The 60,948-nt window shown below is 38.9% G+C and overlaps 2 protein-coding genes and 1 long non-coding RNA gene across 6 annotated transcripts; 1 reads left to right on the top strand and 2 right to left on the bottom strand.

Annotated features, from left to right (window-relative positions):
- Window positions 1–924: 924 nt before the first annotated feature.
- LOC115765300 lies at window positions 925–2,568 on the top strand. Of its 3 annotated transcripts, none has more exons than XM_030708794.1 (3): window positions 925–1,027; window positions 1,160–1,498; window positions 2,126–2,568. In XM_030708794.1, the coding sequence occupies exons 1-3, from the start codon at window positions 1,007–1,009 to the stop codon at window positions 2,381–2,383; spliced, it is 618 nt and encodes a 205-aa protein (XP_030564654.1). In that variant the 5' UTR covers window positions 925–1,006; the 3' UTR covers window positions 2,384–2,568. The 3 variants fall into 3 exon arrangements, with proteins under 3 accessions (XP_030564654.1, XP_030564652.1, XP_030564655.1); XM_030708795.1 differs by having other exon boundaries at window positions 938–1,027; window positions 1,146–1,498; XM_030708792.1 differs by having other exon boundaries at window positions 930–1,498.
- Window positions 2,569–12,908: 10,340 nt separating this feature from the next.
- Window positions 12,909–27,165, bottom strand: LOC115765429 (myc protein). The gene is made up of 4 exons (XM_030708974.1): window positions 26,465–27,165; window positions 24,290–24,882; window positions 23,470–24,196; window positions 12,909–13,867 (listed from the first exon to the last, which is right to left on the bottom strand). Exons 2-4 carry the CDS (start codon window positions 24,797–24,799, stop codon window positions 12,918–12,920), a joined length of 2,187 nt encoding a protein of 728 aa, XP_030564834.1. The 5' UTR covers window positions 24,800–24,882; window positions 26,465–27,165; the 3' UTR covers window positions 12,909–12,917.
- A 1,955-nt stretch (window positions 27,166–29,120) lies between these two features.
- On the bottom strand, window positions 29,121–37,187 carry LOC115765348. 2 transcript variants are annotated; one of them, XR_004018107.1, is made up of 4 exons: window positions 37,118–37,187; window positions 36,907–37,045; window positions 36,681–36,780; window positions 29,121–29,402 (listed from the first exon to the last, which is right to left on the bottom strand). It is a non-coding gene; the product is annotated as an uncharacterized LOC115765348 (long non-coding RNA). The 2 variants fall into 2 exon arrangements; XR_004018106.1 differs by lacking the exon at window positions 29,121–29,402 and having other exon boundaries at window positions 36,411–36,780.
- Window positions 37,188–60,948: the final 23,761 nt, after the last annotated feature.

Genomic DNA, 60,948 nt, shown 5'->3' with positions numbered 1-60,948 from the left:
TTTGTTTAATAAATTGTCCCATTTGTTTGGTTTTAAGTTTTCGCTTCCTCCCAATTTAAAGGCGACTCCTCCCCTTGCGTATTATTATTATTCATTTTTGTATTTTTTTCTGCCTATTAATATTGTTTGTAAACGATTTGATGTTTATACGATTCCAGTTACTATAGAAATGCGGGCTTGCTCAATTTTAATTGAGTCCAACCACATTAATTGGAAAATAATCAATGGACACGTATATACACATAGAATCAATAGCAAAAGTAGCTTAGCTCGGAACCCCATCAGACCCTATTTGATAACCCTGCGTTAATTAAAGGTTAGTCGCGTATCTAAGAAGTTGATGCTCTGTCCTTAGTGCATGCACCAATCGTATTGAACGTCTGGGAGATATCATTTCGCTAGACTCCAAAAAAGATCTCCCCAAAAATGATAGAAACTCTTGATCAGTATCAATCAGAATCGCAATCGCTTTACAATATATGGCTGCCAAATAAAACTGTAGTACAAGAATGTCTTTGATTTTTCAAGCCAATTGCCTGAAACGTGAGACCAAATCTACTATACATATCGGCCTACTATATCAGAAGAAGAATTGATCGAAAAATTAGTTTTTGTATGAAAAATGTTTCTGTTTCTCAAGATATTTTTAGCTAACTTATGTGCTTTACGTTTCTGCCAACATATCTCGCAAGCCATGTCAAATCGGTCGACAATACTATATAGTATCTATGGGAACAATCGCTTGGAAATAGTGCATAAAGAGCATGTAGGGGGCATGCTAATAGATGGACAGTAAGATTATTATTTCATCTCGTTGGAACGCTCAGTAGATACCCAGTAGATACTCAGTTGCTCAGCGAACAAACCGAAAAACAAAGCAACTCTTTAGATTTAGATTACTAACATTGTATAAGTTTGAGCCTTTGATTAAATCCGTAGTCAGTATTATTTTTTAAAAGCGTCTAACATTCTTACTTTTGTATATGTTTATTTAATTTGTAACTGCATGGTTCGCTTCAAATTGAAAGTACGTGGAAAATTGCATTTCAACTAATAGTTTCGACATCGAGTTGACGATTTGTATACACCATATTAAAAAAATAATATATATAATATATATATATATATGTTAAAAATGTTCAAAGTGCGCAAATTCCAGTTTCGCGTGACCGAGAGCAAGTGCCGCTCCTTCTCCATATGGAACTTTTGCCCGGTCACCCGTTGGCATCAGCTCTGGCAGTTTATTGGCGGATGCACCCCATGCCGGTACGAGTTCTTCCCATACATCTTCTGGCTGGTGCTAGGCCTCAGCCTGACTGGCGCCTACCGCAGCGTGGGCGAATGTGTCCACATCTATTGCGTATCCAGCCACCCGCTCGAGATGTGGCGACCCCGTAAATTCTTTGTATTCGACGTTGAGGTGCTCCGCAGGGGTCGCTTGGTGGGCGCACTCATCATGAGCTACGCCTGGATGTTGATGATCTATGCGTTGATCAATGTGAGTGCAAATATATTCAAATACCCTTGCAGAGAGATTTCTTATCTGAGCCGTAGTTTGCTGGGATAATGTTCATAAAGTTGATTACCTGTCTGCTTATCATTTCTTTCGATAACTGCCTCCATTTGTTGAAGTATCGATAAATATCGATTTCCAGATGTATAACTCGAGAATTATAAAGGCTAGAAACACCAAACTTGATATGTAGGCTCTTCTAGGGCATATGCAAATTTAGAATATTTCACTTTTGAGATACATTCCCATTCCTCCAAAAGAGGAATCTTAGAACCTTGCGCTTTGGTATGTACATACTTTTGAATGTTACATGTTAGGCCCTGAATATTTCATTAGGATCGGACTTTAAACACCGAAGTTAGTTAAATATGCAATTGCATTTTGGCAGAACGAGTTCCGGCTCAGATACTTTCTTTATTGCCTACTTGGTGCACAGTTAATCTTAACTATGGGAATTTTGGGTTTGAACCGGCTCAACTCTAACACGATTTGCAGTCCTGAGCACATATGCGCATAGAGTGGAAACTTTCAGCTGCTTAGATCAGAGCTCTTATCTGGATGGGTATTTATTACTGCTATTTCTTGTTTCCACTTTATACTGTTATTATTCAGACTAAGCCAAATTATATTACACCATGGTTAATACTTAATACCTTGATGCTGGCTCTGGATTTCTTCGTTTGGCTGGTCGAGGTGCTTACCGGTCGGCTGACACTCCACTTGAGTGCGGTTTATCCAATGATCCGGCTCTTCTGCACCCTGGCCCTGGTCAACTGCATCAAGACGGTCTTTGAGAACGCCATCAAACATAACATGGTGGACACCCTAAGTGTGTTTGGCAAGGATTCGATATTTCGCATTACGGACTAAGACCACAGCTCAAGCATGTCGACTTTGGCTCAACTCGTGTTTAACTCATTTCCACACAAATCAACTCAATTCACGGCTCAAGTCAAGCAAACTCAATTCAAGCTGTGGCACCCCTTGGGTCTCATTAAATTGAATGGTTATCATTAAAAAGGTGGAGCAGTGCCTAATTGTATCAAACTGAGTTTTCTACCCTCCACACCCCGCTCCGCCGCGCCCTTCAGTCGGCCAGTTGCCTCCTGCATTAAGCTCAATTAAGCGGCACGCACATTGACTGACTGGCCTCCTCGTGCGGACCTTAATCAGTACCCATGTGGCAGGTACAGCTTCAGGTTCGACTACAGCTGGGCCCGTGCCTAGCAAACACCTTGCGCTAACCGATCCTCAAGACTGCCCTGGCTTATAAGCACACTCGTCTGTGTGTCGGTCTGTCAGTAGTTCCTCGCTGAGGACCTTCAGCTTTAGCGTGCAACTTGCGACAGCGCATAGCTTTTGTTTTCCCACATTCCAGGAAGTTAAGTTAAGAGTGGTGCTGCTTTTGCTTACAATTCTCAACAAGTTAAGGAAAAGTTCTGATAATTATCAGCAACCGAACAGTTGTTCAGTTCTCAAAGAATAATAGTAAAACTGTGTATTTGCCAAAAAAAAAAAAGAGTATTAGAAGCACGAGCAGTTAGAAAACCGAACACATCATATCACAGGAGATTCCATATCAGAAGGTGTGCAACAAATATAAACAAATATCTGAAAAGTATAATCATTGATAAGTAAGGGCATTAAATATTCGTTGTCGGCCTCACTCGCAGCTTGCCCCTGCCCTTTGCAGGCGATTTGGCAACTCATATTGAGGAATTACACCTGTCCCGCTTGCAAGCTGCAGGCATCGAAATCTATACGCAATTAAAAGTAAAAAGAAAATAAGAAACGAATACAAACAAAAAAAACAGCAACAACAACATTGAAACACAGCCTGAATGTTTTTAACAAGAGGGCTAAAAAGCCGCTGGGCCAGTTATGTGACATACAGGACGAGGATGTGGCAGCTATAGCTTACAGCTGGCGGCTGCCACACTCACCTTGCCACGCCCATCGCGAAGCATGCCATCTCTGCAGTATATCCTGGCTAAATAAAGGATACGTTTTACAATGATATTGAACTATACAAATGTCTAGCTTACGTTAATATATTGATTTATAGCATGAAGGTAACATCTCCGATCTCATTCTTGATCCAGAAGACAAGGTAGATCGATCTAGCCTTATCTGTCTACGTGAACACATTGTTTCGGAAACTAAGAGCTAGGCAAATCTTTTCATATATATCGATATCTTTCCATAATATCGATAAATATCGAATTTGAGCTAGATAAACCTGTTGAGTGTCCCCTCCGCCATTTTCTCAAATGTTTGGATCGATTCTTCCCATTAAGGCTATATGGTATAGTAGTGTTAAGGTGACTAAAGGTGCATGTTTGAACTATATTCCAGGTTCAGTTAGGATTAATATCTTGCACATAAATCCTTACAACAACTCAATTTTGGACCGATCGTTCAGATGGTTTTCTATATAGTTCAAGTTACGATTCGGCCAACTGGAAGTTTAGATTTAAAAAGAGTCTAGTTTGACTATGAGGGGTGTCTTCTTCTACTAAAATTTGTGGCACATCTGAAAATAAAAGGATTTCCCCCGAAAAAAAGAAAAGTGTACACAGACTTGTTTTCTGGTTGGCTTTTGGCCTTTAATTTTATTAAATCTTCTCTATCGTGCTTTCGGGCATTTTACACAACTTTTAAGCTCTCCGTAGACAACATTGCCAACCTGGCAACAGTTCCAACACATATGTATTTATACTCTATAAACACATATATATGCTATACATACTATATGCATATATATATGTATGTATACTCCATAAACATAATATGTATGTAGATAACTGGCAGAAAAGACTGCCTACAATTTGTTAGATGCTATATATATATATGAATATAACGATTAATTTCCTGACTCTGTTTATATTGGTTGTATTATATGTCCTATATCGTATATACATAATATTTGTTTATGTGTTAGCTATAGTTTATGGATTGGTAAAGCATGGCTATATAATTTTATATACATACATCAATCAATCGTAAATATTGTAATAGTTATTTACATAAAACTCTGCATATAGTGAAAATTGTTAATAGTATATACTAATTGGTATTTTTGTATTTTGCGTATTTAAATTCCTGCGTAACGTACCTACTTATATAGATACAATTATATATATTTATATACATATATATATGTATAGCATTATGTGATTTTTTCTGGCTCTTGTTGTTGGCATACAATATTTTAACATTTAAACAAAACTCCATGGAATACAAAAATGGAAAAAGCAATTTGAAATAAGGCTATTTCAACATTTCTATACATATTTTGTACTTTTCTTTTGCGTTGCTTTCAGTACTATTCTGTGTGTGTGTGTGTGTGTGTGTGTGTGTGTGTGTGTGTTCACTTTAATGGTCAAGGTCGGAAGCTAGAAAAATGTCCAGAACAGGCGACCACTTAGCCAATTCAAATAAATTTAAGCAATAAATTAACAAAAAATGTACGCTAAACAGTGACAGCCATAAGTATCTGCACATGCGCGCAGAGGCGTTAAAATTTATGAATTTCAAAATACCCACAAAACCAGACGACAATGCCGCTATAGAATCCAAAACGAAACAAAATGAATACAAGTCAAATCACGAATGAAACAAAGTAAAGCTAATTTAAATAAATGACCGCAACGTTCCAGTGCTGAGCCAGTCACAGTGACATTTGGCGTAGCTGTCACTGTTACCGCTCAAGATGGTGCCGTTATGGTCATGAATTGCCGTTATTTTCGCTTGCAGCTATCTTCGATTCTTCTTTGAACTATTTGCAAAACTTGGACAAATAGTACAAAGAACATAAAAAGAGAACTGTGAACATCTTAAACTGAAATATTTTCAAACCTAATTTAAGATATGAACAACAAAATAAAACAAATACATTTTGGCATAAAAAAAGCTTTGGATTTCAATAATATTAGTTTACTTTTGTTAATCTCGGGAATAGGGTATCTTACGTGTATCATCATATGCATTGCACCCATATCTCAATCTATATCCGTTCTAAGCTCGTGCGGCATCCCGACGTGATGTCAAAGCGATCAGCACAGAAAGCAGTTGAGAATAACAGCAGCAGCGGCAGCAGCGGCGGCGGCAGCGGCGGCGGCAGCGGCGGCGGCAGCGACAACAGACCAGCAAATGAACAGAACAAAAAGAGAAAAAAAAAATACAAAAGCAAAGATAAACAAAATACAAAAACGCAGCAGAGCAGCACAGCCCGGTGTGACCTTCACCCAATAAAGCGACCGATCGCGGTCAGAGTGTACAAATTTTGCACAATTTTTGTCTCGGTCTCTCTGTCTCTCTCTCTCTCTCTCTCTCTCTCTCTCTCTCGCTCTCTCTGGCAGCCAGGGTGTGCACGCGAATGTGCTTTTTGTTTTTGCTACGAGCTTGCCGGCAACTGTTAAGTGTGTGCGTTTGTGCGCGTCGCGTGTGTGTGTGTGTGTGTGTGTGTGTGTGTGTGTGTGCATACACTATGCAGAAAGGTTGCCATTGGAGTTGTGTGAAAGCTTTTGCCACGCAGCAAACAGAATGCAACGAATAGCTGTACTTCTATCAGTCTAGTGTTCCGTTATCTGAAAGCTCTTTTCCAATACACTTTTAATTGTCATACTATGAATGTATGTATGTGCATGTACATTTGTCCAGGCAAATGGAAAGGTCAACGCGGACCAAAGATACGACAAATATTTGTATACCCTGAACCCATTGAAAATGGGGTAGAATGCTTTTGTGCATAGGTATGTAACAGGCAGAAGGAGCATTTCTTCTTGATCAAGTCAACATTAAATAGTAAAGAGATGCTGCATTATGATGAAGTTTACAATATCAATCGAACTCAACTTTGCTGATAGATATTTGTCGAAACTGTAGGGTACATGAAGTGCGCTTGGCGCGAAATTAAAATGGAGTTAAATAAATAACAAATCTAAAAACGTGCCACAAAATTATCACTAAAGAAACGTAATGATTGACGTAAAGCACTAAAGAAAACCCGCATGATTAAAGTAAATAAATAAAAACTAGAAATCATTCAAAGAGCGTCTATTTATTCATAGTCTCCTATACGCCCAGCTGTTTGCGTGAAAGGGTATTATGGAGTGCAACTAACTATTTTGTAAATATATCTATCTATATGTGCATATGACCTTTAAATGAGGTATTCAAGACGATTTACTCGCCATAAGAACGACGTGCTTGTTACAGGGTATCTGCTGGTCGGACACTCTCCACTGAAGCGCTCTTTGTTTATTATGTTTTGCTGCTTGTTTCTCATGCAATTCATTCAGCGGCCGGCGCTTTTGTTGTTGTTGTTGTTGTCGCTTTGTTATTATTTATTAAGTTTGCCGGCAAAACAAATTTGCCCTCGTTGTTGTTGTTGTTGTTGTTGTTAAAATTGTTGCTGTTTTTGTTGCCGGCGAGCGACACATTAAAAGTGAAAACAACAACAACAACAGCATTGATTGAATTAAATAAACTTTTCGTGTCGCCCGCCTAGGTGTGCCTGTCCAAGGGCGGCCGGCTGCGTGGGCGTGGTTAGCGCTCTATACACACACACATACATGTACATACATATGTTAACCGGGGTCGTGCACGGCAGCACTTACTGCAGTTGATTAGAAACGGCGACAGATCCAATTGGATTCACGCTGCGGTGAGACCATTGTGAGAGAGAGGGTAAGAGAGCGGGGTTACCCCCGCGTGTAATCTCTTCTCTGCTGCGTGTGTGAATCATGCTCTGGATTGACGGGCCCAAAGCAGCAAAAGCTCAAAATCTATTTGATAAGCAACAACTTTCAAAGTATCTGACAAATTGTTTGAACACATTCAAGAAAAATCTGAAAGATTTAACTTTTTCCAGATGCTCGAATTTGTCCAAGTCCCAATCTTAGGGTTTCCTTGCGACCAAACATAACCTATAACAAATGGAGATTTCTCTAGCTCTAACGGTTTGGGCTCTGCATTGATTCCCAGTATGCAGCTTCCCTGGAAAATGGGGAAATGTGCCTAAGATTCTAGCCTGCTCGAAAAGTATGCAAAAAAAAGAAAACTTGTGGAAACGAAATAAAAATCAATTGGCAAAGAATTCAATATTTCTTGGTATGTTCAAATATTTATTGTATAATTTGATAAGCATCAATTTTGAAAGAGAAAAAAATAATAATAATAATAATAATAAAAATTAAACATTTTTTGTGTTGTTTTTATTTACGGGTATATCAATATACACACATAAGCATATATAATTACGGATACATATATATATACATATATATATATATATATGCATTTATTATATATACATTTATTAGGGCGAAAATCGTGTTTCAATTAATATAAGTAACTAAATAACGAGTTAAAATTATTAGATATAGGTATATAAGATAGCGTATATATATATATATATATATATATATAGATGAATTATGATTTAAAAATTGTATTCAAATTTATTTAAATTTATATTTATCAAAGAAGGCCAAATAAAAAATAACTAGTTTCAAAAAAAAACACATTGAACAATATCCAAAAAAAAAAAAAAAATATTGTTTTCCTAAGCATTTTTTAGTGATTTTTTCTTCTTCTCGTTTTATTCCTTTTTTTGGGATTTCATTGGTTTTTTTTTAGTGTTTTTTTGTTTTGTTTTGTTTTGTTTTGTTTTGTTTTGTTTTGTTTTGTTTTGTTTTGTTTTGTTTTAGTTTTAGTTTTAGTTTTAGTTTTATCAATTATTTCAACAACTATGCATACATACGTTAAATATATATATATAGATATATGTGTGTGTGTGTATATATATAATAAATGTGTATAAAAATTGTAAAATAAAAAACCTATATAAACGTAAAAGTGTTTATGCAACAGTGCAACAGACGCGTGTTGCAAGTTTGTTTTTCTTTCTTTTATATGCGAGGATTTAGAGGTTTTGGTTGCAGTTGTTGTTGTTGTTGTTGTTGTTTTTATTTGTTGTTATTTTGTGTTTTCACTTGGATTCAAAAAAATATATATATATTTGATTAATTTAAATTGAATTATTGTATAAAATGCAGTTGACATTATTTTAATTTTCTTTCTTTGTTTTAAGTTTAACAAATTAACGAAATTGCTTTTTGTAACTGTTTTTGTTTTTTGTTTTACTTTTTTGTTGCTGTTTTTTTTTGTGTTTTTTTTTATTTTTTAATAACATTTTTCCATTTTTTTTTTTTTTGTTTTAGTTTTGTTTTGTTTGTCTGTTTCGTTTTATTGTTGCAGATAAATTTGTACGGTTTTCAAATTGTATTTAAACTCTGTTTTGTTTTTTCTTTTTCTTTTTGTATATGTATATGCTATAGGAAACTAAGTGTGTGTGTGTGTGTATGTGTGTTGTGTGTGTGTGTTGTTGTTGTTGTACAATATTCTGTTGCTTAAGCCTATTGCTCTTTGCGGCGCTTTCGTCCCGAATTTATTACTGGTATTTTTTCTTCGTCTATTGTATTTTATTTTCCTTTTTTTTCTTTCTGTTTTTCTGTATCTGAGGCTAGTGTAAATGTATGAAAATATTGGGTATCGTTTTCTTTTTGATTTTGGTTTTTTCTTCTTTTTTTTTTTTTTGTTTTTGTTTTTTTTTTTTTTTTTGTCACTAGTGTTTAACGAGATTTCTATTTACAGTGGGTTTTAACAACAACAAAAAAATATGTGTTTTTTTTTTTTAAATATAGATTTACAATTTTTTTTTTTTGCTTTTTTTTTTTTTTTTTTTTATATAAAAATTGAATTTGTTTTCCATAAGTTGCTTAAACACCTGAATAGCATTTAACATATAACAATTTTTTTGTTTTTTGTTTAATATTTTTTAATATCGAGTTAAATAAAGTGTATAAGTATATAGCATATATATATCTGTGTGTGTGTGTATATATATATATATATGTAAAAAATATTAAAAAAAAAAGAATATATGTGCATACAATATAGCATTGTATAATATATATATATATATATATGTGTGTCGGGGAGCGGAAGCGGGAGCGGTAGGGGGAGGGCTGCGACAGGTGCGCAGCTGCTTAAGTATATAGTTTCTTATAATAGTATTTGTTTGCCGTGTATTCAATAATATGCTTGTCCCTATATATATATATATATACAACGCGTTTGCAAGCCCTGTTAGAAAAATAGAAAAATTGTCCCAGCAATTCTTGTATGTTTGAATTAAGCCTAGGTTAGTTAGGAACCCAGATGTACCAGGTAAAACATCAAGTAGCAAAAAATGCAATACATATACAAATGTCGTGTATGCATCCTAATCAATTATATATACATATATCTAGATATATATTCATATATATTTATATATATATATATATATGTTGAACAATTTGTTGAATATTCCATGAGCGCTATTTGCCAAAAAAAAAAAAAAAAAAAAGAACAAGTGCCCATAAAAAAAGCTACTTACGCACTAACTTCGTTGAAACGTATCGATCAGATATATATATCATGTCATATATATATACATATATATATATATGTAAGTGTGTGTGTGTGTGTGTAACTCTAGTTAGTTGTACTAGCTTCCTATTAGTTTCTAGTTAGTGTGTGTTTCTTATGCTGTTCTTGTTGTTGTCGTCGTTTTTTTTTTATCAAAAACAAAGCAAATTAAACCTAAATAACAGTTTTCGCATCAAGCTGTGTTTTTCCTACTTTCTTTTTTTAAGTTTTTGACTTCATTTTTTGTTGTTGTTTTTTGTTTGTATTGTGTTTCGATACCAACACAAAGTATTTGAATAGTATTTATTGTAAGTATTCTATTGAATTGTATCCCGCATATATATACATATATATATAACAGTAACTCCTCTGCATGCATACATATACGGATATATATATATATATATATATGTATATATATAGCTCCTCTTATTAGCAAAAAAAATCGACAGTTGAACAGCTGACAAAGTTTGCTTCGGCTCAAAAAACATTTGCAAACTAAGCAGCCAAAAATTTTACATTTTCTTGTTATTCCTCTCTCTCCCTCTCTCTCTTTCCTCCTTTCTTTCTATTTCTTTAGTAGTATATCTAACAATATGTTCCTATTGCTCCTATTATCCTTGTGCTTCTATTTTTCTTTTTAATGGTTTCTCGTTCATTCTCGTCTTACTCCTTCTCTTCCTCTTCGTCTTCCTCTTCATCTTGTTTTCGTTCTCGACTTCGCGTTTCGCATTTCATATGCATAGTTAGAAATTTGTTAAAGATATATCCTAAGCATATATATATATATATATAGCATATATCAAGTATGTGTTTGGGGGCAAAAAAAATACGTTTTAATAATTTCTAAGTTTGTATAAAGATGTTTACATGTTCATTATGTAAAATTGAAAAGGGTTTCTATATATCTATGTATATATAATTCTTTATATCCAAAATATTTATGGAGTAAAAAATAAAAAGCAAAATAAAAAAAAAAAACTCGCATAAACCGCGCATCGTGTTTCTATATAGGCAGTAAAAATTGTTTAAGCGCATCTTGCGTATGTCTAGGAAAGCTATTGCACCGATATTGCGGCCGATAACAGTTATACAGATATATACCCGTTATAGATCTATCAATGATCGGTGAATTTGTAACGTTTTTGAGACGTTCTCGTCGTCGTTCTGCTAGCTAAGGATATATACTCATACATATATATATATGTATTCTTGTCGTTGATCGTGAAAAAAAAACTATACAGCTAATTGTATAAAAAGATATAAGTGTATGTATATATATATATATATATATTTAGATCTATATATATATATATATATATATATATATATATGCCTAAAGTAACTCTATATTACCTTAATATGTAAAAAATTGTATTTCTTTTTTTTTATAGAGTTTGCATTTCATTTGCCCTCATTTTGGCGCTGCTTCAAAAATCGCGCTCAATTCTACTGCTTCTCTTTCTTCACTTCCTGCTCTTCCTGCTCTTCCTGCTCTTCCTCTCCTCTTCCTACTCTTCTTCTTTCTCTTGCTCTTCTAATAACTGCGATTGCAAGTTATCTTTTCAAGCAATCGCTGCGTGTTTTGACTCTTATATTCGCTCTGCTTTCCTTCTCTCTCTCTCTCGCTCTCTCTTGCTCTCTCTGACATTCGCACAAAATGGCGACCATGCTGCCAGCTCTCTCCCTCTCTCTTTCTTTCCCGCTAACTGCCTGCACTCCCATTTCGCGCATATCCTTCTCTTTTGTATAACATGTTCGTGTTGTTTGGTTTCCTTTTTAGTGGCTCGTTCGTTGCAACTTTGTCTGTTTACCGTTTCCGTTTCCGTTTTTTTGTTTTTTTTTTTTTGTGTTTTTTTGTTTTTGTCTTGTCCTTGTTGTTCTCTTTTTTGTTTTTGTTGTTATTCATTTCATGGTTAAGTAAATAGAAACTTAGATCCTAAGCATATGTACAAAATAGGATAAGGATAAAAGAGGATTCGCTTGGGGCAAAAGGGATTGAACAAAACCATTTGCGTTTCCGCGTTTCCCTTCTAATTCTACTTAATTATCAACATATCGTTTATAGTTTTTGCTTCCAACTTGCATTTTGCTTGCTTCAAAATCAAATCAAAAAATATCACATTAAAGAAATCCAATTTAAATCACTATCTTACAGATACACCTAAGCATATATCCATATATATACATACATACATATATATATATATGAACTATATAGAGCAGTATATAAAGCCAAAGCTGAAAGCTTTCAGAAAAGCATGTCTATGCGTAGGTTATATATATATATATATGTATATGGTATTATCTTGTTTTTTTTCTTTTATATTCTTTTTTGTTGTTTAACTATTCTATTCGACGATCGTTTGTTTATAGCATCCGATGTGTTTTTAAGCAGCATATTTGAGAAAAAAAAAAAAACAAAAAAAAAATGTTACATCTAACAGCATCGTCAACTTTATCATTATCATTGTTGTTGTTATCAGTGTTATCATTATTTGTATTATCATTATCATTATTGTTATTGTTATTGTTATTATCAACATCGAGACTTGGTTCGATCGATCGTTCGTACGCTCTACTGGCTAATACTAAAAACTGATATTGAAGTTCAAAAATGCTTCTGTGAGCCTACGTCAAAATACACTAAAAAGAATTATCGTGTAACTTTTGTGTGTAACACTTTTTCATATGGTCATCATCATTTCGGTTATTTTGCTTTTCCTTATTTCCCTTTCCTTTTCCTTTTCTTTTTCAATGTATATTCATCTTGGCCGGGATCGCTTGCAAACGCGTTGTAACCTTATGTCCTCCTCCTCCTCCTTATTACCCCCCTGCCCCCTCCCCGGCATATCCACAATGATGATCCCTACCCCCCCTCCCTCCCCGTTTACCCTTTACCCACCACTTACGGCTACCGCTATCATCATTCAGCTGCATTCTTGCTCAGACGCAGGCGGGCGAGGAGCTCCTGCTGCTGCTTGAGCTTCGCCTTCAGGAGCTGCCGCTTGAGACTGAGGTCGCGCTCCTCGCTGGTGAGATGCTCGCAGAGCTTGGCCGCCTCGCGCAGTATGTTGACCTTGGGCGCACGCTCCTTGTCCCGTATGTTGGGTATCTGCGTCTTCAGCGCCTCGAACAGATTCTTGAGCCCGATGCGCCGCTGACGCTCCATATCGTTGTGCAGATTGCGCTTCTCAATCGTGTCCGCCTCGTCTATGCTGAGCTGGCGCTTCAGCATGTTGCTGCTGTTGTTGCTATTGTTGCCGTATCTGTTGCTGATGGCGTTCACACTGGGACTCGTATTCGCGATGCCAGCGCCAGAGCCGGAGCCGCCTGTGACAATGGAGTCGAGCGGGCTCTTGTCATCCAAATCATGGAACTTGGACGGCCGCTGGGCGTAGCCGGCGTTCACCTTCTTCACGCGACTCTTCTTCGCCGCGACCAGGCTGATCATATTGCTGCGCTTGTTCGAATACATCCTCGACGTGCAGTCGGACATGTAGTAGGGCTTGCGGCCCTTGCCATCCAACATCGTTGCGGGCGGCGTTGTGCAGTCGCTGATGATGCTACTGCTGCTGCTACTGCTGCTGCTGCTGCTGCTGCTCTGGGAGAGGCTTTCGGGCGAGTAGCTGGCCGGCACAGCGCCGGCGCCCTGATAGGGCGTGCTCGATGGCGAGGCGTAGCGCGAATTGACTACGGACTTGACCGGACTGCTGCTGGCCGGCGTATAGGGTAGATCGAATCGTTTGGATTGTAGGATTCGGGCATCACTCGAGATTTTGTAGGCGATATTCGTTTGCAGAGCGCGTCGATCACGATCCGATGGATTTGTGGGCAATTTCTTGTCATTGAGCGAGACAACGTCGATTTCCTCATCTGTAGCGAGAGAACGAGAGTCAGACAAAACGAGCTCTAATTAGTAACGAGTAGCGAGTGACGAGTAAGTTTAATTTGAATGCAAAAGAGAATCCTTAAATATGAACATATCGAGAAAAATATAGCAACGAGTGAAATTGAAAAAGTAGTAAGCAGCTGGACGAGTGCCTTGCCTTGCAACGAATGAACAGTAACGAGCAACGAGTGACGAGCAATTTCAATTTGAATGCAAGAGCATCCCTTAAATATCACATAGCTAAAGAGAATCCTTAAATATGAACATATCGAGAAAAATATAGCAACGAGTGAAATTGAAAAAGTAGTAAGCAGCTGGACGAGTGCCTTGCCTTGCAACGAATGAACAGTAACGAGCAACGAGTGACGAGCAATTTCAATTTGAATGCAAGAGCATCCCTTAAATATCACATAGCGAAATCAAAATAGTAACGAGTGGAATTGAAAAAGAACGAATAACTGGACGAGTGAGTGTCTTGCAGCGAATGTACAGTAACGAGTTGCCAATAACTAGCTCATATCAAATATAATATAATAATATTATATACTAGTACACAAGCCTCGCAAATGTCTAGCGAATGTCAACGACAGTTCAATGACTACCCAAAGCATAGCAACACGATGATGTCATTGTGTGTGTGTGTGTGTGTGCGTGCGTGTATGGGTGCGTATGTGTATTGCGTGGGTGGGCGGATATGAACGGTGGAGGGGGGCAGGAGACGGGCGTTATGGCCCACGCAAAGCGGATTACTGTGTCAACGTTGCGAGGCAAGTGGCCCGACGACACTTGCAACAGTATCAGAATTCAGGAAGCAATAGATTTGCGCACAGACAATGAAAAGCGAGAAAACGCAACCCCCCTCACCCCCTCCCCCCCACACTCGCCCTAAATTGACTTTTGACGTCAGAAAACTTAAGATGGAGGTGGTTGGTAGAGGTGGTTGGCGGGCGGGGCAGGGGCGCCTTTTGCGTGGGTTGCGCAACGCACTTTGCAAAAGCAAGAACTACAATTATCACAACTAAGGCGTGAAGGCAAGGCCGCCGATAACGGCTTAACGCAAATTTGCTGTTTTGCATACAGAAAGAGAGAGCGAAAGAGAGCCAGAGAGAGAGAGATAGAGAGAGAGCGCAGTCTACACTTCCTCTGTTGCGATCTCTAGCCACCCGCGACCACCGCGGGGGGTTTCAGCTTCCGTTGCTAATTTGGCTCTTCCGTTGGCGCGCGCGTCCATTGAACCAAGTGGCGTCGACGTCGACGCAGACGCCGCCGTTGTTGCAATCAAATGTAGGGCCAGCCCCATTTTGAATGCGTTTAATCAAATTACAAAAACTGCCGAAAAAATATATAAGCGAATGAAAAGAAAATGCGAAATTAAGAAACTTTTGCTACAGCTTATCAAGCTGCTACTAATCCTTCCCCCCTCCCCCTCCCCCCTCCACCTCTCGTCACACCCACAATCTGTCCCTAACGAATATTTGCACAAATGCTGATAACACATGTATGCATGTATGCATGTATGCATGTATGTGTACATGTGTCTATGCGTGTTTGTGTGTGTTTGCCGTTAGCCTCGGCAACTGTGCAAGCGAGCATAGGACAAAGATCAAAGGAGAGGAAGAGCGGAGAGGCGGATTGTCCAAATAATAAAATAAAACCTAATGGAAGAGAGAGCTTCAAAGTTCAAGCTGCAAAGCTTCAAGTTCCGCGCTCGATATTTCAAGTCCAAGTCCAAGTCCAAGTGCAGTGCAGCAGAGCGAGCGACCGCAACCGCGACCGCGACCGCAGTGAACGAAATCGAAATCGAAACCGGGTGAAAGAGAGGGGGCAAGAGCGAGAGGGAACTGAAGAGAGGCAGCGGCAGCCAAGCGTTGCCCCAGTGGGCAACCACCTTTGGCAACATGTTGCATGAGTCAATTGCGGCAAAACGTTGCATTATCATCAATACACGTTTAACAACAACAACAAAAAAGTCACCCAACCACCACCGAACGCGATGATGAACATCATCATGCTGTTGGCTAGACAAGCAGCAGACCTTACCCGAGACCCCAGCAAGAATGTTGCCCAACGGCCATTTTTTTTTTTTTCTGCTTTGCTTTGCTTGCAGCCGCAGCAACATCAATTGGAATGTGGCCGCAGCAGCAACAATGTTCCTCTGCATGTTGCTGACACAGCACAAAATGTTGCTGTGCACTTTTGGCATTTTTTCCATTTTCTCTTTTGTTTTTTAAAGACCACCACAAAAGCTCAAAGCGGAGATGAGCAAGAGAACGAAAGACCGCACACAAGCGTCGACATTGCATGATTTGCATTTTTACGAGGAGGCGGCCGACAAGTAAAAATTGTTGTCAACAACAACAACAACAACAACAACAACAACAACGACGACAACAAGAACAACAATCACCACAAATGGCACCTCATAAAAACATTCCAAACGTTGCACAAATCGATCAACTGAGAATGCGACTATTTTACCACTGTCAAAGTGCAAAAAAAAAAAAACAATTATAATGAACAGCAGATAAAGGGGAATGCATACAGCGGGAGGGGCTGGAAGTGGTGCAGAGTTAGGTAGCAGGCAAAGCTTACAGACGTAAAACAAATGCATAAGCTAACAGTCGCAGCTTTAGAGCTGCTGCTGCTGCCGCTGCTGCTGCTGCTGCCGGCGTCGCAGCTGCTAACGAAAACCAGACAAACTCGTTTACAGCGCTGACCGACAACTTGGCAACTTTTGTTGCTAAGCGCGCCAAGATCAAATCAAGACAACAGCTAGCTAAAATAGTAATAATAATAATAATAATAATAATAATAGTAACAATAAAGCACAATTGCCAGCCAAAGCACAGAGGAAACAGCTTGTTGCTGTTGCTGGCGTAGTTAATTACAATTGCAAATAAAATGCACACACACACATACACATGCACACACACACGAGCACGGCACTTAATAAGTTGCGCAACTTTTATGCAGCTGCCGGTTGCCTGTGGGCGGCAAGCGAAGAGCAACAAAAGAGCAACAATAAACACAAACACAAACACACGCACACATTTGCCCTATAAAATTTGCATACGGAGTTTAATTGAAAAACGAAAGATGCACTGCGCCAGAGGACAGCACAAAAGGGACAGCAAATGACAAGTGCATTGTATAATTTACGGCAATTCGATATGAAAGAGCGTGGGCACACATAGAGCGAGAGAGCGAAAGAGCGAGAGAGCGGGGATCAAAATGCAGCACAGCGTATGTACATATGTATGTATGCATGTAATTTCTACAAGCGGCCAGCCAGTCAGCCAGACGCAAATGTTAATTTCGGCGCAGCAGGCGGGCAGCGACGTCGGCGTCGGCATCGACGTCATTGCTGCCCTCGGCTACAACTACCGCTGCTTTTGATAATACCCGAGATAAAGAGCAGATAGAAAGAATGAAGACGAAAAAGCTGTCGCTGCTGCTGCTGCTTCTGCTGACGCTCTGCTCTCTCCCTCGTTTGCACACCACTTAAGCACACAAACACAGGCGAAAAAGCTTTAAAATTGAGCAATGTAAACACAACTGTATACGAAGCGCGCAAATGAAATTGAAATCGAAATAAAAGTAAAAATGGCATATGATGTAATTCTCACATGAGGAATTTCAAGCCTATAAAAGACGAGACGCAGAAAATTATGAAGATACAGTGGTACACAGGCGGCAAACTTTGTTGCCCACTGTGCAGCGAAAATTCACAAAATACTTATAAGAACAAAACTATTATACAAATCTCTAGCAACAACACAAAGCTGGCGACAATATGGCAACGCCCTCGCATCGGGCAGCGGGCAGCGGCAAGTAGGGGTGCTGGGTGTGGTCGTTCAGGTTGTTGTTGTACGCTTGTTAAATTGTTTAATAACATTTCTTATGTTCAATTGTTATTTTTGTCGTCTTTCTCTCTCTCTACCTCTCTCTCTACAACTTGTTCTCTCGCTTTACGCGGTTTCTGTGTTCTGTTTACGTTTTCTTGTTCTTACGCTCTTTGGACACACAGAAAATATAATCAAAAAGCCAACACCAAAACAGGAAGAACTAGAAGAAGCACGAATTTCAAAAAACTCGTTTCTTTTTTTTTTTATTGTGGTTTATTCATATTCCTGCATTGCAATCAACTGGAATTTCACGACACTTTTGACAATGATTTCATTGTGAATTCGAATAATTCACAATTTACATGTGCGCATTTACGTACATATTATCAGTTTATTGGTTTATTATTCATGTTCCGTAGAAATCTAGCTGATTCTTAGAAATCTCCCATGACGACAGCATTTGCAATTTCATTGGACGTCGTACAGTGCCCGCAAAACTGTGTTCCCACGCTCGCGTAGTGCCTGTCAAAGTGCAGGATGAGGCGTAGCCAAAGCCAATTGCAACAGCAGGGGCGGGGGCGGGGGCGGGGGGTGCGTGTCTATGCTGTCAGCATGTGTTAGCAACATGTCGCTGGCAGCAACAACAGAAGAAAAAGCGCGCGTTTTGCGGTTTTCTTTGCAATAAACAGAAAGAAAATAATATCGAAAAAAAAAAAAATTGCAATTGCACATCAGCAAAACACAAACGCGCAGTCGCTGCGCAGTCGCGGCTGCCTGCTGCCTGCTGCTTCCCACGAGAAGGCAATTTGTTTTTGTTGCTGTGCGCTTTGCCCGGCAGCTACAAGAGTGCATCTCAAGCTGCAACATCTGCAACATCTGCAACTTGTTGCCGCAACCAACAATTGCGATTTAATGCTCCGCCTGGCCCACACACACCGTTATGAGTCATCCTGGAGCCTCACCCTGTTTCAAATGACAAATGTCACCAGATCTAAAAGCAGCAAAAAAGCCAAAAAACTATAAACATAAAAAGTCGTTAAGAGAGGGGAGGGGCGGCGTCGGCGTGCACCGCCCACTGGCAGTGCCGCAGTGCGCCAGCGTCTAACACACACACACATATAGAGAGAGACACACACCCATACGGTATAAATTATTAAAATGACAACAATGAACTGCGTCTGGCAACATTTTGGGCAGCGCTAGCAACATTTTATATTTTTGCCGTGCCAGGCTAAAGTTTGGCAACATTCTGTTATATGTACATATATGTATGTATATGTATATCTGTACATTTGTACATATGTATGTATGTATGTACATGCACGACGCAACGTCTCCAGTTAAGGCAACAACAACTTCCAACCAAAAAGGGAGGCTCGTTGGCGTCGGCATCGTCGTCATTGCCAAAAAAAAAAAAACAGTAAAATAAAATGAAAAAATGAATAAAAGCAGCAGCGCATGGGGAGTGCGTGTGTAAAGAGCAGCACAATACGCCGTCGCCGTCGACGTCGACGTCGACCTTGAGCATAACAATTTATTGCTAAACGTGTGCGAATAAGCAGCATAATGAACGCTTGCGAGCGAGCGAGACACACAAACTAAGAGAGTGAGTGACAGAACGAGACGCACACGAAGAGAGACAACAGACAGTGGCGGCAGCGGAGGCAGCGGCGTGCGCGTTTGTGGAAGCAAAAGACGCGCCTAGCAACAGCGCGCCACGTAGCAAGAAGCAGCACAAGCATAGCAGAAGTACGAAAGAAAAAAAATGTTAGCCGTCGTCGTCACAGCCTTTGGACCATTGTTAAAGCTTTTTGTGTTGTCGTTGTCGTTGCCCTTCTTCTTGTTGTTGTTCTTGTTACTGGGTGGTATTTTTTTTTTTGGGGTTGGGCGAATGTTGTAACTTGGCGCTAAAAGTTGCCACAGCCAGACGCATAAATTTGTGCCCCCAGCGAAAGTAAAATAAAATAAAACAGCTAAATATGGTAAAAGGAATGTTGAACAGCATTTTCCCACATACACACACACACACAGACACACACGCATATATATACACATATACATTCAGACTCTTTGCCCACGTGCGCCGCCCCCCCCCCCCCCCCTTACTCGATGTCTGCACACAGCACGCATCGTCGCACTATTTCTGGTTAGTTTTATTTAATTGGTAATACACACAACAAAAACAACAACAACAAAAACAAAAACAACAACACTCAAGCTTTTTCTCATAAACTTTTGCGTTCCTGTTTCGTTTTGGTTTCTACGCACTATTTTATGATTATTCGACCTTCGTTCAGTTCATTAGCATTCTTTTTTATTTCGAATTGGATTCGGTACTCGAAATAACACACGCATAGCAGCAACAACAACAACAACAACGACAACAATAGCAGTTCGTTTAGTTCTGTTTCTCTTTTTTTCGTACGCATAGCAAAAGGTGCGAAAATGCCAATAAAACAACAATTACAACAACAACAACAGCTGCTGCCAGCATATAAGCATATACATAAGTAAATAATATGTATGTATGTATGTATATGTATCACATGTATATGCATGTATGCATGTATTGCATGTATTGCATGTATTGCATGCACACATGATCATCTATTAGCAAGCTAGCGACACCTAGCGGCAACTGAGGATCAATAAACACTCGAAAAGCTCAAAGTTAACTGTTACACATAACTCTTTGCTCTTCGCTCTCTTTTCAGCGCAGTCCCGTTAACATTACAATCTCGTCTTCCCGAATTGCTAATGAAGCGTCACGCGCACACTTGCGCATAGCGACAAGCACAAGCTTTTAATCTGCAGCACGCACCTGTTGTAGTTATTGTTATTGTTGCTGCCGCTGTTGCTGTGCGTACAAATTGAAATACGCAAAAGTTTGTTCAAATTGAGTTTGATTTTGCCTTTTTGTTGCCAAGTGTCGTGCGAAACACTGCGTGTGTGTGTGCGTGTATCAAGTCGACTCGACGCTTTTCTTTCGACAAATTATTCATTCACATACATACATACATACATACATGCATACATATTTATGTTACGTTTTCAATTATCAACGCTGCCCAACGGCTGCTATCAGCAAAAGGCGGCAACAACAATTCGTAGCGACTTTCGCACGTTGCGCGTTTTTTTTTATCGTCTCACGCGCGCGACTTTTTGGCAATCGCATTCACCAAAGCACACACACATACACATAACGAATACAAATTCATGTATGTGCGTGTGCGTGTAAGTGTATAGAGAATTCGAGCAGCATCAGAGCCAAAAAAATGTTTATTGTGTGGGCGTTTTTCGCTAATAGTTGAACACACACACACACACACACACACACACAGGCACACAAAACTATTTACACACATGAAATTGGGCAGAGGCAGCGAAATATATCTGCGCCTAGTAACAGGCACACACGTAAGTATTATAAACTGTTAAACTACATAACAGTATTTATTAATAATGAAGCATTTGAGCATATTTTTAACAGTTTAATGCAAGCTATCGAATAGAGTATTGCAAATCCGAGTCATTTGCGCATCTCTATCTAATAACGGTAATCGTGTACCGTTATCGAAGGCGGCTTTTGCTTGCTTTCATTCAATTATTAACGGCAATGAAATCCTCGTTAAAAACACTCAAGCCTTGGCCTGTTCGTTCTCTCTCTCTCTCTCTCTCTCTCTGCCTACGGTAACTAAAGCGAAGAATATCCCATAGAGAACATGTCGCACCCTGAATACTCTTGAAGACTAGTAATAATACTAGCACATTAATACTGAGCCCATTTGCACGCACTTCAACGATTCGTAATTTACATGTTACCGATATCTTCCTTATCATTCCTTATTATATAACAATTGGTAGATATCTTATTTCGCACGGCACACAACATCACTAATGTACATACATTCTGCAAGAGTATTTCATATAAACTGACCAAATTCGCTAAACGCGACGTCGACGTCGGCGTCGCTGCCGCTGCCGTCTGCAATTGTGAATCTGTCGCTGAGGCAGTGCGTCGCGTCATGGTAAACACAAGAATGAGCGTGCGAGCGAGAGAGAGCGAGAGCGAAAGACATACCTGTGCAATTTTGCCGGCGTAGACGCCGAAGCCGACGCGTCGGTTGCTGCTTGACGGCAATCTGAGTGCGCTTGTATGCATGTTTTGTTTTGCTTTTGTTTTCGCGTTTTATTTTATTATTATGACAGATATCACGAAAAAGGTAACAATAATAATAATAAGTGCGATGGGGGGGTGCACAGGGGAAGCAATAAGAATTAAGGAACCAGATTGCCGCCCATGCATGCATGCTTGCATGTCTGCGGCTGTATGTGTGTGTGTGTGTGTGTGTGTGTGAGTATGTGTGCATTGGACTGCAGTTTGTGAATGAAAAAGCTTTACGCGCCAAATTGTTGTTGTATTTGTGTGCGAGTAAAAGGTAGTAGTAGTAGTAGCAGTAGTAGTAGTAGTAAAAATGTAGATTTCTTACTGCGAGGGTAGCTCAGTATGTTTTAGACTGTTATAATTTGATTCTAACAAGCAAAGGAAGGGGCAGCAGGAGCAAGGACTTTGCAAAAAGACATTGAACCCATAAACTAAAACCAAATCAGCCTGGGTGAGCGGGCGCAGGGTGTGGCGGCGATGACGCCACGTGGCATGAGCGCAGACATCCTTGAAACATGGGTTGTTGGCCACAAACAGAAAAGAGAGAGAGGAGAGAGAGAGAGAGGGAGAGAGAGCGAGCGCGTGTTTAAGAGAAATGGCTTTTTGGGCGTAGCACAAACTGCGCAAGACGTCGCTTGGGGATGCTTTCCTACAATGTGCGAGAGGATGACGCCATGGGCCCGCGGGCCGAACAGCTCATCAACACACACATACATACACGCACACACACACATAGAGAAAGCACATAATGAGCCATGAAAGCCACGCGCCATCACTAGCTGTAGGAAAAAAAAAGGGGGGGGGGGGGGAATATGTGGCGTTGTGTAATGCGTAGGCTAGAAGGCGCCAACGAAATATACAAATAATGCCTGGCGAGGGGGGGGGGGGGTTGAATTTGGTGCTGGAAAAGGAAAATCAATGAAAGCTTTTTGCCAGCCCGAAAAGACAAAAAACAAACATCACAACGACAACCGGCAAAAGTGCGCTGCCGCTGCTCTCAGCGTGTGGGCGTGTGTAATGCGTGCAACAAAAGTTTACTACGTTTGCTGTTGACGTAGGCGATCGATTTTTAGGCGCGTCATCGTTTGCCCACACTTCAGCAGCAGCGCAGCAGCAGCAGCGCAGACCAACACTAGTTGAATGTCTGGGCGAGGCAAAGGATGATGAGATTATGAAGTGTGAGCAAGGGAGGAGGATGGAGGGTGGAGGTGAGTTCGCATTACTTAATGCCGTTCGATCGACAGACTGACAGACAAGAGAGCGCAAGAGAGTGCGAGAGCGCGAGAGAGCGGAGCGCAAGCAATGCAATTGTGAATGCATTGGACGAGTGCCGTTGTAACGATGGCTCGCGTAGACTAAAAATAGTAAAAGCCAATAATAGCTGTTGTCTGTGCTTTGGGTACAAACTACAGTAATATACACATACACATACATATATACAGTAAATAACTGTGCAAGGGCAGCAGCATAATTGAAAGTAGATACAGAGTATAACAGTGCTCTTGTATACCAGTAGAACGCATATGTAATTGTATAAAGTGTTATATTGGGAGATAGCTTTAAGGGATTAACTCACCAGAATCGGAGGGCGTGTCCAGATTAGTCTCCACCTCGTTGGAGCGCGTATAACTGTGATCGCTTATGTGCCGCATGTAGTTGCAATCGATCGAGGCAGCCGAGCCGCAGCTGGAGTTGCCCATGGAGCAATCGCCATCATCTGAATCACAATCGGAACTGGTCGCGTTCGTTGCCGGCGGCGACAGTGTGACAACTGTTGCAGCCGCTGACGCTGCCGCTGCCGCCGCCTTTGCTGCGGCCTTTGCTGCGGCCTTTGCTGCCGCCGTTTGCTCCGACTGCTGATTGAGCACCTCAAGCACATCGCTGAACTGCGGCGCAGTCGTGAGCCGATACGGCAGATCGATGCGCTCCTTGCTCGTATTCTGCAGCTCCCGGCTGAGATGATCGATGGCAGCGGCGCTGCTCGTCAGCGCAATATTGTTGCTGCCCATGACGCAGGCGTGCAGATCCACATTGTGACGGAATTCCGGCAATATCTCATCATCGGGCAGCACAAGGCAGTTGTTGCTGCTGCTGTTGTTGTTGCTGGCTGTGGCCAAGTCGATAAGACGTTGCTGCTGCTGTTGTTGCAACAGTTGCTGCTGCTTGTGCTGCGTGTTGCTCTTGCGCAGCAGCGAAGTGCCTGGCGGTATATACGGTTCAATGTGAAGCACTCGACTTGGTATCGCAATTGTTGCTGTTGCTGCAGCTGCAGCTGCTGCTGCTGTCGCTTTGCCAGTTGACCTGCAACTGTTGCTGTTGATTTTTCTACTGCTGCTGCTGCTGCTGCTGTAGTTGTTGTTGTTGTTGTTGTCGCTGTTCCGCTGGTTCGCTTGTTGCTCCTCCTCCTCCTCCTCCTCCTGCTCATCCTCCTCTTCCTCCGGTTCGCGTTTGATTAGCAACGTGTTGCCCGTGACAAAGGCTGGCGGCACAGCGCTGCTCTCGCTATAACTGGACGCAGCCGAATTGCTGTTGTTGTTGCTGTTGTTGTTGCTGCTGCTGCTGATGTGTTTGTTGCTGAGTATGCTGCTGCTGCTGCCGCCGCCGTTGCCAATGCAATTGGCCATGTTGCTGGCGAACACGGACCACATGCAGTCCATATTGCGTATCTCGGGCTTTATGTCCAGATCGCCGAAATCGTCATGGTGCGAGATGCTCAGCGAGTGCGTCCGATTGGCCGCGATCCGTTCCACATCGTTCTGTATGCTGGGCAGCCTGTCAGCCAGATCGTTCAGGTTGGGCATGCCGCAGTCAAGTAGATCATTCAATTCGATGTCGTCAAGGGTGGGGCAATCGTCATAGTCGTAGTCGCAGCCCGTCATAATGCCCCCGTTGCAAACGGTCGTCATCTTTCGGCTGGTTTATTTGTTAATCTTGTCCTGGTTGGCAAGTGGGCTGGGTGTCCTGATATAGCACAGTTTCTAGCTGCAAGCTGGTTAAGCGAAGAGAAACAACGTAAATATTGAAAATAAGTGTTGGCAAATGTTCTACATAAGACTAGTGTTAGACATGCTCGTTCCGATCTTTGACATTGACTAGACTAGCGGATACCCTGTACCCAAACGGCCGTCAGCTATCAATCTATCCCAATCTCCATCTACAGTCTAGAGTGTGGAAATATTTTGATATTGACTAGACTAGCGGATACCCTGTACCAACTCAATCTACTTTCTAAAGTGTGGAAATATTTTAACTTGTCCATAAACTAGAATCCCTTAGAGACGCCTCGATTTGAAGACACGAATTGCGTGACAGCTCGTCTAAATATTTTGCATTATATTGACATTTTATAGTATTTTTCATTTATTTAATTTTCTAATCCATACGAAAGCTTTTTTTTTATATTGAAATTAAAATTCTAGTACTTTCTTATTGAACACACACACGCAACATTTTCGATTTGCTTTCTTCTTTGCCCAATTCTTCATTTCATTTTCTTCGATTATTCGTTGTTCTGCAGCCTCATCCTTGCGAAATAGATACACACACACATACATACATACATAGGCGCTGCAAGTGCGTATAACACGATTTACAATTTACGAAGTCGCCATCTTGAAAGCACGAAGAAAAGAAACAGGACACACGACATAGAGAGAACATTGTCAAAATTGCTGTCAGTCTTGTCTTGAATTTGATTTTCATTTTCATTTTCAGTTTCACTGCGCTAACACAGTCGCTGCTCCCTTTGCCGCTGGCGCAGCTGCTGACGTCGACAGCAGTTCAGAGAAGTTATCAGAGCAATGCGAATGCGAGAGCCGCTTTTAATTATAAATAAATTGTTTGATTTTATTTGATTTCCGATCCAAATGACTTGGCAACACGCGGGCATTTTGTCGTTTTGTCTCAAATATTTTACTCGCACACACACACACACACACACACACGCGCGCGCGCGCGCACAAGCGCCACTCGCAATAACAGTTAACTGATAAAAGCTGATCTCTTCGTCGCATCGCATCCATCTCTGTCCCCCTCTTTCGCGTGCTTGCTCTTTTATTTGCACGAGCAAAAAACGTTACACGATTATCGCTTGCGCTCTTTCCTCTTTGCGCTCTTCCCTCTTGCCTCTTCCCACTGCAGCACTTGGCACTTGCACACAACTGACCAAAACGGTAAACTGCAAAATATTGACGCGTCGCCCCGACGTCTGTGTCTCTGTGCCTCTTGCCCCTTCCTTAGACGCACGCAAGAGAAAGCGAAAACGAAGGATACTGCAAACTTCAAGAAATGCCGGCATAGTTGTCGCCTGTGTGCGTGTGTGCGCGTGTGTGTGTGTGTACACAACACGAAAAGGGCTTTAAGTATGCGTCAGTGTGTGTCTGTCTGTGCGTCTGTATGTGTTTCTCTCAGTCGTGCTCTCGACTTGCTTCTTACTATTTTTCTTCTACTGCTTCTAATTGCAATATGCATGCACATACATACATACCTACATACCTACATACATACATACATCACTTGAATTCAATTTTAGTGATTTCGCTTTTCTAGTTTCATTCTTACACGGAACTTACCTTAACTGCGTATATGTCCCGGTAGAGGAAATTAAATATTTAATCCAGATTTGTAACTGTTGTTATTAAATGCTGCTTCCGCTTTTCCTTTTCTTTTCTTTTTTTTTTTTTGTTGCACACTTGAAATTGTCGTAACAGAACAGCAAAAAAAAATATAGACACCCGAAAAAAAATAATAGCAGTGTAAGCGAAGCTGACTGCTAGCAAGACAAAAAAAAAATAATAGTAATATTCACACTAAAACTTTTACGTTGAGCCGCCGCGTAGAGTAATTCTTGCTTCTCCTTTTGAAGCTTCTTCTGTGATGCTCGCAGCAGCGAATCGTAAGCGAAGGTGAAGAAGCTGCATCTATTGCTCTCCTCCGTCTATTCTTTTGACACACGCACACAAACGCACGACGAAGCCACTCGCAATTGGAGCTAACAATTGTCTCAACTTGTAGCGGTATTTATTTATCTTTTTTCTTTTTTTTCTTTTCGTAACTTCACATTCACTTTTGCTGAGCAGAGAAGCTTTGCTCGCAGACTTTCGGCTGATGTTGCCGAATCAGTCGAGTTAGTAGTCGTAGGAATTGAAAGAATTTTGAGAAATGTCTAGAATTTTGTATTTCTGCTTATTTTTAGTGGCGTGTCCGATTTAAAGAAATATTTTATTTTTCTTTTCGCACTTGTAATTGATTTTTGGTACTCTCTATTTAATTTTTGTTTTTTTGTTTTTTTTTAAATTAGTCCGACCGGAATTTTGTGGTTTCTGCTTATTTATTTATTTTTAATTTTTTTGGTAACTATAATTGTATTGTTGTCGTCTTTGCCTAGTTATGAAATTTCAGATTATTTCATATGAATTTGATTTGATTTGTTTTTTATTTTTTTGTTGGGCGGGAAACAGCCAAAACCTACAAAGACGAAGAGCCAACTACGCGCCGCACGTTCATCCGTGCCGGAGTCACAAATAAGAGTGTTCAGAATTTAAAGCAGATAACTCAAACTTACAGAAATCGGCGTGCCCGCACTATCAGCTGCTGTATTTCTCTCCGAGCGTGGTGAGATGGTGAGCTTAGCGACGAGCGCTAGACATTGAGTAGAAATCGTTTGGTGTGAGTTGTGGTGTGTATTATTGTGTTTGCCTGCTTGTTACACACATGCACACATACATGCATATACGAATTGTGACTTGGCTGACTCAATGTAGATTTCATGAAACAGCGCAGCGAAAAAGCTTCTAAATAGCTCACGTGTTTCGCTCTCAGTTAAACTGGGACTCTCTGTTTATTTACCTTTGTTTTTGGGCCCGGCCGGCCGGCCGGTCGGCCTGGCCAGGTTTTGAGTACAATTTTTATGGAGAGTAAGCGTGAGCGTGTGCCGGACCGTGAGCGTGAGCGTGAGCGTGAGCATGTGTGCGCGTTTATATGCGGCCATGTATTGGGCCTCTTGTTTGTTTTGAGTGAAATCGACGATATCTGAGTTTTGTTTACAAAACAAAATGCGTTTTCTTGTTGTGATTGTAACGAAAATAAACAATAACAATTAGGTGAAATGTGCGTATGCAAATGCATGTGCGGGCGAATTTCTGCTATAATTAAATATGCACATATATGCATGTATGTACATATGCTTGCGCGTGTGTCTGCCCACTTGTATGCATGTGTCTTAAATCCACACACATGCACACATCTATGATGCATGTAGGTGCTTGCGGCGCATTAACGCTGCATGCGTGCGTGCGTGCGTGCGTGCGTGCGTGCGTGCGTACATATGCACACACACACACACGTGTAATTTAAGCTGCTTAAGCTCCCCCCGCCCACATTCTAGTCAACAGTTGACAACTCCAATTTCAGTTTTAGTTTGTCAAGTTGATTGAACCCATGAACTTTGTGCGGCAGCTGAAAGCAAAACCGAAACTAAAACACAACAAAAGCAAACAGAAACAGAAGTAGAAGCAGAAGCACAAGCAGAAGCAGACGCAGCGCAAAGTGAATAACAAAATAAAAAAGAAGAAACAGCAACTTTATACGATGCCTTGAGGTAGGTTTCATATCTAATTAAATTATGGGCACCAAATGTGCAAGAAGAAGAAGAAGTTCTGCTCGGACAGGCTCGACTAGGAGATATCTTATATACATATTCACCTAATGCAATAGGCAACACACACACACACACACACACACACACACACACATACATACATATTACATATATGCATTGGAAAAGGACAATTCTTTTTTTGCATAATTTTTGTGTGGGAGAAGCATCGATAATTATCGATTTGTAGGCAACGGCATGAACGATATGTTGATCTTGTTTTTCGAGAATTTAATATTTAGTATGCTCGGGCAGATACTTTTGATTATAAAATAAATTAAAAATTAAATTCATATACATATGTAGTTTATAATTATAATTATATAGGTCAATCATAGTTTGATCAGTTCCAGATTCAACGACGGGTAATTTTTGTCGCAACATATTTCGAAAGAAGTTAAAAATACCATCTGCAAAAGTGTTTAATCCTAGAACGTATTTTCTTGAAATTTTTTTTTTGTTGATTTTTTTAAATTTTTTACATTGTGAAATTTATTGCAGCTGCTCTAAAAATATTTCAATAAATTAACTAATTATTTTTATTATTTAAAAATGATTATTTAACTTAATATTTTAGCTAGTTTCCTAGTTTCGCTTCCAAACCATGTTGCCAAGTTTATGTAACTCTGGTGAGGGTATCACAGCCAATTGCGTCCCCACAAGAAAGTTTTCCGAAGTTTTCCATACATACACTTGCACACACACACACAGATATCACAGCGGACCAGTTTGGAACCTTCAACAAAGTGAACCCCTCTAGACATAGAGGGGCTTTCCTCGAAGGGTTAAGCTGGGAAATGGGCTCCCAAATTGCCGAACATCATTTGTATTTGCTATAGAACATTTAGCCAGGCCTATAAGCAATGACAATACGTTATCAAATTGTTAAAATTGAAATTGGATTATATTTGCATCAGATTATATAGAGATCGGCAGAGAATGGCGAGGATATAAATTATGAGCTTAAGAATGCCACATTTGAGTATTGAAAAGTTCATATGGTTGGTTAGTGCAGAGTATCTCGTAGTCGACTAGAGCCCCAAAACATGTTATGATTTAAGTTTCTAAAAAGAACAAAAACAAACGTTGCTTTTTGCCTGCGTGAGAGAGTACGCACATGCACACATAGATTTCAATACAATTACATGCATACAGTTACATACACATACATATGCATGCACGAATGTGTGTGCGTGTGCTTTGCATCGATTTGCCCGTTATTTTGGTCAAAATTCGTTTTTGCAGTCGATTTATTTCGTATTCGTTTTCGTTGATTTTGCATTTTGCACTTTCGGCGCGTGCATTTTGTTATTGTTGCTTTTGCTGTCGTTGTTGTTGTTGTTGTTGTTGTTGGCCCTTGGCTCTTTTCTATGGCAATTCCTGCTTCGCGTACGTTACGTACACACATATTTATATGTACATATTTTGTTTTGTTTTTCAATTCGCAACGAATGCGCGACGCCGACGCCGACGTCGACGCCGACGCCGACGCAAACAGAATTGTAGAAGAAGCTTTCGTTGCCGCGCATTTTGCCTATGCCAATTTTTTTTGTTATTTTCCCTTTGTACACTTTCATTTAGTTTTAGTTGTACTGCGCTGCACTATAATATTTCCAATGTTGTTCTTGCTTTTGTTGGTATTTTCCACAATTATTTGCGCGTGTGTAAAATTTTTTGCTCGTTCTGCTTGCTGTTGTTGTTGTTGTTGTTGTTGTTGTTGCGTCTTTGCCATTTGCCATAGTACAAAATGCTACGCCATTGCGGCGAAAGCCAACTGCGTAAATAAAGGCAACAAGTGTGGCCCTCAGTCGGCGTCAGGCAGCGTGCGGCAGCGCAGTCGGCGTTACAGTTGTTAATTGTTGTTGTGCTTATGTTAGTAATGCTTCAATGCAAAATTATCTAATTTTAATGCTAATTCTAAAAAGTCATTAATATCGCAATATTAATTGGTTTTCATCTTTCATATGATTGCGCAATTCGTAACGGCGCATCAATAAACATTCTCTCACAACAAGTGTGCATTATCCAAGAGTCGCGCAAGCTTTTACCGCAAAGGCGCCAGCCCGACCTCTCTCTCTCTCTCTCTCTCTCTCTCTCGCTAACTGTGTCCGTCCCGCCGCCCCCTTCCGCCATGTTTCTTAAGCTTGCTGCATATTTAACGGCTAACACGTGTAGCTACATTGTAATCGGACATGCAGGGCGGGCGTCTACCATGACAGGGAGGTTGGGCGGCAAACGACATGCCGTTACAGTTTACAGTTGATAAGAAGGCGTCGCCATTGTTGTTGTTGTAACTGTTTCTATTTTGTTTGGCAGGTGTTGCTGTAATTGCAATTTTAATGCGTCGCAGCAACAATTGTAATGGAACCGACAGAGTTGCCAATACATTCAAATATTTACATATGTCAATCAACATATTATGTGCATGCATGACATACATATACATATATGTATCCGATTGTCAGTGAATTTTAAAGCTCACTATGGAATTCGTTTCACACTTTTCGGGAATTTTACCTTCCTCAGGTGACAACGTTTACCACTATGATTGGCCTCGAACTCACTTTAAGAAATTGCGAATGAATGATTAAGAGAGGCAACTGGGCTCGGGCAACGCCGGGTAATACAGAGAATATAGAAGCATGTAACACATACATATGCATGTATGTACATGCGCATATGTACATATATGTAATACATGCTACTATTTCCAATTGTCCAATTGCCGATAATCAAAGCTACACGCAAAAAGTCTTATGACACAAACTTTGGCAACTTTGTTGCAAATTGCGTCGTTCTCCCAAAGGCCCTTTTAAGTTAAAGAGAGAAGCAAGTTTACATCGACCTTGAATACCGTTAAAAAGTTCGAGTTGGGCTTTCGGGCGCATACGTAATGCAATCCCTTTGCAGCCTCAAATCAGGTTAATATATATATATATATATATATATATATATGTATATGAATACAAAAATGTAGAAATGTTAAAGTCAGGACAGTTTCCAAGGACGTTGACAACCCACACACGATAAACAACGGGATTACATCTGTTTACATTATGTGCTTGGTCCAAAATAGACTCTGTAGAGGAAATTTTGTTTTGAATTATCCTTCGTGGAGTTCTTATAATTAATTTTCGTAGAATTATGCTTCGTGTTAAATTTATTTAACTTGTATTAATAAATATCGACCCCTAAATTCAGATTTTTGTTGTATTAAATATTCCTTTTTTATCCAAATATATAAATATTTACCTATTTCAATGTGAACTACGTTTTTGTAGCTATTCCTTAAAGGGCAAACATACATACATATATGTATGTATGCATGTACATATGTATGTATGCACATGTATTTGCTTGCAATATTCATGAACTTTTCATTCTTAATTATAAGTTTCTAGTCCCAATTGAAGGGTGTGCGCTGTTTGGTGTGATCTTTTTTTTTTTTTGGTTGTTTTTCCAGGCAACACCCACTGTGGACGTTGCGCCAAAAAATGCAATAATAAATTACATATATGTATGTACGATGAGAGCTTTTACGGTTAAATTCTTGGCGTGATTCATAACAGTAAGCGTGGACAAGAAGAGGGCAGGCAAAAGCTTTGGGAATTTCATCATTTTGCGCTCAAGCCCAAATGAGTGCAAACGAATTGCAATAATCCAAATGGTTTTGTTTGCAGTGACAGTATGTATGCATGTACATATGTATGTATGTGCATGTATGATGTATGCGTTATTGCTTTTATCTATGCATGTATTTGTACATATTTGAGTACACTTGAGTGTGGCATTTGAAGTGCATTTGTTTATCAATTGAAAAGGTTTGCTCAGAGGTCAGGTCAGGGCAGGGGACGATGACAATCGAAATGCAGATGTGCAGCAATTGGTGAATTTCGCAAGGATTACGCACAAGTGCAAAAAAAAATCAAACTCAACGCAAAGAAGACAAGACAACAGAAGCAGCAACAACAAGAACTACAAGAACAACGATAATATGCCTAACACGAGTAAACAGGCAGAAACAGCAGCAGCTGCAAAAATAACAATACGCAAAGAAGACAGCGACAAAGACAATGCCAAAGACGCTGCTCGCAGTGGTACGCCGCGACTGTACTCTATACACACACATACAGGCATACAGGCCGAGAGACATTTAGCAAAAAGGAGACAACAAATGCAGCGTTGAGCTTTATAACGGAATGAACCTGCGCTCGCACAGAAACACTCAAACACACGCACACAGAGAGGGCACTATTTGTTGTTGTTGTTGTTGTTTGGTTTCGTTGTATGAGCGCGCGTCAGCGCCGGCCAAGAAAGTGCACTCAAAACAAAACCAAGAAAGAAAATACATGCTTGACAAATTGCTCTCAAGCTTTGCGGCGAGTGCGGCGAGTAAAAACTGCTCAGTTGGCACTGGTCGGCACACACTCTTCAAGCAGCGTTGTGGAAGTCGTTGCCGGTTCTTGATTGTTCCTTGCCGGTATTTCACAATGTGTTTATATTTTGCATGGTACATACAGATGTGTGTATATTAAAATGTATATATATCTAGATGCATTTACATACATACACATCACGTATGTATTGAATTTCACAAACAATTGAAACAGAAACAATTAACTAATTATAGAACTCATAGGCCAGTCTGTAGTATTGCAAAAAATTGTGATGCATGTATGTATGTAAATGTGCGATACCGTTGAAAGGCGCTCATGAGTGGAACTGTGACGGCGCAAGAGAGCAAAACAATACACCACACTGTGGTGAGCACTGGACTGAGCAATTGAGCGCGATTAGCGTGAGAGCGAGCGGCGTTTGAGTGAAAATCTCAATTGCCTGGCAGCATGTTGCGGCAGCATGTTGAAAAGAATATGCAGCTAAACACAAACAGATACATTTTACAGTTAAGTAGAAAAGGTTCTTCAAAAGCCTTCGATGGGCAGTCGTGTGGGAAGTAAAGTGGAAAGGGTGGGTGAGGGGGGCTGCTGCTGAATATTTGCGAGATTTCTTTTTCTGCCAATCAAGGACATTTGCCATTTTTTCGATGGCCTTTTACGCAACCAGAGTCTGCCCCGAAATTACATTAAACATTTAAAGGTGTCTGAAGGGAGTTACAGGTTGTGGGGCAGGGAGGGACGGTGGGCCTGGAGCCGCTCCTTTTTTTACACACACACACAGACACACGTGCAGGAAAATGTCTGCTTATCCTTTTCATTTTGTTTGTCTTGCGGCCTGTCTGCAAATTTGGCACAAATACTCAACTGGACGGGCAAAGCCTCGAGGCAGAGGCAGCTTAGCAGAGGGGGAGGGGGTAGGTGTAGGTGGGCATGGCGAAAAGCGGCGACGTGTGTCTCTCGCACTGCGTGCTGTCTGCGACCTTCAAAACCCCATAATGGAATCCGAGCAACAGCAACAACAACATGGCCAAAACAAACTTGCCAGACAACAAAAAGGAGCAGGACATTCAACTTGCCGAGCCGCACCAGAATGCGTGCGAGGGGTTGGGGGAGGCGGAGCAGAGACACAGACAGCCAAAGACTGGCGGGGAGAGGGCAAAAGAGAGCGAGACAGAGAGAGAGAGCGCGACTGGGAGGGGGAGCTAGGGACGGGTACTTGCGTACTGCGCAATCAAGAAAATCTACAAGGACTTCGTCCTTCACCATCCGATTGTCGTCCTTGTCGGCGTCGCCTACGCTTTCCATGAAGGTCACACAGCAACAGCAACATAACATCCCGACGCCGTCTTTGCATCCTTGCTTTCGGCTGCTTTTCCTGTGGCTGTGGCTCCGCATCCTGATTGGGGCCATAACAAAGTCTGGGCTACCGCCATCAGCATCAATTCAGCTGGGAAACTGGGCTTGGCATTGGGACTTGGGCTGCAACTGGGGACTGGGAAATGGCATCCAGACAGCTCCATCTCCGACCTCGACTCCGACTCCGACTCCAGGCTACCAGGCTCAAGGACACGACTGCGGGCTAATGCCTAAGTATCATTACAGAAGGCGAACTTAAGGCGAACGACTTCAATATTGACTTCTGCTTCGGAATTCTGTGATTGATTTGTCTACATGTTTTCTCTGATTGACGAAGTGCCTGGCTAGCTGACTGATTGGCTTATTGATTGACCGGCTACTGACAGATTTATTGATTGACTGTCCGAACGATTGAAGGACTGATTGATTAACTGACTGATTGACCGGCTAACTGACTGATTTGCCAACAGATTGATTGACTAACTGGCTGACTGAAGACTGCCTGATTGATTGATTAAAGACAGATTAATTGACTGACTAAATGATTGACTAAATGATTGATTGAATGACTAAGTATCATTACAGCAGCGAACTTAAGGCGAACGACTTCAATATTGACTTCTGCTTCGGAATTCTGTGATTGATTTGTCTATATGTTTTCTCTGATTGACGAAGTGCCTGGCTAGCTGACTGATTGGCTTATTGATTGGCCGGTTACTGACAGATTTATTGATTGACTGTCCGAACGATTGAAGGACTGATTGATTAACTGAGTGATTGACTAACTGGCTGACTGAAGACTGCCTGATTGATTGATTAAAGACAGATTAATTGACTGACTAAATGATTGAATGATTTGCACGCAGATTCGTTGATTGAATGATGAATTCTTATTTCTGATCAATCCGCAGAAATTTGAAATTTTCGCTGTAGTTCGACAAATGTAATCGTGGAGGCTTAAGGCTATAGGGTCCAAATTTGTACTCTTAAGCTTTTAGTCAAGCTTAATAGGAAAACTAAATATAAAAATTAATTAACCATTTCAGATGATCTACAAAGGATGGAAGTTTTTTTCATCTTTATTTTGATTTCTATAAGAATAGTATTGTAAACTTCAAACTAACTAGATAGGGTTTGTACGGAAATACAAGAAGAATTAAAATGTCGTCCAACAAATGTTTTGAAGTAGTCAAAATGTTAATCCCTTTTGATAACACTGGCCTTTAACATACGCAGGACATAATCCGGATTGCAAGCCAAGGAAATGGCGGAATGTTTCATCAGTTATCACAAGACTGAGAGAGAGACTTTGCCAGCAACCAGGGAGTTCAGAGAATCAATCGCACTTAGGAAGCTGAACATAAAACAATAACAAGAAATAAGAGCCAACTCTTTAGTGTCGAGATGGGATAGAAATGTATTTCATAAACAGAACTTCGCCAAGCTCATATGTTATACATAGTCAAGGCAATCGCAACGAGGAAACAGATATACAATATAATACACTCGGACAGATGGACAGTCCGACATTTGTTGAGACTCAAGGTATTTACTATTGGGCGTCACATAGTTCGTATCGAGTCTGTTGCATCCTCTGCAAAAGGGCATCAAAGTGCCCGAAAAGTGGCGCACAAGTGGCCCGACAAAGGACCCACTCGAAACGCTAAGAGGGCAGCATCAGCAACAATAATATGCGCATTAGAATGCTGCTGGCCGGCGTATTCGAACTGCAAATACCCTGTAACGAGGCTGAAATAGTAAAAATGCATTTTGGAATGCCTCCTTTGACATCCATTGGCAATTGGACTTCAACTCTACCATCATATCTCAAGCATTCATCATATTTATAAGATTTGCAAGATATATCCATATCATGGCTTTATCATTTTCCAATAGCTTCTCCCATTTTTAGGCATAGCTGAAAGATTATATAAGCTTACTTTTTGTGAAAGTTCTCATATGATATATACACATGGAGAGTATTTCATTTTTTTGATACTCTTCCTATTCCCAGTTTATTGGGGCTTACATTTCGGATCGGACTACCGCAGCTATTTCCAGCAGGGCAAGAAGTATTTGTAGCTCGGATCTGAACTCAGATTATCTAATAGTTTTATTTAAATTGTTTTCCATTTTCATAATTAATAATAAACTCGAGTAAGTTAGTAAATAATGTAAAGAAAGTTAGTTAAATCAAATGTGATCGTTATAAGAACTGTACGTGTGTGTCGCCCGTTCCACGCATGGCTACAGGGTATACAGAGCGGAGTAATTGACGACAGCCGACAAAACAAAACAAAACAAAACAAAAAAGAAAAAACGACCCCACGCCCCGCCACAGCCAAGGTTCCGTGTGCTACGTCGGATTTGTTGGCCTACCTTGGATTCTGGTACGGGCTCTGAATGAGAATCTGACTCTGGGCACCGGGGCCCGGCACTTGGTTGCGCGTCTTCGTCAAAATGTTGCACTTGAGGTTATCTGAGGAAAATCATTAAACACACACACACACACACATGCAGACACACTCACAGAGAGACAGACAGCGCGCCGATAAGCATGAAAATCTAGCCTGCTGTCACGTCTCACTCTCGCTTTTCCACTCACTTTTACTTTCCTTTGCCCTAATGCTCTTTGCAAGTTTCCTGCGCTCCATTTCCACAAATGCCCTTTAATAATTTCCGATTTGTTTTAGACCAAGCCATCGAGAACCAAGTCGAGGCACTTGGGAAAATCGATCAACGTGCTGGAAAGAGAGATCTTTCAGTTTGCCGAATACCAAATACCTGCTTCTAGTCGCAATTCAATGTTATATTACCTTAAATTATCTAAATTACAAATTTTGATATGAAAGTTATTTGACTACTGAACTATTTGATTGAAAAACTACAACAAATATCACAAACGCTTTTCACGCATTTCCCACAGTTGCGAATGGAATTGCCTAATAATAAAATAATATTTCAGCTGGCTTGTTGCCTCAAAATTCTGACTGAAAGTGAAGAATAAAATAGAAATAAAATATATATGCACAGCACTAGGTATAAATAGATTAATCAGTTCATTTGAATTGAAGGTAATAAAAGTAGGATTTCCTAACGGGTTTCCACCCATTTTCCGCCTAGTTATGGCGACTCCAGTTTCCAGTATATGCATACGATTAGAAAGGGTACCGCAAATTACTGGGTATTTGAGTAGCGGGCACACCCGACTCGCACTAGTTATCAGCTGAAAATCCCTTTTCCCTTTCTTGGCCCACAGGCAAAAAGTCGCATCGGTCATACTATTTCCACCGTGAGCCGTGACCTTTTCTGCGCCATCTCCGACCGTATCGAGCACCCTATCGCATATATATATATATATATCTATATATGTATATATGTGCATACTCCCGATATTTTTGGCCACCCTTAGAAGATTTTTACAACAAATTTAGAATGCAGTTTGTTGGCACGACGACATCTCGATGGTTTTAAATTTAGCCCACCTGGGGATTGCCGTCATGTTGTTTGGCTATTTGGAGCGAGAGAAAGCGAGAGAGAGCGAGAGAGAGAGCGAGAGAGACATTTGTAGGAAAAGAGGAAAGAAAAAGAGAGGGGGAACCGCTATAAAGATATTTCGTACGCCTTTCAAATGCTTGCGACAGCTTCTATTAATCTGACTAACAGAGTATTTATCACAATACCGAAATCAATTAACAGGAGACAAAAGCTAAATGCGGATATCCGCAGCTTAAATACCCTTACAGACATATTAAGCATCGACAGTTTCCAATAGAGAAAATCCTGTCTCCATTGTCAAAAGGTGTCATAATAAGACGGTTCGTTTCCTTCTCGACCAGATGATACATCCATCCAGATGAACACTTAAATGGGATTATCCAAAAAAGAGAAAAACCTGCCTCCATAAGATGGGTTAGTAGGTCGGTTTGTTTCCTACCCTTCAGACGGTTAGCATCCAGATGAGCGTCGACATCCGCTTTAATCAAATTCACCCGTTTCAGCATTTTACTCACGGAATCTATTTACGCCTAATGTGGGTTCTTGTTGGGGATTCTGCGATTATTTATATCCATCTATTATTTTCTTTCTGAAAGTCTGCCTGAAAGTCAAGCAGTCTTAAATGTTGCCCTTGTTTAGGAATGACATTTATTTCTCTTTTCATAACTCTTACATTTTCATTATAAACTTATATATATACCATATGTTATACGAATCGCATTCAACGGCAGATAATTGGGTTTTTTGCTGTTGCTGTTGTTGTTCCTCTTGCCAAAATTTAGTGAAGAATTTGTTAAATAATAGTTTTATTGTGCCCAGTATTTATGGCTGTGACTGAAACAGTTGATTAGCCGAAATGGCATTTATGATATCATAACAATATCAACATTATAAATTAATTGTCGAGGGCCACACATGCGCCTGATATCAACCGGTGAAAGTAACTCTAATAATAAAACCAGCAATATAAATATCCGGACTCTAGTTTCCGGCCCGAGCACTCTCTGTGCGCTGTACTCATTCTACAATTGAATGGAGAAAGTCCATAATCAATGCCCATATCATATGCTAATACTATAATCCTTGTCAGATCAAGGTCCTCTACAGGTGGGTAGCACCCAGCACCTAGAAATACCTCTTGAGTCAGGTGCGTGTGCGAATGCGTATATCTCTCTCGGCTAGTTGGTTATATCTGGTGCAAAATCTTATCAAATGTCACGGACTTAAGTGGCATAGTATAATTCATTTTAAATACTCAACTAATTTGCTATCACTTTTTTTTTTTGTTAGTTGAGCTGACTATTCGAAGGTCGCTATTTTTCGTATCGCCCGAAAGTCGGATCTATATATATGTGTATGTAGCTGCCATATGAGCATATATGTACATATGTAGTCATACTTGTGCGTACATATATTTAATTTAATATATATGTATATATATATATACATATACACTCGGACGTATAGTTCTCAGCTATATATGTAAATACTTATCAATCAAGGTCTGCATCGCGCGATTCTGCAAATATGCTTTGTTAATCTCATACTATAACTCACGCACACACGCACACGCACACACATAGTATGTATGGTTGTTTTATTTAAAACTGCCCAACAAAAGCAACACATCGCCAGAACTATTAGGATTTTTTTATTTGATTTAACTTTGTACGTTTTTTCTTTCTTTCTTTTCTTTTTTTGTGAAATTTTTTATACGCATTTCGCACTATTCGTACGGCGGCGTTTAATTATATTATGATAATAAAAACAACAATAAATTGCTGGCCACAACGAAGGCCATGTCTAGTATTTGGTATATGGTTCTGGCCTGGCATATTTCTTCAATCTTTCCTCAAATTTCGCTTGAAATTCGTTTTCTGGCGTCACCATGGGAAATGGGAATTTGCGCCCAGACATAGGGTATTTCGTAGTTGTGCATTAAGTGTTAGTTAACTCGTCAGTTATCTAAAGTAACAGAGTTGCCAACAACCAGGGCTGCAGGCCCTTTCTCGGTTAGTGAAGTTGAATTTCTTACTATCTATAATAGAATTATTCAATTGTTAGTTCATTTTGTGATTTTTGTGAGTTCCTTATCCAAATGATCCAGTTCAAGGTTTGCTTCCTGCTAAACAAGGACAATTGTTCTTGCAGGCTTAAACTGATTCGGCTCACAAGCATGCTATAAACTAATAATATGTCGAATATATAAAGCGAAGGGTCTATAGACTTTTGGCTATGGACTTTGCTTGATATGACAGAATGTTAGTTAGTTCAGTGAGAGAAGAGACAAGGCAGAACCGCTAATTAATAAGCAGAGGCAAGGGCAAGAGATTTCGCATTAAGACTTTGAGGAAAGAGAAAAACGCGAAGCCGAATAATAAATCAGTAATAGGCGAGTATAGAAAAATATGGCAATATGCTAAAGGCGACGTTTAGAAGTTAATTAAGCAAATTGGAAGAACAAAAGCCGCCAAATGGTGGCCGGCCGAAAGGCGAGTTGTTTGGGGGGCTGGTGGGCAGTAGGTGCGGCACGCCCAATGGGGGGTGTCTGCGGTCTGATGGGCCAATATCTATTTTCATACATTTCCAATCACCGTTTGCCAATTGCCAATGGAGGCGAAAGATTAATGAACGCGCCGAGCCTGGGACCCAAGTTGATTCGCAAGCAAAGAATCTCGCCATGAGAAATGGAACTTCGACTCGAAGATACAGAGCCAAAAAGATACGTATAGTCCAATGGGACATGGCATGATGAGGCTATGCATAATTGAGCCGCATGCTGGGAGAGAGAGAGAGAGAGAGAGATGAAAAGCACGAAAGATCGAGATCGTCTTCTAGCTGGAAGACACTCTAGCTGACAATAAACTGGGTCGCATTTTCTGGACAAAAGGAAGCTTGCGAAGCATAGAGCAAAACACAAAGCGCAAGAAATCAAACAATAAAGCGGAGCTTGCTTAGAAAGGTTGAAATAGAAGCAACAAAAAAAAACTATGATAATCAAGTTTCTACAAATTCACATGCATACACACACACGCGCATACACATGTACATATATGTATGCATGCATACGTATCGGTGTGTGTCTTCTTTATGGGCTGGCGAAATAAAGAACGCCATACAAATTAAAATATTACATGGTTGACCCTGAAACTTGGATAACGCCGCGAATACATTAAGCGCGCCGGCACAGTGGGGCAAACACCATTTCGAGAGAGAAACAAAATTATATGAATGTAGAATGGATTATCCCGAACGGATTTTCTTTTTGTGAATGCCGTAAAACAATTATGTAAATATTAAATTATATGTAGTATAATTATACAGATATCTTGAAATTGCATTAATAGAAAACTTTTGAATCTGTTTCGATGAACTTATTTTTGCTTGCATTCTGGGACTTATTTAAAATTATAATATTTTTAAGAACAAATTTATAATTTTTGGTTTTTATAATAAATAGTTATGCTTTAAAGTTCCTTATCTCACTTGTGCTGAAAATTAAAATAAAATAAAACAGGTATATTTCTAGATCTACCAATAAAAACTCATTTCTATTAGGCTTCCCATTCCAGTATATTACCGATTTTCGATCTGAACTTAGATCGAAATTATTTTTGTTATATTTGCCAGGTTTTGCCTTGTCTTTACATCAGTTGAATTGTTCTAAATGGTCGCTGTCAGAATGGAAAGTGACTCTCACTTTTTAATCATTTTGTAAGCATGCGGCCCACTGTGCGGCCAATTCACACGTTTCACGCAATGTTCGTCGGTCGCGCCGATCTATTGCCGCCGACCACTGTGCCTGCTGCTCTTGTTGCCGTGCTGGATGGGCAGTGATACCTCCCGGTTGCAGCCCTTCAAAGGCCGTGCCAAAACCAAAAATAAACACTATTGATGATGTTTTTGTTGCTGGCCGTTTGTCCGAGACAAGTGTATAGAAATAGCCAGAATCGGAGCCAGGTCCAATGTGGCCAAAGGTGATCGGGTTTGTCGCGTGTGCCAATGGCGCGTTAAATATTGGTAGATCGCTCGATTGGCGATCGCGGCGCATGCGCGGCTTAGAGGCTGCTGAGGCTGTTAATTTTTTGTTAATTCACTAAAAGGGAGAGGCAGAGCTGGAACGGGCGGACAATAACCTGAAGCTGTTGGCTGAACTTGATGATCCCACAACTAAGCATGTGGTCTGGCACATTCCAAAGATTTGACAAATTCGCAGCTCGCTGCTGGCTAATTCATTAGATTCGTCATGCGTTTAGTTTCGGGGCTAATGCGTGCAAATTCTTTTTAATTAAAATCTCAAATACATATATACAGTGCTAAACATATGTACAAACACTTAACTATTTATATAAAACTGAGAGCTTTGCCCTTTGTTATATAAATTCCACCCGCAACTGTGGAAAATTTGTGAAAATATGTCACACTTTTCGCTAATTTCACCTGCTTTGGTGGAAATGGGAGTAAAAGGTTGTATGGGCAAAGTTTCATATACATATATGGTAAGCTAATCGGGAGATCTTACATTTACATACGTTCAACATATATTTAAATATATCTGTATAATAAATGTTATTTGCAACATGATTCGTCTGTTTTAATTTTTTCAACGGGCGAAAAATAGGTGGAAATAAAACTTAGTCCGGGCAAGACCGCGTAATATCCGCTAGTATCATGTGTACTTGTAAGTAAATATATGTATGTCGGCGTGTATGTACCGTCAAAATAAAATACGATAAAGTCTGTGCAAAACGCTTTGACACCCGGCTACGTCTTTTGTTTCGGCCTCTGTCTTTGCTTCTGCTTTTGCTTTTGCTTCAGCCTCAGCTACCGCTCGGGGGCTTGCTCCTCCGCTTCCCAAGCGTAGCGACGCGGCGCGTGGGAAAATAACCAAACCACAAAGCTCTTCGCGCTGAACGAGCGAGATAAAAAGTCTAGCAGCGCAGGCAGATAACGAATAATAAACACACTTAAATACCCTACACACTGCGATGGTCGTAGCTGTGCGCAAAAGCTGAAGCCCACAACTAAGACCAGTGCTCAAATCGGAAGATACCCTGTAATCAGCACCGAGCTGCCGTTATAAGCATTCGAAGTATCTTTTATGTATACATCTATATCCACAAAAACACAGACACAGACACACAGACACTTTTTGCTTGGACTCCCCTCAGCCCGAAACTATAGGAAGTGCATTCTTGAATAACTTAAGTATTTGAAGTCCGATCTGGCTGAAATTCAAGGCGTGAATGTGGCTTAAAAAAGTATGCCAAAGCAACCAACATACCAAATTAGGAGTACTTAGAGTCTTGTAAGTCTAAGAGGAGGATGTCAATGACACTTTTTTTTTGAGAGCAACTTTTTTTTTATTGTTGAAATAATCAAATTTGCAGTGACCGAGATTGAAGTGCTCATGTAGACGAATAAGCAGACAGATAGGCAGACATGACTGGAGCGGAACAGATAAACGTTCTGATCAAATATATATATAGAGAGAGTCGAAAATACCACGTTACATACATTTGTATAAATCCATAATACCCTTTAAGCCATTTTCAGAAATATACAAGTAGAGAAGATTTCAGACCCAGGTGGGGGATTTACTTATGTCTGTAGGATAAGAGAAAGAAGCTTGCAAAGTGCAAAAAGATACACATCGATTTGAAACTAATGGAAAAGCGTAAAAAGATGTGAGAATTACAGACTACAGATCTGAAAACATAAAGAACCTTAACGAGTGCACAAGCCAAAGAAAATATAAGTTTAGGTTTAACGATAAAACAAAATTAGTTCTATATCTATATCTATATCTATATCTATATCTAAATAGCTATAATCGATACTATAGCTATATCTATAGCTATAGCTATATCTATATCTAATATCTAATATCTATATCTATATCTATATCTATATCTATATCTATATCTATCTATATCTATATCTATCTATATCTATAGCTATATCTATATCTATATCTATATCTATATCTATATCTATATCTATATCTATATCTAATCTATATCTATATATCTATATCTATATCTATATCTATATCTATATCTATATCTATATCTATATCATATATCTATATCTATATCTATATCTATATCTATATCTATCTATATATCTATATCTATATCTATATCTATCTATATCTATATCTATATCTATATCTATAGATCTATATCTATATCTATATCTATATATATATATATATATATATCTATATCTATATCTATATCTATATCTATATCTATATCTATATCTATATCTATATCTATATCTATATCTATATCTATATCTATATCTATCTATATCTCTATATCTATATCTATCTATATCTATATCTATATCTATATCTATATCTATATCTATATCTATATCTAATATCTATATCTATATCTATATCTATATCTATATCTATATCTAGATCGATATCTATATCTATATCTATATCTATATCTATATCTATAGCGAGAGCGAGAGCTATATCTATATCTAGTAGCTAGTCTATATCTATATCTATTCTATATCTAGATTCTATAGCTATATCTATATCTATATATATCTATATCTATATCTATATCTATATCTATCCTATATCTATATCTATATCTATATCTATATCTATATCTATATCTATATCTATATCTATATCTATATCTATATCTATATCTATATCTATATCTATATCTATTTCTCTATGTCTTGAAGCATAAAAAGCTTTGAGTTTAGCTCACTAGACAAAAATATTATTGGCACGTGGAAATTGAAAGATTGAATTTTTTCTTGATTTCGCGAAATTCCTTGATTCTCATGTTCAGTTCTTGGGAATTTGTTGTTGTACTTTTTGCTCACCCAAAGTATGAACCTAAGTTTTGTGTAATCTTAAACTGCAAAAATTTTGAAGTGCATAACGTATGAAATGTTACAAATTATGTGCTGATGGCGTTAAAGACTTAAAAAGCTGGAAGTTGACTACGTAAAGGGTACATCTTTATTTATAAGGTCATTCGCACAAGACATAATTTTAATTCAACAAATTGATTGCAGCGATTGTAACTGGGTGTTTTGATTACCTTTGTTAATTCGAAACCGATTCATGACATGCACCAAAACAAAACATACTCTTTCAGCACTGTAAGCATCCAAGCACCTAAGGCAGATCATTAAGACTAACTGGCACTCTACAGTCAAGCAATTAAAATTAAAAAATTAATCTATCTTAAATGGTACGATAAATTGGGTAAATAATGATTGGTCATCTGATCTTTGTGTATAACGATAGCATCATAAACTTGATGACAAGTTCCAGAGAGAAAAACATTTGGAGTCTCTAACAACTGCTCTATTGTATCTTCTTGCTGACGTTATTTGTATTGGATTCTGCAAATGTAATACCACGAATGTCAGGAACTTTTCAGCTTCCAGTCTGGCTAGCCACATCATTCGCGGACCGAAGACTTTCCCGAGTACAGTTTTAATATTTATGCTTATACATAAGCTTTATGCATACTCTTCCAAGAAGTTTTGTGATCTTCTCATTCTCTTTTCTGCAACATCCTTAAACGTTAGACCAGAGCATGCTTTGTGTTGAAATGCCTCTTTAATTTGACTGTAGTTCATAAAAATGAACGAGTTTGCAAATCAAAGTTAAAGACATTTTGTTTATTTACAAATTTTTATTTATTTTATATATGTATTTAATTCTTTCTTCTTTTTTCGATGGCAGCTTCAATTACACATATTTCCAGCGCAAATATTTTGTACTGCTATGCTGAAATTGCATTTAATATTTAATCAAAAGAAGACTTAAAAAGAAAAAAACAAAAAATACTGCGTGGATTGGCGATTATTATTGGCGCGAGAAGCAAGTGTCAGCAAATTGCAACAAATTTGTTCGGACAGGTGAAATTGGTAAGAGCCAATGGCAATGGCAGTGAAACCAACTGCGAATTGCGACGCGAATTAACAGCGGGGCCTTTGGCAGTCAATGGCTGGCAAAAGTGCTTTGAAGGCCATTTTGCTTGGGCCGCAGGAAATGTCACCCTATACCCTGTGGCCAGAGTCGAAACGTTGACGTTGCACGGCCCACAAAAATATCAAAATAATCAAAGAAAACCAACAAAGAACAGATAAAAAACTTTTAAAAGCAAAAAATAAAAACATGAAAAAAAAAACGAACTTGGAAGCGTTTTTTGTTTTTCGTTTTTCGTTTTGTCGATTTTCATTTTTTATGTTTCTTTTTTTTTTTTTATATTTGGATTTCTTTTGCGCAGTTGGTTATGTTTTTGGGGCCCATCATTTGATTCTTTTTATGACCGGGCACTAAAACATAATTACAACCACTCAGATACTATTCTCTAGTCTCTATCTCTGGGCGCTTGCTTATACATAATTCAGAGACTAAATCTCGATACGAACTTGTTTTGCAGTTGAGTGGAAAATTTTTTCCAATTCAAAATCATGTTGTCGCTTATGCAGCGCTATGTATCGAAATACGAAATATTTCAAAATTATTAATACACATTAGACGCTGATCTAACTTCATATATTTTTTAACTTGGCTGATTCCTTAGCTTGTGGCTTACCAATTTGTAACGAGCTATTTCAGATGTATATTTTGGAAAATCCAAAAATATGTAAATTCAGCAAAGGCGGCACGTTTCGCATTAGGAACCGACACAAATGCCAAATTCTATTTATAAAGACAACAATTAGAATAATGGGTGTGTGGGTGTGCTTCGGATTTTCCAACTGAACGCGAGCGAAATAACGCACAAAATGTCAAAAATCAAAAATCAAAATTAGCATGAAATAATAAATTCAAGTCGTGTGAAAACTGAACACGCATCTTAAATAAAATAAATCAGTTAAATAAGACAAGTATGCTCCAGCTGGCAGGACTCGACTAGAAGATACCCTGCACTTAGTCGTAGTGCATCCTAATGCATATTCGTACCCGCATTTGTATTCAATTAAAACTTTCAATTAAACAATATACTCTTTTCTTATATGATTTATTGGCTCTTCTATTCGGCCATGTTGCAGCTTTTGTGGGATTACAGGGGAATTCCCGTCTCCATTTACCTTTTCCCTTCAGTCGGTTACGTGCTTTTGCGCAAAAGTATTAAACCCGTTTTGATATAAATGATGGGTATATGGCATGATTTATATTTTGAGTCTTTAATTTTCTCGATGGCGCTACGCAGTTTGGTGCCAAGACAGATTTGGACTCTATTTAATGATATATTAAATCATAGATCTGGGTATTATATCTATGGCGCTTTGAAGAAAATTCTCATTTTTCATTTCTTTTCTTATTTCACATTTAAATTGTTCTGCCTCAACCATTCCATACTAACAAGTCCAAGATAACAAACACACTTGTTAGTTTAAAAGAAAGCATCTTAAAGCTTGAAAGCAAATTGTATCTGCATTTGTAAAAGTATCTTTATGTGGAGGCTGGTGTCTTCTGTATCTGTATCTGCCTGGCCAGGCGGTGCCACGCCCCCCAGTTGACAACTCTGTTTGGCCTGGCCGCATGGAACTGAGGCGAGTCCAATGTGGCATGTAGCATTTCCATTGCTGTGCTCGGGCACAGCCGTTTGCCGTTTAAAAGTTATTTATTTTTTGCGACAATTTGGCATCAAATCAAAAATTTGTACATAAACTATTTTTGAAGAGAACCGGCCCAGGCGCAAAGCGCTCGGGCCGAGTGGAGAGGCCGGATCGGTTAGAGTCAGCGGCTGGCGACTAAAACGTTTGTTCTGGATTTATGCGATTTTGATGGAATCAGTCGACGGCAACGGCGCCGCCATCCAAAAATAAGCAAACAGCAGCCAGCAACCAGCAACCAGGAAGCAAACGATGCCACCAAAAACAGACAACGAGTAGAAGTGCTCTAGTCGGGAGTGCTCGACCGGCAGATACCCTGTTCTTGGCGCAGAGCTGCCGTTATATGCCGCCTACGATGAAAAATGTAGTCTTGAATGTATAGCTTCGGTGCTCACAGTCCGATCAGGGCTTCAAAATGGCACCCAAATGTGTGCAACTGCAATTCTTTTCCGTTGAAACCTTTGGAGGAATTCAAAAAGTGAAATATTCTTTACCATTATACAATATACAAGTAAATAAATAACAAGTTTGCTCTTATAATCTTCGACTTATGCTTGGAGAACATGTCTCAAAAGCTATATTTATTTATATTTCGAAAGTGGTATCGAACGAAATGATAAGCTCATTCTGCGTATTGTGTAGGAGAATATAATTTACCAATTTTGAGATGCAGATCGATCAGCTCGTGGTCCCGATCATAATTATATATACATTTTATGGGCACGGAAATGCTTTCTTCCGTCTGTTACATACAGTTTGACAAAAGCATTATACCCTTTGCGCCCATTTTGAATGGGTTCTGGGTATAAAAACTACCGCTAAAACTGAAAACTGACAACAATGCTCAGGCTAAATGGCTCTTGGCTAAATTTTTAATATATACTCTCATATCTATTAAGACAATAGATAAATTGCCCATTCGCAGCTGTTGCACTGCTCAAAGACATGTGTCCCAAATTTGTCAATTCTAATTTTACGTAGTTCGGCTGATTCAAAACTGATCCTCAGCTCGTCCGATTTGGCCGGAGAGTGTGTTCAATCACCTAACCAATCACAATCGTTTTGCAAATATTGAGCATCAGTTTGAAGTGCAAACATGAGCGTCAACTCCATACGAAAACCAATTCTACACCTAAGTACACACGCACACACACACACACACACGCACACCATGACATGCTTGGTCTCGTGCTGTTTAAATGTGTTTTGCTGTCAACATTTGCATATCACTTTCGTTTTGGTAACTGAATCGGACGAGCCATTGCGCAGCGATCATTCACTTGAGCAACAATTATTTCAAGCTAAAAATTGCAATTAAATAAATATAGTAAATTTAAATTGTTTGTCCGTAGATTTATTTCTATAAGAAAAAAAAAAACCTATTCAACGACTAGACCACATTTGAAATTTTTAAAGTCGAAATTAAGAGCCATAAAATATTTAAAGAAAGTTTCAACATGCAACAACAAATATTTGTATTGAAGACTTGACTCTATGCATAGTCTTATTTGAGCTTAACCTTTTTATTGGTGTCTATTAGGGTAACAAATGCAAAATGAACCTGGTTCTCCACATCCATGAACAAAGTGCTTAAGCTCGAGACTTGTCTTGGCGTATATTTCAAAATTGTTTATGGAACATTTGAATTTATATTTAACCATTTTACTGCAAATATTGCAAACAGTTCCTGTTTTCTTAGACAAGATGCGCCCTTAATTAAATCTTTGCCCAAAATTGGCATCTACCAAATATGGTTAGACAAATGCAATGATTGGGGACCAAGTTATTTGTGCTTCGGTGCTTAAACTCCCTTATAAATAGCGGGTCGAGTGTTTTTTGAGGAAATGATTTGAAGCTGCCAACTTGAACTGGTTTGGTTCAAACCCCGGTTTTCAGCCTTGGTTTATAGAGCGTGTTTGTTTTGTTAGCTCTTCAGCTTGTTTTTTTTTCTTCTGCATAGCTATTGGTGATGTCCGAGCAGAAACTGTTGCCAATGTACTTTCAGCTGGGTTGCAAATAAACCTGTCTCCGGTTCGGTGTGTGAACCTGGTATGCATCCAACTTTTGGTTCATGCTTTGGTTTCTCTCAATTTAAGCAATTTTAACTGAATAAATTCTGTTTATTATATTCAAATGTTTTTATTATTATTAGAACAAGTTGATATATCTTTTTTAAAATTAAATCTTTTTGTTCATTTAAGAACAAAGGTAGAATATCACTCAGCATATTCTTAACAATGCTGCCGCACAGATCCTAAAGGTCAACATTTCCCGTTCTACAGAGAGCTAAATAAAGTCTGACGCAAAACTTTTAATGCTTTCGAACTGGCTGTTCTCTTAAAATGTCATTAAATTCAAAAAAGAATATATTCAGATCATAAATATGTATATGCATACATATAGTTAAACCGAAACTATTTCGAATTAATTTTGAATAAGGTTCGGCTATATTTTGAGGGTTCTGACAGGGACATATTTAATTCAGTGATTAGAAGTTTTTTTGATAATTCAGATCATAGCTGCGTCTTAAATATCTTCGTCAAATAGGCCGCATCCGATTTGTTCACATTTGGAACCGTGAGGCAATGTGAATGATCAGTTTCAGGGTTGCAGCGTTGCAATCTTTGCACAACTTCGTTATCTATAGAAAGCCACACGTTGGGTTTTGGATGATAATTCCTCCTTCTGCTGCTTGTGCTGCTTCTTTACACGTCTTGCGCCGGTTTTTATTTGACGGACGTGAGAGTTTTGAGCGCAAACAAGAAAGTCAAATAGACAAATATACAGATACACTTACATGCACTTGATAACAGAGCATATCTATACGCACGCAACCAGAGTAGTGGAAAAATGTTTCATTTTTTTTTAACAGCTGATATCACATACACTTTTGTGGGAATACTTATTTGATTTGTTCTATGCTGGAAAGGAACATAAAACAGAAGAAAGAAATGGAAAAGAAGATAAAAAAGAGTCGAAGTTGGAGAATAAGTTAAAAGAAGTCGGCCAAGAAATAAAACAAATGGCCTTATCACTGACAGTCGGAGAGATACATACATACTATGACTCCTCCCCGCACCCCATACCACATGAAACACTTGACGATCACTTGTGTGTGTGTGTGTGCGTGTGCGTGTGTGCGCACGCTCTAATTTCTTGATTACACTGTGCACCCTGGTCATAAGTTAAAAACCTGCTACACATCACAACTGGAACTCGAACTAGAGTTTACACAAGAGATTAGCATTGGATTTTATTGGAACAGTCCGACAAATGCAACCCAATGCATTTCCAGGCCAGCAAGCTGAGTTTTATACTAAACGCATTGCCAATTGCCACCTCTAGATACAGATACAGATACAGATACAGATACAGATACAGATACAGATACAGATACAGATACAGATACAGATACAGATACAGATACAGATACAGATACAGATACAGATACAGATACAGATACAGATACAGATACAGATACAGATACAGATACAGATACAGATACAGATACAGATACAGATACAGATACAGATACATACAGATACAGATACAGATACAGATACAGATACAGATACAGATACAGATACAGATACAGATACAGATACAGATACAGATACAGATACAGATACAGATACAGATACAGATACAATACAGATACAGATACAGATACAGATACAGATACAGATACAGATACAGATACAGATAACAGATACAGATACAGATACAGATACAGATACAGATACAGATACAGATACAGATACAGATACAGATACAGATACAGATACAGATACAGATACAGATACAGATACAGATACAGATACAGATACAGATACAGATACAGATACAGATACAGATACAGATACAGATACAGATACAGATACAGATACAGATACAGATACAGATACAGATACAGATACAGATACAGATACAGATACAGATACAGATACAGATACAGATACAGATACAGATACAGATACAGATACAGATACAGATACAGATACAGATACAGATACAGATACAGATACAGATACAGATACAGATACAGATACAGATACAGATACAGATACAGATACAGATACAGATACAGATACAGATACAGATACAGATACAGATACAGATACAGATACAGATACAGATACAGATACAGATACAGATACAGATACAGATACAGATACAGATACAGATACAGATACAGATACAGATACAGATACAGATACAGATACAGATACAGATACAGATACAGATACAGATACAGATACAGATACAGATACAGATACAGATACAGATACAGATACAGATACAGATACAGATACAGATACAGATACAGATACAGATACAGATACAGATACAGATACAGATACAGATACAGATACAGATACAGATACAGATACAGATACAGATACAGATACAGATACAGATACAGATACAGATACAGATACAGATACAGATACAGATACAGATACAGATACAGATACAGATACAGATACAGATACAGATACAGATACAGATACAGATACAGATACAGATACAGATACAGATACAGATACAGATACAGATACAGATACAGATACAGATACAGATACAGATACAGATACAGATACAGATACAGATACAGATACAGATACAGATACAGATACAGATACAGATACAGATACAGATACAGATACAGATACAGATACAGATACAGATACAGATACAGATACAGATACAGATACAGATACAGATACAGATACAGATACAGATACAGATACAGATACAGATACAGATACAGATACAGATACAGATACAGATACAGATACAGATACAGATACAGATACAGATACAGATACAGATACAGATACAGATACAGATACAGATACAGATACAGATACAGATACAGATACAGATACAGATACAGATACAGATACAGATACAGATACAGATACAGATACAGATACAGATACAGATACAGATACAGATACAGATACAGATACAGATACAGATACAGATACAGATACAGATACAGATACAGATACAGATACAGATACAGATACAGATACAGATACAGATACAGATACAGATACAGATACAGATACAGATACAGATACAGATACAGATACAGATACAGATACAGATACAGATACAGATACAGATACAGATACAGATACAGATACAGATACAGATACAGATACAGATACAGATACAGATACAGATACAGATACAGATACAGATACAGATACAGATACAGATACAGATACAGATACAGATACAGATACAGATACAGATACAGATACAGATACAGATACAGATACAGATACAGATACAGATACAGATACAGATACAGATACAGATACAGATACAGATACAGATACAGATACAGATACAGATACAGATACAGATACAGATACAGATACAGATACAGATACAGATACAGATACAGATACAGATACAGATACAGATACAGATACAGATACAGATACAGATACAGATACAGATACAGATACAGATACAGATACATATACGATACAGATACAGATACAGATACAGATACAGATCAGATACAGATACAGATACCAGATACAGATACAGATACAGATACAGATACAGATACAGATACAGATACAGATACAGATACAGATACAGATACAGATACAGATACAGATACAGATACAGATACAGATACAGATACGATACAGATACAGATACAGATACAGATACAGATACAGATACAGATACAGATACAGATACAGATACAGATACAGATACAGATACAGATACAGATACAGATACAGATACAGATACAGATACAGATACAGATACAGATACAGATACAGATACAGATACAGATACAGATACAGATACAGATACAGATACAGATACAGATACAGATACAGATACAGATACAGATACAGATACAGATACAGATACAGATACAGATACAGATACAGATACAGATACAGATACAGATACAGATACAGATACAGATACAGATACAGATACAGATACAGATACAGATACAGATACAGATACAGATACAGATACAGATACAGATACAGATACAGATACAGATACAGATACAGATACAGATACAGATACAGATACAGATACAGATACAGATACAGATACAGATACAGATACAGATACAGATACAGATACAGATACAGATACAGATACAGATACAGATACAGATACAGATACAGATACAGATACAGATACAGATACAGATACAGATACAGATACAGATACAGATACAGATACAGATACAGATACAGATACAGATACAGATACAGATACAGATACAGATACAGATACAGATACAGATACAGATACAGATACAGATACAGATACAGATACAGATACAGATACAGATACAGATACAGATACAGATACAGATACAGATACAGATACAGATACAGATACAGATACAGATACAGATACAGATACAGATACAGATACAGATACAGATACAGATACAGATACAGATACAGATACAGATACAGATACAGATACAGATACAGATACAGATACAGATACAGATACAGATACAGATACAGATACAGATACAGATACAGATACAGATACAGATACAGATACAGATACAGATACAGATACAGATACAGATACAGATACAGATACAGATACAGATACAGATACAGATACAGATACAGATACAGATACAGATACAGATACAGATACAGATACAGATACAGATACAGATACAGATACAGATACAGATACAGATAAACAGATACAGATACAGATACAGATATACAGATACAGATACAGATACAGATACAGAACCGTACAGATCCGATACAGACAGATACAGATACAGATACAGATACAGCTACAGATACAGATACAGATACAGATACGATACAGATACAGATACAGATACAGATACAGATACAGATAGATACAGATACAGATACAGATACAGATACAGATACAGATACAGTAATACAGATACAGATACCGATAAGATACAGATACAGATACAGATACAGATACAGATACAGATACAGATACAGATACAGATACAGATACAGATACATATACAGATACAGATACAGATACAGATACAGATACAGATACAGATACAGAATACAGAATACAGATACAGAACAGATAACAGATACAGATACGATACAGATACAGATACAGATACAGATACAGATACAGAACAGATACAGATACAGATACAGAGACAGAGACAGATACCAATACAGATACGATACAGATACAGATACAGATACGATACAGATACAATACAGATACAGATACGATACAGATTACAGATACAGTACATACAGATAACTATACAGATACAGATACAGATACAGATACAGATACAGATACAGATACAGATACAGATACAGATACAGATACAGATACAGATACAGATACAGATACAGATACAGATACAGATACAGATACAGATACAGATACAGATACAGATACAGATACAGATACAGATACAGATACAGATACAGATACAGATACAGATACAGATACAGATACAGATACAGATACAGATACAGATACAGATACAGATACAGATACAGATACAGATACAGATACAGATACAGATACAGATACAGATACAGATACAGATACAGATACAGATACAGATACAGATACAGATACAGATACAGATACAGATACAGATACAGATACAGATACAGATACAGATACAGATACAGATACAGATACAGATACAGATACAGATACAGATACAGATACAGATACAGATACAGATACAGATACAGATACAGATACAGATACAGATACAGATACAGATACAGATACAGATACAGATACAGATACAGATACAGATACAGATACAGATACAGATACAGATACATATACAGATACAGATACAGATACAGGATACAGATACATACAGATACCAGATACAAGATACAGATACGATACAGATACAGATACAGATACAGATACAGATAGATACAGATATACAGATACAGATACAGATACAGAGATACAGATACAGATAACAGATACAGATACAGATACAGATACAGATACAGAGTAACAGATAAACAGATACAGATACAGGATACAGATCAGATCAGATACAGATACAGAGTACAGATACAGATACAGATACAGATACAGATTCAGATACAGATTACAGATACAGATACAGATCAGATACAGATACATATACAGATACAGAGTACAGATACAGATACAGATACAGATACAGATACAGATCCAGATACAGATACAGATACAGATACAGATACAGATACAGATACAGATACAGAACAGATACAGATACAGATACGATACAGATACAGATACGATACAGATACAGATACAGATACAGATACGATACAGATACAGAACAGATACAGATACAGATACAGATAACAGATACAGATACAGATACAGATACAGATACAGATACAGATACAGATACAGATACAGATACAGATACAGATACAGATACAGATACAGATACAGATACAGATACAGATACAGATACAGATACAGATACAGATACAGATACAGATACAGATACAGATACAGATACAGATACAGATACAGATACAGATACAGATACAGATACAGATACAGATACAGATACAGATACAGATACAGATACAGATACAGATACAGATACAGATACAGATACAGATACAGATACAGATACATACAGATACAGATACAGATACAGATACAGATACAGATACAGATACAGATACAGATACAGATACAGATACAGATACAGATACAGATACAGATACAGATACAGATACAGATACAGATACAGATACAGATACAGATACAGATACAGATACAGATACAGATACAGATACAGATGCAGATACAGATACAGATACAGATACAGATACAGATGCAGATACAGATACAGATACAGATACAGATACAGATACAGATACAGATACAGATACAGATACAGATACAGGTATATGCATGTATGTATCTACATATGCACACACAGTATGCTTGGAATGATGATTACACAAGTGCCATGCGATGGCAGCATATCAAAAATTTGAAGAAAATGCAAACAACGCAAAGTGTGTAAACAAAAATTGATAAAAAAGCAAAGAAAAAATGAAGAAAAAATTTGAAAATATTAGAAGTGAGTGCTGAAGTGCTGCGTGGAGTGGAAACATACACAACCCACCAGGGGTAGAGGTATAAAATAAAAACTAAATTATAGTTAAATACAATAAATATTAGCTCTATACACACACACATACAGGCACATAGCACATGTATTTATGTGTGTGTGCAGCAAATCGCATGTGGTGCAACAGGGCATAACAAACCAGAAGCACGTTAGGCAACCAAAGCTAGTAGAGAACAAGGAAGCAGAAAGTACTATCTACAAACTACGGACGTTAAATAAAAACATAAAGAATCATGATAAATATGAATAATGATATAATCAGTAGTATCGGATATAGTACAGGATATAACTTGGCTTAGACAATACTACATCCACACACGAGCCGAGTATTCAAGCTTAGATCTTTGTTGGCCAGTTGCCTAAAAGACTGGTTCACATCGACGACATGATAAAGTAACACTGGGAGTACTCGTTAAGGAGATACCCTACACTCAGCGCAGAGCTGCTGTTATTCCCGCTTCCATCTATAATCCGATGATTTCAAATGATCTCGATCTTTCAATAGGAGGAATTTCCCCTAGTCAAACACTCCCGACGAAAGAATTATTATTACGAGCTATTGAGCATGATCTCTTATAACAGGTTAGTTTTTTTTAAACTTCGATTAGGCAAGTTAATTTTAGATGCTCTACGTTATAGAGCAATATAAGTTCTATTGAACATACTATCTAATTAAATGCGACAATCTTGATCAGCGTAAGTAAGCATAAAACATTACACTATGTGGGGTCTATTGCATTTCGGCTGCTGAAAGTGGACAACTTTGTGATACTATTCTATGCTCATTCTGATATGATGAGTATTAAAATCAAAGTGCGAGTTTGATATCTTAAAATCCAAAGTAGGCACAGGTATATATTAGCTCGGATACTGTCAATGAAGTGGAACAGCATTGTCGGTGAGGCCAGTTGGAGGGTTTGGCAGTCGACTGTGTTGCCGGGCAACCGATACCCATATCGCACATGGGCCTAGGCGAGTAGAAATTAAGGTTTACTTTTTTATGATTGATTTGTGCGCGCTATTAAGATTGCATATCGGGGTGGCAACGACGGCGTGGCAACGTCTTTAAAGGGAAAGCCACGCCATAAACTATCTGAAGTGCAGGTGTACGAGTGTCGCTAGGCCTATCAAATAGTTTACCTACGCACACTCACCTATCTCGCGTACCAGTACTATGTTTGATAAATGCGTTTTTAAACCCTGAACCAATTCAAAATGTGTAACTAGGGTATAATGGCATTGTGCAAGTGTATGTAAAAGCCAGCAAAAAGCATCTTCGACCCCAGAAAGTATAAATATTCACGTTCTTAACCCTAGTTCGAAAATTATAGCAGCTAAATGGTACCATTTAGCATACAAAAATCATACATAATTCCTTGGATAGGCCCCCGTGTCCCGAATCCGATAGTGTGTAGCTGATGGAAGAAGAAGCGCAGCGCTGTGTGAAGTACACATTAAGCAGTTTGCGTAGGTGGGTTCGTGTGTATATGTGTGTCTTTGTGTGTGCATGTATAAAAGGTAGCTGGAATGTTTGTAACGGCAGCTTGTTGCTGAGTTCAAAGTATCTCCTAGTTGGGCATTCCCGCCTAGAGCACTCTTACTCGTTTATCAATGTAACGCTGCTCGATTTTGGACGGCCTGACTGGATGATGTGTCAGATCTGGCAGATCCAGGAACTGGCTCAGTTTTTAGTTGGGTCCTCATGAACCTAATCGCATTGCTAACGGCACATTTAGATCTTTCATTTTAATGATCGCGCTTGACCTCGCCAGTTGAAACTGTAGCCGTAGCTCTCGTATCTCTGCTGACAATGTAATGAAAATCATAAAAATTAGACCCAATCTCATACACACACGCCTTTACTTATCAATATTTATGGTCATGCATACACTGAGAAAATGAAGGGGTGCTAATTGAACAACTATTCAAATGGGCATTCGAATTGTTTAAAACTTGCTCTGTACAAAGTGTCGAGTATAAATTACTGCGATATTCCTTGGAATTGCTTTTTGCATTGATGTCAGTATAGTAGAAGGGAATTTGAAGCCCTTGCTCAGTTGGAAGATTAAATACACAGTTTTTTCTTTAAATGTTAAGCTAGAAATTATTTCTTGATTAATTTTATGGTTTGCCTGTCAAATGTCGAGGATTTCAACAAAAACAATTGAACGTGTAGATAGATGCTTATCGATGTCGGAAAACGGGGAAGTTTTCATAAGAAAATTATAAAATAAACCCTGTCTTGCTAAAAAGTCAAGATTAGCCGGCGTACGGGCAGTTATGCTTAGGTCGACACAGTTGATCAGCTATACATATTCTACAACATTTACTTATACCTCATAAATTCCTTCAATGAATAAAAATAAGTTAAAAAAAGCTAAAAGTAAATAAAATATAAATCTTAAATAAATGTAGTTCTCAAAGAAATCCATTATGTGCCGTGCGATTCAAGGAATTCTCAGCTACAAAAATTATTTTGGCACTTAACTAGACAACACTTGCCGATCGCATGAATCATAAACCAATGAAAGTCGCGCAAACTATGTATTTCATTCTGAAAGTTTGGAGCGGCTATAGCTATAGCTGGCCAATTAAAATCATTCAACATACGCTTTTTATACCCTGGAAGCATATAATGGGTAACGTGGGTATAATAAAGCTGTATGTAATTGGCAGGAGAAGACACACCGACTACTTAAGACGGTCTATCTGTCTATCTGTCACGTTGATCACAAAGATTATATATAAGCTTCGGATTTCCATTTAAGAATTCTTCAATTGTTCTTTCATGATTTCACCTTTTTCCACAAAATTGATAGACAGAAATACATATGTGTAAATATATAGTTGAGGAAAAATCATCTTTGTGCAGCAAACTTTTGAAGATAGAGTCGAGAATATATGAAATAAATGTTGTACACTTTGGAATGGAAGGTATAAGAAGCTAGTTTGAGCTTAGAGCTGGGCACAGGGTGCCTCTCAGTCGGTCATTATCAACCAGAGCACTCTTACTTAGATTCTTATGAAGGTCTTAATCAACACGATCTTCAGTACCTCCTTGCCGCGCCGCCTTCACCACCAGCACACATTCCACAAATAATAGTCAGAAATTTATCGCATTGAAAATTTCAAATTGCTAAACGACACTAATCTACGATTTATTTAAATAGGGTTCAACGGCAACAACAATAACGGCAAGAACAACAGCATCGGCAATAGGTCCAAAAAGTACCTGTTAGCCAGTTTAGGCAGAGCCCGAAACCTGAACAAAGTCCGGGCACAGCTCAATGTTATTAACATATGTATCTGTATCTTATAGAAATGCTTCCTCTAGCGATGGCTTAGTGGTTTTGACTCTCATCGCCTCTTCCTCTTGCCAGCTCCTTAAGTGTGTATATGTGTATGTCTGGGTGTATGTGTGCGTGTGTGTGTGTGTTTTATTGGTCAACCTATTTAATTGCCGCTTCTTGGTACCTGTTCTAACCATTCCTCCCGTCCTCCCGTCCCTTATCCCAGCCGTCCCTTTGCAGGTTTTCGGTGTTCAAACAGAATTTAGCCGACAATTAATACGGCGCTGAGCTTGGGATTTGGTTTCGGTGTCTATTTGGTGTTCGAACCTGGCGCAGGTTTTCTTATGGGCGTTATGCCTTTAAGCACAGCGCAGAGTTTGCGCATACTAAAAGATACAAAGATACAATAACTGAGCAGCGCTTGCGTGACTATTCATAGTGGTTCTACGTGTGTGTGTGTGTGTGCTCTGTTAGTAGTTTTTCAGCAAACTAGGCATATATTAATTTAGTGAGCGTGTTGATTCTATATTCGTTCAAATACCCATAATAATGCTTGCTGTTTTCACACACATAGATACATTCGCAGAGATACAGATACGTTTACACTTATGTATTGGCAAACGGCTTACGCATGCTCTAAACACTCAAGATTTCAACTTCCAAGATTTTCCAGTAGTTTTGGGCTATCAATTAGCACTCGCGCGTGATTCGGCCCCACCGCTTGCCACGAGTGATGCATGGCAGAGCCAGTCAAAAAAGACAGCTTCACTTTGCTTTTGATATTAGTTTGTTCTTCGTTTGGCTTGCATCTAAAGGTGCGCGGCACAGCTAATGCTGCCTTGCCCTATATGCAAATTTCATTCGAAGCACTTCTAGGGATTTACCTAGGATCGGTAAATTCCCAAGATTACTGCAAGCTACAGGGCTCATTAGGGATTTGATTCGCATCTCTATCGCTCTCTCACACTTTCCCATTCCTAGCATTTCAATACCACTTGTAATTGCCTTCGTTAAGATTCGATTTCTGAGCACTGTGAATGTTTACAAATGATAGTTACGATAAGTTTGGATCGTTGGT

The sequence above is a fragment of the Drosophila novamexicana genome, unplaced genomic scaffold, assembly GCF_003285875.2.
Source record: "Drosophila novamexicana strain 15010-1031.04,08,12 unplaced genomic scaffold, DnovRS2.1 tig00000960-arrow-arrow-pilon, whole genome shotgun sequence".
NCBI lineage: Eukaryota > Metazoa > Arthropoda > Insecta > Diptera > Drosophilidae > Drosophila > Drosophila novamexicana.
Note: the sequence above shows the minus strand (reverse complement) of the source record. Positions and strands in the feature narration are given on the sequence as shown.

What these genes read in the sequence shown, in the direction of transcription:
- LOC115765300 (XM_030708792.1), top strand. Translation starts at nt 1,127, where the DNA reads ATGTTAAAAATGTTCAAAGTGCGCAAATTCCAGTTTCGCGTGACCGAG. An exon ending in TGATCTATGCGTTGATCAAT is followed by an intron (nt 1,499 to 2,125) that starts GTGAGTGCAAAT and finishes GTTATTATTCAG; the next exon opens with ACTAAGCCAAATTATATTAC.
- LOC115765429 (XM_030708974.1), bottom strand. Translation starts at nt 24,799, where the DNA reads ATGACGACCGTTTGCAACGGGGGCATTATGACGGGCTGCGACTACGAC. An exon ending in AGGAGGAGGAGGAGGAGGAG is followed by an intron (nt 24,197 to 24,289) that starts CAACAAGCGAAC and finishes AGCAACAGTTGC; the next exon opens with AGGTCAACTGGCAAAGCGAC. An exon ending in GGACACGCCCTCCGATTCTG is followed by an intron (nt 13,868 to 23,469) that starts GTGAGTTAATCC and finishes CTCTCGCTACAG; the next exon opens with ATGAGGAAATCGACGTTGTC.